Genomic DNA, 72,089 nt, shown 5'->3' with positions numbered 1-72,089 from the left:
CAGAGGTCAGGAAGGACCACCATGAACCAGAGTCTTCTGGATACTACAAAGTCATTACATTCGGAAGCTCACAGCGATTACTGCCTATACGACACTGGCACAAGATCAAACAAGGTGGCAAAACATTTTAGCATTGATTGGCACAGTCTCTTGAGCTCCCACCTCTAGATCAGTAGCTCTTTGCAATTGACAGCTTCTGTGGGGAGAGAATCTATTTCCTCAGGGAACACTGGCACCTCGTCATCTGTCAATGTCCTGCAACCGTGTACACTGAAACAGTGCTAATGAGACTCAGTCTCATCTCTCAGAGAGATGGCGAGTGGTTGCTAAGACTTGATGCTCCACCACATGACCTGGATTTAGTAGCCAGTAGACATTTCAGATGGCTCACAACTCTGTGTAACTCCAACTCTGGGGCACGTGACTCCTCTAGTCTCGCGGGTATCTGTGTTCACCACTCACCTGCACACATCCACTTGCACACACACATATGCATGTAATTTAAAATGATACAAATACATTGTTTTTAAAAATGTGATAAATGTGTTCTGACAAAGTTGGAACAGTTTTCAAATAGTGTTAACAGTTGGAGCAAAGAAAGTTGAAAAGTTGATAGATCCTAGATATGTCTTTTTAGAATTTGTATATTATTTTTATTATTATAAAATATATTCAGTAAGACTATATACTATACAGATTTTCCATATTTTAAATTTTTTTGTAAGGGAATCTTTTCTAATTTAGTACAATGAAATACCAAAGCCTTGTCAATTTAGATGCTTCTTTTATTTATAGAATATTTTTGTTGCTACTATCATTACTATCATTACTATCATAAATATTTATTATTATTTTTTTCCTGGATGGTAAAACTGAAGTTTCCTACATGTAGATATTATCATTAGCATAAAAGTCAAACACAATCCAATGCACATGTAACTAAATTTATATATTAGATAATTTGAAAGAAAGACAAAAGTCAATTGTAAGTAAACTGACAAAGTTTCATCATATATTTTTGTTTTCAGGAAGAACAATAATTCTTTAACTCTATTTTTCAACATAAAGTCTTAAGGTGCTCTTTGGTCAGGCCACTTTCTGGGCAAGTTTAAAGGTTGTTTGATAAAACATTGTGTTACACTGTAACTATAAACTCATGAGGTAACAATTTAACTTCTGGTCTGGTCCCAGGATTAACTTTATGGCAACTGGAGCTTAAAGTCTCAGTGTAACAATTACTCATATTTAACAGATCTTTTCTTTCTCCATCTCTAAACTTCTAGCTATTGTTTGAACTGTCTTTTGGGGGGCTTCTTTTAAATGTCTGTCATCCCTGAAAATGTTCACATTCCTTAATCTGAGGTGTAAATCAGCCACTTTGATAAGGAAATCTGTGTTGAGTTATCTGAAGGATTGCCTCGATGCTTATGTGGTAATGGAACATTTTAGAAAATGTGGCACATTACAAAGTTAAGTGTAAATCTCCCTTGAGAGGTAAAAATAAGAGCATGGCAATATTAAGAATGAAAGGTGTTAAGAAAGCAGATTTGGAAGATTGCATGACTGAAAACCTTGAATCCATTCTGAGGACTTGTTTAGCCGCCTTGCTTTACTAAACCATACATTTCTCCAAGTCTAGGAGGCAGATTTTCTCAAAGGACAGTTTTTGTGACTTAATTGATCCTGGGTAGGGTGCACAGCAGTTTAGGAGCCCAGGGTGTGCTTTGTTTTGGATGAAATTCTAAAGCAGACATTTATGGGGGAACTCTTCCTCTCTGTTCTCAGCTGCTAGGCCAGTTGGTTGCAGCTTGCTGCCAGCCAGTCAAAGGTCAGAGGCTTGCTTACATCACTTTGCTTTGCACAGAGAAAGCTCTGTAACAAAGGGATCAATGCAGCCTTCTCCTTGCCAGGGCCTGCTTAGTGTGAGGTTATTCCCCAAGGAGGTACAGACTGTCTGAAGGCTCATCCTGTCTCCACCCACAGAACAGCACAGTTTCTTACTTGTCACATAATTTCTGATGTTAAGGAAAATGTGATTTGATATTTAGTATTTTCTGAGAAAGTAATTATTAAATCAACCTTAGAAAAATGAGATCAACTTTTTTAATTCAATTGTGTCTTTTTAAGTAATGGATTTAAAAATGCTAGATTAGCTGTTTTAAGGAGTAAAATAATTCTGCCCTATGTTATTAAAATTAGTATGCTAAGCACAAAAATCAATAGTTTTAAGAGATTTTTTTTCAAATCGTATCCATATGTGAATTTAAGAAATGTGTGACTTATTTATACCATAAAGTGGAAATGCCTTTACCCATTACCATTTTTGAAATTATTTCACTTAATTAAATCAGGATTTGTCATTTCTACACAGAGACATTTTGTTTTTAACTTTTCATTGTACATTTTCAATGTGCCTCTACATAAAACACTGGGAACTGAATGATACCTGGATATTTTGTGACAAATCCACACACTCTACCTTATAATTACAACTGAAGCCTTAGTTATCTTCAGCATCTATGAACCTAGTACACACATACCAGAGCTGCAATCATTGTCCACCAATGCCTCACTGCAACTCTGTGTTATCCCCACATGTCCACACTTGCATTGAAAGGTATATGTATACTTAAGAATGATATTCCTAATTGTTATTAGAAAGCTTTTTTCTCTATAAGGCATGAAATTCTTCATGATTCATGCCTACTGAAGCTCTCTATATCTGTGACTCAGTTATCTCTATACCACTTTGCTTTATGAAAACAAAACCCATTGATTGGTTTCCTCCATGAAACACAGACACTCCTGCAACTTGAAGGGCATCATCCAAAGCCTGCCAAGGTTCTCTCTTTTCCTCGTGGGTTCTTCTTGCACCAGCCTAAGCAGTACTTCAAGTATGATTTGTCATATCTTTAGAAAATATCTTCTCTAAAAATACTTTTATGGGGCAAATCCTAGCTCTGAGAATGACAGAGAAGAATAAATAAATAAATAAATAAATAAATAAATAAATAAATAAATCTTCTGTGTCTTTTTAGATGAAAATTATCATGTTATAACTTAACATTGTTTATTTTTAATCTTTAATCTTTTATTACAGTCTAGTTGTTATTCCCTTCCAGGTCTGCCCTCTGATAGTTCCTTGCCCCATTCCTCCTCCACTGCCTCCAAAAGGATGTCCCCACTCCTCTAGCCCACCAACCTCCCCACTCACTGGGGTCTCAAGTCTCTTGAGGGTTAGGTGTATCTTCTTTCTTGGGGAATTCAGGTTATTTGACACTGCTGATCTTCCTATAGTGTCACCCTCTTCAGCTTCTGCTAGGGACAAAAATGGAGAAGAGACTGAGGGAAAGGAGGTTCAGTGACCAGCCCAAATATCGGTCCAGCTCAAGGGGAGGCTACAAAGCCTGACACTATCATTGATAATATGGTGTATGTTTTTCTTTACCATATCTTCAATACCTGAGATTCTTTCTTCCATCTCTCTTTTTTTTAATTGCTTATTTTATTTATTTACATTTCAAATGTTGTCCCCCTTCCAGGTCTCTCTCCCCTCCACAAACTCACTACTCCACCATCCCTCCACTTTGCCTCTAAGAGGGTACTTACCTACCCACCCATCCCTTCCCACCTCACCCCTCTAGCATCCCCCTATGTTGGGGCAATAAGCTTCCACAGAACCAAGGGCCTCTCCTCTCATTGATGCCAGATAGAGTAATCCTCTGCTACATAGGTAGCTGAAGCCATGAACCCATACCTGGGATTTCGGGGGTGGGGGTAGGGGGTTGGTTGATATTGTTGTTCTTCCTTTGGGGTTGCAATTCCCTTCAGCTCCTACAGTCTTTCCCAACTCTTCCATTGAGATCCCTGGCGTCAGTCCAATGGTTGACTGTGAGTAACTGCATCTGTCATAGTCAGATGCTGGCAAAACCTTTCAGAGGACAGCCATACTAGGTTCCTGTCTGCAAGCACTTGCAACATATTCCAGCTGAGCTGAAACAAAGGATGGTTCTGTGGACTTTTCCTATTAAACACAGAACTGAATATTAAACTTTGAGCCTTGATAAAAACCTTTGTCTTGGCTTTGTTCTTTTATCGTATTCCTCTTTTATTTCCAGCCCTCCTTTCAGGTACCAATTTCATCCATGGCCATTGGAGGGCTACAAGTGGTGCCCAAATGAGAGGAATGAAAACGGGGTTGGTGTGGAGTGGGGGGAGCCCACTGAGAAACGCTGTCTTAGGTGGAGCTCTACAGAGAACAGAAAAAAGTTACAGTATCCTGCATGGTAAGCAACATACAGCATTAATGCTAGTGCTAGCCATAAATTTTATCTTTTGAAGACTGCTGTTGCAGGAGGTGCATTAAAAGGGATACTAGCTAAGCTGCAGGAGTGTTGGCCTGACTCTGATTTCACCTAGGGGTGACAGCACAAATGGGACAGGGGAATTCTAAACAGCCATTTGTCCACAGCCTCAAAGAGCTGCTACAGGCAAGAGGAGCAGGGTTTAAAAAAAGAGATGTTAGAAAACTTTTTAGTTCACATAGATTCATGCTGTCCATGGTTTCCAGAAGAAAGAACTTTGGATAAGGAAACCTGGGGGAAAGTTGCAGAAGTACTGAGAACTATGCAGGCAGATTCTATCCCCCTCTTCCTCTGGGCGCTTATAACAGATGCTATTGAAAAAAAAAAAAAAAAGAAAAAAGAAAAAGATAAAGAGACCTTATAAGTGTTAGCAACTGCCCAGGAACAGCTTGAAGAACTTGAGGAAGAACACCTGTCAGACAGGGCTTTCCCAGGAAAAGCTCTCTCAACTCTAAATCAGAGAAGTACAGAGACACTGGTGATGAGCTAGACCCAGAGGAGGAAGCTGATTTAGAAAAAGGGGCTGCCAAATATTATGATGAGGATTGGCCTCCTCACGCACCTTTTTCTCTGCCTATGGCCTTTACTGTAGGAGATGCAGCCCAGATGGACATGCAAGTATATAAATCAGGGTTAGAAATTAAGCTGCAGAAATTGACTGATGAGCTACAGGAACTAAAGAATGTATCAAGTTCAGGAAAGAGCAATGATTCTGAGATATGCCAATTGCAGCTAGAAAGAGCTGTGAATCAGGCTGGCAGGGAATGGCAGGATATATCTGACTGTTAGCTTTCCCTGTAGATGACATAAATGATGAGCAGGGCAATAGAGTCAGACACTATCAGACACTGGAGTTCAAAGTGATAAAAGAATTAAAACCAGCTGTGTTTACACTAGCTTTGTTGGATACTGTGATGGAGACAAATTTAACTCCCCCAAGATTGGGAAACTATATATAAGGTTACTTTGCCAGGAGGAGATTGCTTACTTTGGAGTTCTGAATGTCATGAAGCAAGTAAAAGAACTGCCTTAATGAATGCTCAAGCGGGTAATGCAGATTGGGATATTAACATGCTTCTAGGAGAGGGTCAATATGAAAGCAGTGCAAATCAGATTGGGCTACCTGTAGGAGTGTACTCACAGATTGCAGTGGCTGCCCACTGTGCTTGGAATCAATTACCGACTAAAGGGGTTCTCAGTGGGAAATTTATCTGGTATCGAATAAGCTCCTGATGAATCGTTTCAGGAATTTGTGGATAGCTGGAAGAATTTTTGGAAACCCTCAAGGAGGGGTTCTTTTTGTTACACAATTGGCTTATGAGAATCCCAATGCAGTCTGGCCATACAAAGCAAAGACAGACTTATCTGGATACATTCGTCTCTGTGCAGAAATCGGACCCTCATACAATCAGGGTCTGGCTATGATGCTGCCTTACAAGGGACCACTGTGCAAGCAATGCTTTCATAGAAACGAAGGAATAAATGTTTTAAATGTGGATGTTTGTGCCACTTTAAAAGTGATTGCCCCAGGAACAGAGGCACGAGCATACAATCAGGTTGCGCCCCAGGAGTTTGTCCTCAATGCAGGAGGGGTAATCACTGGGCTAGAGAATATAGATCTAAAACAGATAATCACGGTCGTCCCGTGTCAGGAAACAAGCACAGGGTCCCCAGACATTCACAGCAAGCAGCGTATGAGACTATGAAGCTGCTCCCAGGTCAGGGAAATCCGTTTCTGAACTTATCAGAGCAGCTATCCCGAAAGTTCCCTATACCCTCCCCCTTGCTCCCTTACCCACCCACTCCCACTTCTTGGCCCTGGCATTCCCCTGTACTGAGGCATATAAAGTTTGCAAGACCAAGGGACCTCTCTTCCCAATGATGACCGACTAGGCCATCTTCTGATACATATGCAGCTAGAGACACGAGCTCTGGGGGTACTGGTTAGTTCATATTGTTGTTCCACCTATTGGGTTGCAGACCCCTTCAGCTCCTTGGGTGCTTTCTCTAGCTTCTCCTTTGGGGGCCCCGTGTTCCATCTTATAGATGACTGTGAGCATCCACTTTTGTATTTGCCAGGCACTGGCATAGTCTTATATGAGGCAGCTATACCAGGGTCCCTTCAGCAAAATCTTGCTGGCATATGCAATAGTGTCTGCGTTTGGTGGCTGATTATGGAATGGATCCCCGGGTTGGGTATTGTGTTTCTTGTAAAACACAAGAAAATCAAGAAGAGGGAAGACCAGTGGATGGATACTTCATTTCTCCTTAGAATAGGGAACAAATTACCCATGAAAGGAGTTACAGAGACAAAGTTTGGAGCTAAGAGGAAAGGATGGACCCCAGTTCTACCACCCACATAGTATTGACCCCAGAAATGGAGGTTCAGACACTGCCTACAGGAGTTTTGGGGCCCTTGCCCCCAGGGACCTGGGGATTACTTTTGGGTAGAAGTGGCATTATTATAAAGGGATTACAGATCTATTCAGGTGTTATAGATAATGATTATGAGGGAGAAATTAAAATTATGGCTGATTTACCCCATGGCATTATCACTGTAGCTACCAACAGAAGAATTGCTCAACTTATTGTAGATCCCTTGCATCTGCTACCTTCCAAATGTGCTAAGACTAAGAGAGAACAAACTGGCTTTGGTTCCTTTGATGTGCACTAGGTTCAATCAATTACTAGTAAGAGATCTAACCTTAAATTAAAAATTGAAGGGAAACATTTTGAAGAATTAATAGATACTTGGGCTGATGGAATAATTATTAGAAGACAAGATTGGCCCTCAACTTGGCCTTTATCTGATACTATCAATCACCTTCAAGGGATTGGTTATGCCAATAACCCAAAACAAAGCTCTAAACTTCTAACCTGGAGAGATGAAGAGGGCAATTCAGGACAAATTCAACCCTATATCATGCCACATTTGCCTATTACCCTGTGGGGAAGAGATCTCTTGTCATAGATGGGTCTTATAATGTACAGGCCTAATGAAGTAGTAAACAAATGCTAAGACAAGGATTTTTGCCTGATCAAGAGCTAAGGAAGGAAAGACAACTCATTAAGACATTTGAAAATTCTAAGCCCCACTCTAACACTAGAGGCTTGGAGTATTTTTTGTAATGGCCACTATCTTGCCTGCATCTCATGCTGATAAAATTCAATGGCTTAATAATGTTCCAGTATAGGTTGATCAATGGCCTTTAAAGAAAAATAGAAGTTGCCTCTTCTCTTGTGCAGGAGCAACTAGAGGCAAGGCATATAAGAGAATCTCAGTCGCCATGCTCCAATATTTGTTATCAAGATAAAATCTGGTAAATGGAGGTTGCCACAAGATCTAAGAAGGGTCAATGAAGCCATGGTACCTATTGGAGCATTACAACCTCGGCTTCAATCTCCAGGATCCATTCATAAGGGACATTATAAAATAGTAGTAGATTTGAAAGATTGTTTCTTTACAATTCCTTTGCACACCCAGGATTGTGAAATATTTGCTTTCAGTGTTTCTCCTATTAACTTTAAAGAACCTATGAAAAGATATCAATTGATAGTTCTTCCTCAGGGCTTTTCCAATAGTCCTACCTTAGGTCAAAAGTTTGTGGCACAAGCCATGCAGCCTATACGAGAGCAATAGCCAAAGATATACATCATACATTACACAGATGATGGCTTGTTAGCAGGAAAAAGATCCTCAGGACTTGCTTTTATGTTATAGAGATTTATAACAGGCATTAGCTGATAGAGGACTACAAATTATTCCACAAAAAGTACAAACCCAGGATCCTTATAATTATTTATGCTTTAGAATTGCAGATCAAACTGTTTCTCCCCAGAAGAGAATTATCTGTAGGGACAGTTTAAAAACTTAAAATCATTTTCAAAAACTTTTAGGTGATATCAATTGGCTTCACCCCAATTTAAGCTTACTTAAATTGAACCACTTATTTGATATTCTTAAAGGGAGCATGGATCCTGCCTCCCCTCAATTTTTAACTACTGAAAGACTGCTGACCTTACAACAAGTAGAAAGAGTCATTAACAAAAACCAATTTGTTACTGATATAGAATTTTTTTGCCTTTACATTTGCTGAATTTTATATGACTCATACACCCATAGAATTATTGTGGTAAAAAGCTTCTCTTACATGGATACATTCAAGGATATCTCCTAAATGTAATATCCTGCCATATTATGAGGCAGCAGCCCATATGATTATACTTGGAAAGAAGCAGGCAGTAGTTTATTTTGGCAAAGAACCAGGCATCATTATTCAGCCTTTTAATATAGATCAAAATACTTGGCTCAAGAAGCATAGTATGGATTTGTTGCTTGCTCAAATAGAATAGGTTGATAAAATTTTTAAATGTAAATAAGGTTATATTTATTAATATGACATCTTTACGACCTCTACATAATGCTCTTTCAATTTTTATTGATGGCTCCTCTAAAGGATATCTCATAAATAATCGGCAAGTAGTCATTGAGACTCCTGAGCTCTCAGCTGACAGCACTACTGAATGTTTTTCAGTCTGTAAATGATAATTTTAATCTTTTTACTGATAGTCTATATGTAACTCAGTCTGTTCCTCTATTGGAAACTTGTCTTACACTTCATTTAAATACATCAGCTGGATCTCTGTTTTCACAACTACAAAGCATCATTATTACCTTGTATATTGGTCATATACAAGCTCATTCTGGTCTTCCTGGACCTTTAGATGCAGGCAATGATTGCATTGACAGCTTTAGTAGGAGAAGCCTTAGTTTCAGATCCTGTCACATTGGCTAGACATGATCATAATAAATTTCATCTTTCTAGTCACACCTTAAGACTCTGACATAAGATCACTAAGGAGCAGGCAAAAATGATTGTAAAACAATGCCCTAACTGCCTTACATTATCTCAAGTTCCTTATTTAGGGGTTAATCCATGAGGCCTTATGCCCAATCATATTTAGCAAATGGATCTAACTCATTATACATAATTTTCAAAATTGAAATATATACATGTCTGTATTGATACATGTTCAGGATTCCTTTTTGTATCTCTACATTATGGAGAAGCTTCTAGAAATGTAATTGATCATTGCTTACAATGCTATGGGATTACCTAAAGTCATCAAGACAGATGGTGGGCCAGCTTATACTGGTCACAACTTTACATCATTTTGTAAGGAATTTGGTCCTGAATATAAAACTGAAATTCCTTATAATTCACCCTGAAAAAATGGCTTTTAAAAACAAAAGAGGGGAAGTTATTACCTCCAATATCACCAAAAGCACACCTTGCTTTTGTCTTATTTGTTTAATTTTTTTTCTTTTCAAACTGATGCTGAAGGTCAGTCTGCAGTTGATCACCACTGTCATCCGGTCACTTCCACCTCATATGGTGTGGTTAAGTGGCAAGACCCCCCTAACTAATAGATGGAATGGTCCTGACCCTGTTTTAATATGGGGGTGAAGTTCTTTCTGTGTTTTGTCACAAAAAGAAAATGGAGCACGGTGGTGAACTGAAAGACTGGTTCATCAAGTGGACACAGATCCTGAGCCTTCTAATGATTATGATACCTATGATGAAGACAGCTCAAAATCCCTGTCAGCCAGCTGAGTTAACCTGGAGCGTAGTCTCCACTCTTATTGGAGAGCAAGTGTTTTCTACCAATTCTCAATGTTATCCCCCATATACCTGGTGGCCAGACTTTGTGTTTGATCTTTGCCAATTAGCAGCTAAGTTAAATACCTGGGACATTCCCCCAGACAACTTTAATTTCTAATTATAATCCTGTTGCTTTTAACTTTGGGACCTTGTTTCTTAAAAAGATTGGCTCCCTGCACACAGGATCTCTTTCAACAAGCTCAGCTATTCACCATGGCAGTTATTCATCAGTATAAAGAAATGCATTGAGTGCATACTCATAAGTCCTTTGTTGCTTTGGTCTGAATGGAAAAGAGTGTGCTTTTGAAGGCCGCTGGCCTTAGACAGGCAACCACATTCTTGAGCTCCTATTGACCTAAGCCAGACACATACATCAATGCTATGTTTGTTCTCCTTGATAGGTAAGAAGGAACAATATAGACACTGACCTAAGACAGGCATGGTTGCCTAGCCACTCTTTACCCAAGACTGGATTATGGATTTGTGCCCCCCGCCCCGATCCAGGTCATCTTTAAAAACAAAATTAAAGGGGGAATTGTGCCCTTCCCCCAGCCTTGAGTAGGCTAAATAGACCTTAAGTGTTTGCCACACTTGGACCTTAACAACGCAGGTGGAGACTTCAGCTTGCCACACCTGCAATTTCCTATAAGAGCAAACTGCCTTCCAGCTTGCTTTGCAATATAATCCAGCTGAAACAAAGGATGGGTCTGTGGACTCTCCCTATAAATGCAGTGCTCAATATTAAACTTTGAGCCTTGATCAAAACCTTTGTCTTGGCCTCTTTCTTGTATGGTACCCCATTCCTTTTCCATTTCCATCCCCTTTCAGGTACCCAGCTCATCCATGGCCACTGGATAGCTACAACTATGGATTTCTCTACTGAATCTTCTCATACCTGAGCCTGTTCTCGTTCTCTCTCTCTCTCTCTCTCTCTCTCTCTCTCTCTCTCTCTCTCTCTCTCTCTCTCTCTCTCTCTCTCCTCTGTCTCCCAGGTCCCTCCTTCCCTTTATCTCCCATGATTACTTTGTTCTCCTTTCTATGTAGGATTGAAGCACCCACACTTTGGTCTTTCTTCCTAAACTTCAAATGCTTTGTGGGTTGTATCATGGGTATCCCCAGCTTTTTTTTTTCCTGCTAATATCCACTTATCAGTGAGTACATACCATCCATGTCCTTTTGGGTCTGGGTTACCTCACTCAGGATGATAATTTCTAGTTCCATGAATTTGCCTGGAAATTTCATGAAGCTATCATTTTTAATAGCTGAGAAGTACTCAGTTGTGTAAATGTACCACATTTATTGTATCCATTTTTCCAGTGAGGTACATCTGGGTTATTTATAGCTTCTGGCTATTGGTAATGCTTGCCTCTGTAGCTTGTTTGCATTCCCAAACTTTTTCTTTCCAAATTTCCTTGTTTGAGGTTTCTTCATCAATTCTGCTTCCATCTTCATATATCAAAGAATTTTCTTCATATCCTTGCACTGTTTGTGTTTTTCTGGATTTCTGTAAGGGCTCCTATCATCTTTATACATGCTCTTTTGAGGTCTTTAGAGGCAGAGTGGCTATGCCTATTTTGGAGTATTCATTGCCTACTCTTGTCAGGTTACTGGGCTCCTGGAGGGACATATTGTCCTAGCTGTTATTGATTTAGTTTTTATGTGGAATTATAGGCATCTAGGACTGAGATGATTATAGGTCTGTGTGGTGACCTCTGTTTTTGTCTTTGTTGGGTATGTGTATTGTTCCATGGTTTCTTTTTCCTCTGTGGACTTTAGAAGAGTATGGTGGCTGTGTGCTGCCCTGTAGAAAAATTTCTGTGGACCTGATTCCCTGGTCTGCTTGGCTAGTGTGCTCAAAGTGTATTCATGTTGGTGTTGTAAGCTGGAATAGTGAGATGATTTGTGGAAAGAAAGTTTGGAGGAGAAGACCTTGCAGATCCACAGGCCAGAGAAGGAAAGGATACTGCAGCAAGTTTTTTCCTAAAGAACTGGGAACGAGACAGGGGCATTAGATCAGGCATGGCAGAAGAGGTGTGGATCTGCCATCAGCATACTTGTCCTTCTATCACAAGTGACCCTTGGGTTTACAAGGATCCCTTCTGCGGTTAGAGCTGCCATAAAGCAATAAATCTTGGGAGGGAGATGAGAAGGGGATCACCTGTGAAATCCATAGAAGACGGGAGCAGGCAGGCAGAGAAGACTGACTCGGGTGTTCTGTTGAGCTAGGAATGTGACTGAAGGTCTGGGGGAATCAGGGGTTATATTTATCTTGAACACACACACACATGAGAGAGAGAGAGAGAGAGAGAGAGAGAGAGAGAGAGAGAGAGAGAGAGAGTTAGACAACAAAGAAGGTTAATTTTCTCAATGAATTAAATTCCCATGAATCACCTTTTCAAAGTGTTTTATGATAATATCTGTTTCTTGGTATATTCTCTACAGCAGTAAAAAAAATGGTACATCTTTTAAGGCATGTCTCACCACCATCTGAAAGTTTGCTTAGGGACAGATATAGTTATATCCAACTTAATTTCATCAGGTGAATCACAATCTGGGTATCTCTGTACTAATAGATCTCTAGCAATGGCCTGGGGATGAGGCTACTCTTCTCACAGAATGTTGTATAATTTTGTGGTTCAGAAACATCTCTGTTAATCAAAATATAATAATAGTGATATTTAAAATGCTGGTACCCATACCTTGTTATCAGTAGACTTTATCAGACTTGCAGAGCCCATTGAAGCTGAGTAAATTATACTCAAGTTTTTACATGTGGTGAATATATAAGTTTGCAGATACTATTCTATGAACCCGCTCTCCTTTTTCATATCCACCAAGTCAGATCACTTTCAAATAACTATCCAGGCTAAATAAATCTGGGAGATTTCAGTGGTTAGTGTCATACTTTGTTGAAATACACAGGACAAGATTGACCCTTCATGCCACGATACACAGATATTCTTGTAGTTCTTTTATTCTCACAAAAGGCATAACCTCAAGAGAGCTGACTTTATGAACGTCAATTCTCACTGCTTTTCAACAAAATACAATCATCTTTACCATTTTGCTATTAAACTTACTTGTTTGTATAATTTTCTATAATTGCTTTAAAAGCAATTTAGACCTCACAATTATATACAACAATTTATTTTCTTATGCTCTTCATGAATCAAAAAAAACCAGGCATAGCTTGAGTATATCTTCCACTTAGAGCCTCCCAATGGCAGAATCACACAGTTTTAGTAACGAATTATGCTAAGAAAGTGATTACCCCCAAATTTACCCTGGCATTGGGAAAGGCTTTATGACTTCTTGGCCACCTTTTAAAGGGCTCTCTTGATTAGGTCAGATGCACACAGGAAATGTCACTTTTGATTAACTTACAGACAAGTGATTAGGGGCTTTGATTACAGCTGCAAAAAATCTCTTCACCTTTACCTTAAAATGTAATGCAATCTCTGTCACATTATAGGAAGCTATACAAGTCCCAGCATACTTCTTATGCTGGAGGCTTGGAGGCATCTTAGATTCCTGCCAACTGGTATCAGTAAATGACAGTTTGCTATATTAGCTACTTGTTATTAAATACATGTATATGCAAAATGGCAAGCAGAAGCATGAATGAGGAAATAAATTTTCTCACCACTTACTTTTAGTGCCCATGCCCACGCACTCCCCCTTTTTGGCTCTGGCGTTCCCCTGTACTGGGGCATATAAAGTTTGCATGTCCAATGGGCCTCTCTTTCCAGTGATGGCCGACTAGGCCATCTTTTGATACATATGCAGCTAGAGTCAAGAGCTCCGGGGTACTGGTTAGTTCATAATGTTGTTCCACCTATAGGGTTGCAGATCCCTTTAGCTCCTTGGGTACTTTCTCTAGCTCCTCCATTGGGAGCCCTATGATCCATCCATTAGCTGACTGTGAGCATCCACTTCTGTGTTTGCTAGGCCCCGGCATAGTCTCACAAGAGACAGCTACATCTGGGTCCTTTCAATAAAATCTTGCTAGTGTATGCAATGGTGTCAGCGTTTGGATGCTGATTATGGGGTGGATCCCTGGATATGGCAGTCTCTACATGGTCCATCCTTTCATCTCAGCTCCTAACTTTGTCTCTGTAACTCCTTCCATGGGTGTTTTGTTCCCAAATCTAAGGAGGGGCATAGTGTCCACACTTCAGTCTTCATTCTTCTTGAGTTTCATGTGTTTAGCAAATTATATCTTATATCTTGGGTATCCTAGGTTTGGGGCTAATATCCACTTATCAGTGAGTACATATTGTGTGAGTTTCTTTGTGAATGTGTTACCTCACTCAGGATGATGCCCTCCAGGTCCATCCATTTGGCTAGGAATTACATAAATTCATTCTTTTTAATAGCTGAGTAGTACTCCATTGTGTAGATGTACCACATCTTCTGTATCCATTCCTCTGTTGAGGGGCATCTAGGTTCTTTCCAGCTTCTGGCTATTATAAATAAGGCTGCTATGAACATAGTGGAGCATGTGTCCTTCTTACCAGTTGGGGCATCTTCTGGATATATGCCCAGGAGAGGTATTGCTGGATCCTCCGGTAGTACTATGTCCAATTTTCTGAGGAACCGCCAGACTGATTTCCAGAGTGGTTGTACAAGCCTGCACTCCCACCAACAATGGAGGCATGTTCCTCTTTCTCCACATCCACGCCAGCATCTGCTGTCACCTGAATTTTTGATCTTAGCCATTCTGACTGGTGTGAGGTGGAATCTCAGGGTTGTTTTGATTTGCATTTCCCTGATGATTAAGGATGTTGAACATTTTTTCAGGTGTTTCTCTGCCATTCGGTATTCCTCAGGTGAGAATTCTTTGTTCAGTTCTGAGCCCCATTTTTTAATGGGGTTATTTGATTTTCTGAAGTCCACTTTCTTGAGTTCTTTATATATGTTGGATATTAGTCCCCTATCTGATTTAGGATAGGTAAAGATCCTTTCCCAATCTGTTGGTGGTCTTTTTGTCTTATTGACGGTGTCTTTTGCCTTGCAGAAACTTTGGAGTTTCATTAGGTCCCATTTGTCAATTCTCGATCTTACAGCACAAGCCATTGCTGTTCTGTTCAGGAATTTTTCCCCTGTGCCCATATCTTCAAGGCTTTTCCCCACTTTCTCCTCTATAAGTTTCAGTGTCTCTGGTTTTATGTGAAGTTCCTTGATCCACTTAGATTTGACCTTAGTACAAGGAGATAAGTATGGATCGATTCGCATTCTTCTACATGATAACAACCAGTTGTGCCAGCACCAATTGTTGAAAATGCTGTCTTTCTTCCACTGGATGGTTTTAGCTCCCTTGTCGAAGATCAAGTTACCATAGGTGTGTGGGTTCATTTCTGGGTCTTCAATTCCTGAACAGGCAAGTCAGTGCAGTGAGGCGGAAGGGAGGGGTCCACTGCTTACAGAGCTGCGGAGTAGGCATAGACTCACACTGTTTCCTTCAGGCTGCCATAAGAGGACAGCTTAGCACCCTAAAACTTTCCTGTAATAGTCTTTCCACAAAACATTTCACTTACATTTTCTATTTCTCATATGTACAGCACAAATTTGTGTAATCTTTCCATACAGTAATTTGAAATGATATCCATAGCAATTAAGATTTTACACTAGAAAAATCTATTCCTAGGATCATAAACCTCATGGCCAGCCTGGCTGCTTGCCCTTTCAAGCCTCCAGCCCTCACATCTGGGGACACTTTATTCCACCCACAGGTTCAAGTGCACCTCAGGCTCTGGAACCATTCCAAGAATAAACAAAAGGTAGGAGTCACCTCTTAGTAGCAGGACAGATTTCTCTTTTTCTGATGTGCCCTCGAGTAGAGGTCATGCATGTTCATGGGTTATTTTGTAGAGTAGAGATAGAGTACAATGGCCTGGGAAGATTCATCCCTACTGACCTTGAACTGGAGAAACAGAAATGCCAATGCCCCATTTGTCTTACCAAGAAAGTAAGAGGCTTTCATTGACCTTGCTATAAGCCAGCTCCCACCCCAAAAGTAAACCTATCACACAGGACACCTTATACCTTACTACCACACTCCCAGGGAGCAGACAGACTTATCTGCAATCTGGCCGTGATTGCGCTTCCACATGTTTCTGTATAAATGGCAGAACCTAAGACCATCAGGGAGTAGGATATATGAGCTGAGGTAAATCTGTACTGAGTGTTAGGCTCATTGCCCTAAAATGAGCTTTGTAAGGACATTGGATTTACCTTTGTCCATGTTCATGTTATAAATGAATGCATTAATGAGGCAAGTTGTTCCATTTATGGAAGAGAAATCCTAGAGCCTGATACCAGGGATGAAGACTGATGAGTCTGGTCAGGCTGGAAAGTCAATCAACAAATGCTGGGTGGGAAAAGCCTTAGCATATACGGAATTGTCCCCTCTCCACTCTGTATTTCCTGGGAGAGTCATATGCCCACATGATCCTGTTTTACTTCAGTTACTCGGTTGATTTTGTTTGGTTTCCTGGAGTGTTTAAAGGTACTCATCACTGGTATCAGGTTTGGTTATAAGTGCTCACAGGAAGGGACCTGGCATGGCTGGACTCTGGAGGACCCAGCAAGCAGCGGAAAGAGTCAGAGGCGGAGAGTTACACCCAACCATGCTCAAGAGCAGCTGACCCCTGTTGTTGAATTTGGGAAGGTTGAAAGAAATTGAGAAGGAGGGCAACCCTGTAGGACGATCAATAGTCTCAATTGATCTGGACCACAGAGATCTCTCAAGCACTGGACTACCAAATAGGCAGCATATATCAGCTGATATGAGGCTCCCAACAAATATACAGCAGAGGACTGCCCTATCTGTGTTCATTCAGAGATGATGCACTTAACCCTCAAGAGACTGGAGGCCCCACGGAGTTTAGAGGTCAGGTGGCATGGGGGATGGGAACATCCACATGGAGACAGGGGTGTGGGGAGGAGGTATGGGATGTGGAGCAGTAGAAGGGTGAAAGGGGGGGAATAAAATATGGAGTGTAAATAAATAAATTAATTAATTATAAAAAGAAGCATAAGCCAATTAGGTATTCATATCATAACCTTTATGTATATATTTTCAAGTCCTTAATTATAAAATGAAAAATATTCATATTATCTTCACTGATTTTAATCCACAGCATAATCCTTGTATAGGGTAAGATATAATTACAGAAAAGTACCACTTTTTTATTCTATCACATGGTTATTTGTCTGATATTCTGAAATGTTCTGTTGAACTTGTTTCCCATTTAAGGTTATAACCTGAAACCTTTAGCACACCCTCCAAGTCCCTGCCTGCCAGAGCATGTTTTTCTTATAGGACAACATAGATGAAGTTGAAACATGTCCTGACCACCTGCTTCTACCTTGGCTTCCAGAGATCTAGTAATATGTACCACTCCCAGGATGCCTCCCTCAGGGACTCAAGATTCTGTCAGTAATTATACTCAGTTAATACATTACTAAATTAAGAGCAGAAAGGCAGTGAAGAATCTGTCCTGTCACCCATGGGGCTTCCCAGGAACACTCTGTGTGGGCCATCACTCTGTCTACCCACTTTCTTATTACTAGATCATTTAAGAACACAATAAGTGCTTCCATAATGCAAAACTTGACACTGCTAAATAGCTGAAGGTTCACACTGGGAAACAGCTCAATATAATCTAATCATTTTTGTTAAGCTTCCCCTTGTCTTGTGTTCTAGGCTTTAGGTTTAGTTTGAACTCAGTCTGAACCTATGCCATAAAACTAGATTTTCTTCATAGGCAATTGTCCCCAAACTTCAAAAACTCTATTAGAAATGGAACATTTTACAAATGCACCTATACATACATGCATATGTGACTGAGAAAAGCCACCTCAAGTGATTTTTGGACTCTATTGACTACCTTTTGCTGCAAGGGAGTTTTTAACGTAATGACACTGCTACTGTTGTTGGGATTACACAGGAACTATAAGAAACAATTTTCACCAGAAAAGCAAATTTAAGTTAACTGAAGCGTGATGTTCTGTATGGTGCAATTCTAGACTTTGCTGCCTTATATGGTGATGTTGTTGTTGCTGTTGTTCTTGTTGTAGTTGTTGTTGCTTTGTAGCAAGTGTTCCCCACAGCCAACTTTCCACAGACTTAACTCTGTAAAAGGTGATTCCACAGGTAGGTGGACCACATCTTTCAGGAGTTGAAAGACACTTGACTTTGAAGAAGGAGGAAGTGATTGCAGGAACTCAGCCGTCCTCGAGGAAGGACTGTGGTTACCTGAGATATCTCAGGGGAACTTGAGTAGAATGACCTCTAGTAAGGTTAGCCATGGGAACTGCAGCCAGGCTCTTTGAGGCTAAACTTGTGGTCAGTGGGGAGGCAGACTCTCAGGGAGTTTAGAGACAGAGCAACAGTGGTTAACAGGAGAAAATAATGACATAGGTGATAAGAGACTGAGAAAAACTTATGAACATATTGATTTAAAAAGTTACTGTAATTTGTTTCCCCTACCTATCTGAGGGTAGTCACTAGTATGATGTAATATTCAAAGGTTGATTGATTTAATCTCATGGAGAAACCCAGAGCTGTTTTGAGTTCAGGAATACAGTAACATTGTCAAGCAGTGAAAACTGTTTTGCACAAGTAACCCAAACCTCTGGCTTTTTATAATCTCTCTGTGGCCTCTTCTAAAATGCTTCCTGCGCCTTGTGGGATGGTGGTGATAAGGGTGTTGTGTTTAAACTGAACAATTCTACAGTTATCCCCTCTCTGCACTCTGATTGGTTGTGAGTCTTTGTGTTCACAGTCACCCATTGCAATGGGAAGCTGCTTTCATGAGAAGTGAGTAAAAGTAGTCTATGTGAATAAGAAAGAATATGGGGCAGACAGTTTAGTGCTATGTCCATTTAGCAAAATGACAATAGTAGAATACAATCCACGGTCTATGACATAATGAGCCAGAGATTTTGTTCAGGTTTAGAGTACCTGGCATGAGCCCATCCTTTGGAGCATTTCTTAAATCCTATCTGAAGGCTGTAACTTACCCCTATAGAATCCATATCATTAGTGTGCCAATAGGAACCTTTTGCCAGGCCTGTCACAAGAATCACTAAGGGAAATGATTGACGATGACTTTTCTTTCCCAGAAGCCTCCACAGAGTCTTCTTTCACCATAAAAAGGGGAGCAGGGCAGGAGAGGGTATAGGGGACTGTCAGGATAGCATTTGAAATGTAAATGAAGAAAATATCTAATAAAAATGTATTTTAAAAAACGTAGCCAGCAAGGGAGGAAGCGTTCATGTCCGTACCAGCCTGATCTTCCACACTACTGGGCCAAACTGTGGTATTTTCAGGAATACGTTCTTAATGTCTCTAAGAGCAATGGCAATAGTTTGCATAGTTTTGGGGTTTTCCTGTAACTCTGACCAACAACATTAATGGGAATGTTTCATATTTGGCACTGGTTTTTTGTTTAATAAGTTATCAAAAGGAGTAATTTGGTTGATCATAGTACCCAGGGACCTCGAGGGAGTTTTAATTCCACTGGGTTCATTTAATCTTGACTTGTTACATGGCTGGGCTTCGCTGCACTTGGTTAAGTTTAAATTCATGTTTCTCATTGCCCTGAGGCCAGAAGAGAGTCTATCTATAGCATGTTCTAATAACCCAGAATAATGTTTTAACCGTATGCATGTGGCGCTTCTACTTGAATGTGGAACCCACAATGCTTGCTTCATGATGCATGGGCAAAGGAGGTTACACAACTGTCGGGGCACAAAGGTCCTTGTGCGCACAGGCCACTAGGAAAACCGGGAGCATTATTTACGCAGTGATGTCTCCTCAATGGAGGAAATAAAATATCTAAAGTCCATCCAGAAGCCTGGGAGTGTATTGTTAACAAACTTGTTCCTTTTTTGTTATCTATAGAACCACCACTATCTCCTTTTAACAAATGAGAACAGAAAAATAGGAAAAGAAGGACCGCAATATCATGTTGCAAAATATATAATGCAGACTTTCCTAGTCACCGATTATTATTAAAGCACAGTGTTTTGAGCATGGGGTATAGGAAGGGGAAGGTGAGGCAGAACTACGATATATCCCAGAATCCTTCCCATGTGTGATGCTTTCAAAATACAGAGCTTAGCAAATGAAGGACAGGAAGCCGATTCAAAGCAGAAGGTGAAATTTAAGAATTAAGATAAAATATTTTCAATTAAAAGTTAGCTTAGTCACATTGTGAGTATTTCCAGGTGTTAGAATGGTTTCTGAAAAGACAATGTCTTGATCAGCTTATGCTGGTAACTAGTGCTGATTCTGTTCCACTAACTCTCTTTTTTTTTTTCATCCTCAGAAAACAGTCAAAAAATTAATTTTGTTAACATAATACATACCAACATTTTCTGTATTGGCTCCTGCTGTACTGACGGATTACAGTATCTCTGCAGCCAGTATTTCTATCTCTGAGTTTAACTCCTATGAGGCTAGCAAAGGATGTTGCTACTTGGCAGTCAGCTCCACATAAATTATAAACCTGCATGTCCCATCTTTGTCTCCATATGTGAAATCAACAGAAAAATATGCACATATAATAAGTTCCATTTCACCTCCACACCCTGTAGTATAAATATAGAAGTTGCTATATATAATCTTGTGGAGTATGCATAAAGTAAGTAGAGCAGAATACTACAAACTCAAGGAAAAGGCAAGTCAGACCCAGTAATTCTAGGTGCCTTTGGTGTTAGGACCATAATAGTGAGAGGGACAATTTTATAAACACTCTTTTCCTAAACAATGAACTCTTCAAAGACAAGAAAAGGAATTATGGCTATATTTACCTCTTGCTTGTGATGATATAAAAGTGCATAACATGCATTAATACTGTAAGATAGATATAAATTAATTTCAATTCTAAGTATGAAATTCACAGCGCATACTGTTTATAGCCAAACTATAAAGAATAATTTTTTCAAATGGTTTGGGTTTAAGAGCTCCAATACTAATTTTTAAAATGAGTTGCATTTCTGATTTTGAATTCTAAATTTTGCCACTGTAGTGATAACGTTATTCAGCCAAAAATTTTTGATGAATCAAATTTCATCATTTATTACATTGCAAATAAATTTAGGTGATCGTTTTCTGCACTGTGGCTTTGGAATGTGTTCTCATGTTAACTGGTACCTCTGTGAAGCAGCCTGTTATCGTGTATTCCATTGGATTTCAGAGTTGTTGCCTGGAAGCAAAAGGTAGCAAGTGCTCGAGGATAATCCCCACTCTGTATTCTGAGAGTCTGTGTGAGCAAAGGAGGAAGATGGCTCTTCAGGCCAAAAGCCCAAATAAATCTACAGCAACTTTTGCCTGCAAACCTCAGACATTTATTATGTGATACTATCTTAAATTTTGTTTTACACATCTGTTCCTGGACAATAAAATCTTAAAAGATTAGCTTTTTCAGAAACCGCAGAGTCATTATTTTTAAAATAGTTTGTGTAATAGATCTTTCTCATTCTTCACTGTGATATTAGAAATTAAAAAAAGAAGACCGTGCTATGAAGATGAACTAGAATCTATCTATAGTTTGGTCAAATATTTTATGTGAAGGGAAGAATTCAAGTTTGTCAGAACCAGGATACCACTGAAATGTTGTAAAATTTTTACTGATGAATTTAGAAGCCGTTTTGCACATTCATTTCCTTGGAACACATAAAATCTCACAGGTTTTTACAAATATTCACCATTTTATATATAGTATGCATCATACATACTCATGTATTTGTAGAGCTCTATATCTTTAGGGATAGACATGTATGTATTTTAATTCACATACTTTATATATCTTAATTAAATTTTGGCTGTGGGGAGGACAAGACTGATAATAGTCACCTTTCATTCAGTAGAGAAATTCCCAGGAAAGAGGCTCTATAACTTAAATGCTGTAGTCAATGAGAAGAGTCGTGACTCTGGGAACATATATAAGGGAACTTTGCCCTTATATATGGTTAAAACACCCCTGTGTTATTTTTCATAAACACACAGGCAGGGTCAGTTAGTTTGAGTATCTACAGACACATTACTAGGATGGAGGTATGGATGACTGGGATTTAAGACTATTTGTGTGAAAGATAGGCATTGCCAGCAGAGAATTTGCCTAGCTGACTTCAGACCCAGGGTTCATTCTGTGTTTTGAGAAAGAAACAAGGAAAGAAGAAAGAAGAGCAACAACTGAACAATACTCACAAAAGCTATTTCCCTGGTACCAGCTTCATTTATTCTTCCTTTCTTTATCCCCATCTATCTTCTCCTCATTTCCCTTTCTCTTGCTTTATTCTCTTCTCCCAAACTAGACACATTAATTTTTGAAAGGACACATGGCATCCTTCTCTTTAGAAAAATTCACTTTTTACTCATCAAAAAATGAATCATTAATCCCAGTGAATTCATATCTGTGTATTCAGTATCAATAATGTAAATAGAAAATAAAATAAAATAACCTGGAATCGGTGTTTTGTACATGGATGACTTAGACAGCATCTAAAATCACCAGAGTTATTGAAATACAGACAGGAAAGCAAGACACATTCCCTTGTAGATTCCTTTATTTGCTAGAAACAATCATTTAATAATTACTATTGCAGAACAGAACTAGCAACAACACAATGTGTAGCAATTCTAGAGTCTAATAGTCAAAAAGAAAAAAATTCAATTGGTTACAAATAGTAATGAGACTCCACTTTTTAAGAATTCTCAACCTAATGACCTTAATGTAATATCAAAGCCCTGAAATAATTATAAACTAAATCACTTCTCCATGAAAAAAAACAAATGGTTTCAGTATTGACTGATGGCTATGTTTTAAACAACTAGCTATGTCCTGGCCCATTAGCATGTTTGTATCCCTGGCAATAGAATTATACAACTAAACAAAGGTAAATTTCTGAATTATCTTGTCCTTAGCAGTTAGCAGAAAACACACAAAAGCAATGTTATGTATAATGGAGGTTTGAATATACTTGGCCCTAGGGAGTGGTACTATTAGGACTTGTAGTTTTGTTAGAATAGGTGTGGCCTTGAAATATGTCATTGTGGGAGTGGGCTTTGATATCCTCCAGCTAGCTGCCTGGAAGACAGTCTTCCAGCAGCCTTACATGTAGAACTCTCAGCTACTCCTTGCACCATGCCTGCCTGGATGCTGCCATGCTCCCACCTTGATGACTGAACCTCTGAACCTGTAAGCCGGGCCAGTTAAATATTGTCCCTATAAGAGTTGTCTTGGTCATTGTGTCTTCACAGCAGTAAAACCCTAACTAAGACAAGTAAATAAGTAGCTAAAACAAGATAAATAACAATAACTCAGCATATCAGCTGTTTCTTAAAAACTTGAGCAACCCTTGAGAAGTTCTTTTCTGATTCCCTACTAATCCTATTTTTGTTTTCTAGAACTTGCATAAAGTGTAGAAGACTCTGGGAAATCTTATTCAGGCATAAGGTCATTAATTTTCAGAATTTTTCTATCATCTGTTTGATTTCTCTCTCTTTTTTTCTAACTTGTAAGAACCTTGAGAGCAAGAGTTTTATCTCTGTTTTATATTTTCTAAATTTTTACTTCAATTTTATTTACTTCACAGGTGAGCCACATAAATTATCATCTATGTATGAATGTCTAATCACAAGAATGAATTCTCTTCCTCATTAAGATACTCTTATATAGTAGTCTTGTGGGAAGGCATGGTGATAGTTTCAGGACACTTGGAGTTTTCAAATTTGAGTGGTCACTTTTAATATGATATGTTACATTATGGATATAATTTGTTTTCTGTTTTCTGAGGATTGTAGTATAGGGTAAAAGTTGGAACATGGAAGGATTTTCCTCTTAAGACGTACAGACACGTGTAAAGTGAATTTTTAAAGGTTATTAAATTAATGGCATGAATTATCATTGTAAAGGCTGCTTTCAAATCTGTCAAAGATCCATTGTATTGCTGAGATGTGAACTTAGACTGTGATGGGCACAGAATGTGAGCAGTCAAGCTGATCATATCCTTTGTTGCTGGAATTAAGTCCTTCAAGCAGATGGTGAATAAAATTTATGAAACAGTGATAACTCACATATAAGAAATATTTATTTCTTCATAAAATATGTGAGAGTTTCGGTGTGTTAAATAAAATATATAAAATACAGAATAGCATACCAGATGGTCACCTGCTGTGTGGTACAAATTACAGAGTTTGCAAAGTGAAAAATGTGAATATACTCAAGATGAAGGTCTCTGATTCTAAAAGAGTTTATTGATTTTACTTGGAGACATATAAAGACAATTTTCTTCTCTCAGTATTAATAAGTAAATGGCATAAGAATCTGAAAAATAAAAGACAACATGCCAAGATGCAAAACACTATATTTTCCCGCCTCTGCAGCCACATGCTCCAAGCCACAGGAACTGAAGTTACTTGTTGCTCCATTGAGTGGACTCTTATGATTCCTGTAATGGAAAAACATATTAAATGTGAGAAAACATGATGATCTTCATATTTTATGAGTTATTAAACTTACTTAAGAGATAGTTTCCTTTGTTAAACAATATTTATTTTCATTCATTAAATTCTGAATGTCGTGTGTGTTTGTATGTGTGTGTATGTGTATGCCAGCATGTGTTTGAGAGTGCTTGTGTGTGCACAAGGATGTATGTATGTGTTTGTGTGTGTGTGTGTGTGTGTGTGTGTATGTGTGAATGTATGTGTGAAGATATGTGCACTTGAGTGCAGGTGCCTGTTGAGTTAGGAGAACACTCTCAGATCTCCTGGAACTGGAGTTATAGAAAATTGTGGGTGATCTAACATGCATGGCAGGAGCCGAACTCATGTCTGTGAAAGAACACGCGTGCTCATAACATTTTGGAAAGAAGGAGAAAATTTGGAGGGGACAGCTACAGAGGATAGTCTAATGATCATGACCACCTAGTGCTTACCTACGTTTTCTTCCCTCCCTTTTTTCTTCCCCGTTTCTATTCCATTTTTCATTTGCTCATTCATTTGTTCCTTCCTTCCTCCCTCTCTTCCTTCTTCCCTCCCTCCCTCTCTCCCTTCCTTCTTTCCTCCCTTCCCCTCTTCCTTTTTTCTCTTCCCTCTCTCCCTCCTCTTTCTTTCTTCCTTTCTTCCTTTCTTCCTTCCTTCCTTCCTTCCTTCCTTCCTTCCTTTCTTTCTTCCTTTCTTTCTTTCTTTCATTCTCTCTTCCTTTTCTTCATTTCTTCTTCATTCCTCCTATTTCTCACTTATTCACCTCTACCCCCATCTCTCTTCATTCTCATCGGTACATTTTCTTAATTTAATAAACCTATTCACTCATCCATCTGGCTTCTGGAAATTCAGCAATGGTAAAGCATTTATCCACATGGCTACAGGAGATGCCATGCTCTTTTATGGATAGTACCTTCAGTACTGTATTTGAGGTATTAAGTTTGTAGTCTTCGAATTCTGAAAGCGGCATTATAATCTTATTGGGATAATGAAAAATGGAATAGAAAATACATATATTTTTAAATAGCAACTTAAGAGTCACTAGAATTTTTTTTAAAAATTACAATGTAATTCTAAGAATCTTTTCTAATGTGAAACAAAGAGTTCAGCATAAAATCTGTAACTATGCATTGTTTCTTTTTTTAATGGAGAAAATTAGTAAAAACCTTTTATCCTGACTGTATTTCTTTATAATTTATTAGTCTTCTCTATGACAGCCTTGATGATGATATTTTCAAATGTGTCAAATTCTGCATCCTTGAGACTGCTCTTATATGAGGTGACACTTGAGCTTGCTTGTTGCACCTAACTTGAAGGCACACTTCTGTTCTGATTTTATATTTTTTTATACAAAACTTATTCATACTTATTTTTTAAACTATAAAGAATTCTTGACCTCTTGAAATATGTGTTCCTTGGGTTGATGGTATTGATTATTTTAGGAGAAGCAAAGGAGAACAATGCTTTTGAGTTAGCATCCTACATCAAAGTTAAGCTAAGTCAAATGCCTCTGGGCACTTTCAACCTGAAAGAATTACTGAAGACTTTGATCTCCAACTCGGTTGAACTGTGGATCAAATTGTAACCGTCATCTGTTTTTTTCTAGTCACCAGTTCACTTTCCTTCTCTTCCTTTTCTTTTTTCTTTTTTCCATATTAAATCCTAAGGGATATATATAACCTCTGCTCAATGTTAGTGTCAAGGAATCAGGTAGGTGACATAAGTCGACATTTGACAATCTGTTAAAAACTTTTCTTTGATCATAATGGGGATTATACTACACAGGTATAAGCTTCTCCTCTGTATGCTTTTCTGGCTATAGTCATTTTCCTAGTCGAAATAGGCAATCTGCTTCCTAGTAAAATCCAGAACAAGAAGAAAACGAAAATAAAAAACAAAAGCAAAAGACCACACACATTAAAGCTATAAGCAAATAACATACCTAGATGCTTCCATTCATTATTCATTATATAGTTATCTCATATTAATTTTATGGTTTTATGCTGTGTGTGCTATGCATTTGAAAAAGATAGGTGAGTAAGGCCACAGAATGAATTGTTGGGAGCTAGAACATCTCTTGCGTCACAAAAACCCTAGACTGAATTTGTACCACAAGGAACTTTGTGTCCTGGGGGTAACTGGAGACATTTGTAACATTTAGCTGTCAACAATTCATTGGGTACTGTTTGTTTTCTATTTTATTGTGTCATAAAAGGCATCCTTTATCATGGCAGAGATGAATTTGCCTTTTTCCTTATTATCTACTTGGGGAAGCTGAAATATTGAAAATTTAATTTTCAAAGTGGCTTATCAGATTTCTCTTTGATATATTCCACATCAGCCATCCTTCCCCATCTGGCTGCTGTTGAGAAGAAAATGATCCATGGCAATTTGTTAATCAAAGTAATCTTAAGGAAGATCCTCACCTCTGGTTTTTAGGAAGGTATTTTTTTTTTTTTTTTTTTTTTTTAAGAAAAAGAGAAACTTGGAAGGCTGGCAAATCAAACAGGATAATAACAACCTCTGTTTTTATTAGAATGAAGAAGTCAAATTATATTCTCTGTTTTTTTAAGTTGAACATTTTTTGTTGTTGTTGTTGCTCCCTTGAAAGTTGATTTTATTTTTAACTATTTTATCTTTCATGACTTAATATATAACCCCAAATTTATTTTAATACAATAGAAATCTACTTGAAGAAGAAGTTTAGTTTAATGTATGATGTCAGCAAGTATTTCATATTTTTATGGTAGGCAGAGCAGAACAATTTCAATTAATCCCTTTATTTGTATTTTTAAATTTCTATAAAATGACCATCTGATTCCTAGGTTTTTAAATTGTTTTACAGTAAATTCAGTTATTATGATCCTAACACATATAGTAAGCCACTACTGATGAAGATACAACATAATTTAGATTCAGGACATAGAGATAGCAATATCAAACTAATCAGGAAATGTCTTCCCTGTTCTCTGGATTTCATAGTGCTGAGTAGATCTCTAGTGAATATGGGGTGACTCAACACATTCTGATTGAATTTAAAACCTGCTCCAATAGGGGCTGCTGGGGATTACGTGACCAGCTTTATAACCCTGTTCAGAAGCCATAGGTGAGGACATCATAAGCCTAGGGTAGAGACGGATACTGAAATTTTGCTAAGTTATTATGCTAAGTTATTATGTTAAATTATTTCCTATTTAACAACTTGTTTATATCCATAGACCTGTGCTGTCTTCAACCTTGGTAGGAGGAGCTTTTCTCAGTGGACCATCATCAATGGATAAGTGTATATACTGCAAAGTGCTGAGAATAAGAGAGTGGGTGCTCCCTCTTGGATGCAATGGGGAGACAGAAAGGAGTGAGGAACTGTGGGGGAATGGGAGGGTTTGAAATGGCTGGAATGTAAATAAATAAAATTAGTTTTAAAAGGAGTATGGGTGTTCAATCCTAAATGAAATGTGCACCAAAGCTCAGTGACTATTGTAAAAGAGGAGGAAGAAAGAAATTCAGAGGCGGAGGATTGGGAGGAATGCTGTGAGTGTTGTCCTCTGGATAGACCATGGCTACCATTCTCAGCAGCTTACAGCATCTGTGGTTTCCTACACAAGATCAAGCCATCCAACATTCTGACATAAATGAATGATGCTCCCACCATTTACTGAAGCACTATTGAAAATGGATAGTTTCTGCAGAAAGGAGAATTATCCTTTAGCTGGATGTGACCACTGGTTAGGTTTCCTATGCTCCAGTGGATAGCTCCTCACACATGTTCATATGGGTAGTACTAGTTAGACTTAGAATGCTATGCAAAAATAAAGCAAGAAACAAAAATGTCATGAAGTTAAATGTGGTGTGTTTGGATACAGGGAAAGAGTTGGGAGGAGGACAGGGCAGATATACAATAATTTTAAAGTATATAAATACATGAATTTCTCAAAAATAAAGAAAAATGGAACAACATATGAATATGGGAAAAGGACTTATAGAAAGCAGCAGACAGTTGAGAGTGGAATAAAGGTAAAATGGTGGGAGATAAGGCTAATAAAATGTATTATTTGTGTGTGTGAAATTGATTTTTATGAAAAAATAGCCCTGTTGTGTCTGTACAATGTTGTTTTCTTGGTGTTGTTATCAATTCTTTCCGGCACTTACCATTTTTCTTCTGCTGGGGTTGGGTAACAGGACAAAGCTAGAAGTGGGGGGAGGGAGATTAGAAGAAGATGATCTGTGTAGTTTACAGGGAAAAGGAAATGGGGGGGGCGGGGGCGAGTGTTCTGCTGAAGAACTGGAAATGAAAGTGGAGGGATTGAACCCAGGAGAACAGAGGAAGAAGAGAGAAATTAACATGATTTTTTTAAAGGATACTATTACCTGACCTGTTAGTGTTCATGTAGATCTAATATGATGAAACCCCCAATTGCTCTCAAATAACCCAAATATACTGAATACATTAAACAATGCAATTAAGAGCTTAGTTATCAATTTTATCTCCATCTACTATTGCGGAATGTAATGGGAAATGAAAGGTTAATATTAAATAGGCAAAACACAAATTTCTAATAACATGAGGATTCTTTATGAGGCTTTTCCTGTTACGATTTTTTTTTTTAAGATAACCTTGCTTAGATTGAGTAAGAAGTAGAATCAGGGAGTTTCATGCGGTAGTACAATGAGGTGTGATCCTCAGTCCCGTGATCCAGGAATTCTTTGGTCCTGGTGCGAGCCCTCCTTGACACCCAAGGCACTGTGAAAGTGGGTCAGAGGTACCGCTGGCTTATTATGTGTTTTTGTTTATGCTTTATAAAAACACCACTTACCAATAATTCTTTACAGTGGGATTCAGCATCACTAGCTGTATTCTCCATAGCTTTTACTCACAAATAAAGGTTTAGTGGGGAACATTTTGTTAAAAGCTACAAAGATACCAGCCATGCAAAAATTTTTGCAAGGTTTATGATATAAATGATAAAGTGACCCACATGGCATCTTATTATATTGGACTGTTAGATACTGAGAAAATTCACAGAACTGATTTCAACAGCAGTTTCAGTTATTTTCTTCATAGTAAAGCTTTTTTATGACTCTACAGTGCTTCTAAGATTATAAGAAAATTATGCTTTATTTTACATTACAATGAGTTTTAGGGTCAAACTTGATGATGAAAATCTTATATTTCACAGTCATCAAGTAAAAACAGAATGTGTTTCATCATGTTTTCTAGTAATATTTTATCTGATTAAATAGTTCTAATAAAAATAAAGCCATCACCCTCTGTGAAAATGAGTTTTGGACTTGCATCTTTATTCTCTTTCATGTGGTTTCCTTTAGTACTGAGTGCAAAAATAAGGGAAGTAAAATATATAAACAGTTACTAGTTATTTTATCTTTCCAACAAAATTGTACACTCACAACTTATTATAAACTAACAGAAGATGGTTTACAAAAACTGAAATTTCTGCTTTATTTTTTCTATTCTTTCTCACCATTAAAACATGCATTTTTGACACGTTGACTGAACAGATGTAATGAGAAATATGCTTTTAAGAATACATTCCAGTGTTCCCCATTTATTTTATATTTTTAATCGTACTTATGATGTAAAGTCACTTTTAAATATTTTAGATTAACTAAATGTTTTCAGATCCTTATCATGACATCATATTTTAATGTGACTTAATTTTCAAATAACTTAGAATGTACAAAATGGGTATCACTTATAGACTTACTTCATTTATTTATAAGAATTTTGAAGATAAGCCAAGAATTCTCAAATAAATATTTATTCTTTGCTTCTTTCATTCATCCATTTAAAAAATTCATTCATCAAACCTATATCAAATATTTATTAAATAAACTGTGGCTAAGTTATGTTTCTAAAAGCACCTTGATTAGAACTTGCTCTACGTTTTCTTTAACATTTGTTGTTTCTTTAGTCTATCAGTCTCCAGCATTTGGCTATGTAAACTCTCAAGCCAACTTTTAGAAATGATGAATCATGGACGGAGTTGGGAAGTGACTGTCACTTTCCTATTTAAGGATATGATTTAATTTTTTTTAAAAGCAGCTCCTACTATTTGGGGAACTTTGAAAATTGAGAATAGTTCTAAACCAGTCTTCAAACATTTATTAAGTAATCTCTCGTTTATAGATGTTGTAGTAAATTCTGTAGTTTTGTATCAAGTTTTGTTTATGGATTTGAATGTATGCTAGTAAAGATATCTTAGAATATTGTTCAAAGACTTATTTCTTTATTCACTTATGGTTTGATTTGATTTGCAAAGTAACTTTAACAACTTAGGTTATGCTTGTATTCCCAAAATTCCTTCCCTTGCCATCTGGATGCAGAGCTGAAAGGCATGAATGACTACCTCGAGTTCTGAGGTTTTGTTAGACTCTCTTGTGCATCAGTACAGCCACAGAACATAAATAACACTTCTGTACTAAGACATGGTGTTTATTGTCAGCGTGCTTATGAACTTTACTGTGGTGAAAAGCCCACGAATTCAAGAAATTACTTTTATTTTCACTTACAGGATTTCTGAGGGTCAATGAATGTAAGTCAGCTGTCCTGTCACGTGAGCTGGATGTGGTAAGTCTTAGGAGCTAGTGTGCAGTGTGGAGAGTGAGTCTGAGACACTGAACGGAAGTCAGGGACATCCTTTCACTTCCTTTTGATCCTTTCCTTTGAGCTGCATCCAAGATGAAGCCAGAAATGTTTGAAACGCAGAGAGCGTGACAGGTCAGTGTGTGCTGAATTCGGTGACATGCCAGAATTTCAGCATACTTCCCCATGTGCTTCTTAGGTTGGTTGTTTTTCTCTCTCAGGTATTCACTCTAGAAAGGAAAATCCATTTTCTTAAAGAAGTAGTACAAATTTATCCAATTCTTTGAAAACCCCCCTTAGATTTTACTATTAATCTAAGATCTTCAGGGGTAGTCACTTATTACTATTAATTTTTAACTCACCATAAAGGAAAACAAGCAAGAAAAATTCATTAAACTATCTATGTATAACTATTCCATGACTTAGTATATTATAGAGATTTTTTTGGTAAACAGTTAATAGTATGATTCCTATGATATGTCAAACATTATTATTATTATTATTATTATTATTATTATTATTAATTATTATTACCCACCTCCCCCCTTCTTCTGGATTTACCTCCCCATCTATTCCTAAATACTCCTCTTTTTCTGCTATTGTTTTTACCTCCCTCCATATTCCTATAATGAGCTCCCTCTTTCTTGTCAGATCTGCCAGTACTCCCCAAACATCAAAATACTAAAAAAACCCAAGACATGAGAAGTCTCCTTTTTGCTTCCCCCCCCCCCCCCTTTGGCCAGAGCTGAACAAAAGACTCCTGAAACGTAAAACCTATTGCTGTTCACCTTCGTGAATTTTAAATGTCTATTGTTAAAATACCATCTATTCAGAAGCAGGATCCAGAGAACCCTGTATTGGAATCAATATGAAAGCTTCAGCCCCCAAGAGGTAATCAATGGTCATATATGGCCTTGATGCCTATGAACCACATCAAGAGTAAGCATGGCATAGGAAACCTAAGTGGGCAGTAGTAGTGTGCATACCTTGGTGGTAACCAACAGCTCTCTAAGATGCACACAATGGAAAGGGAACCAGGCTTGGTACTGGAAACCTAGCTAAACACTTAGTGCTAGTGAAGTCATGGATATTAGAGGAGAATCTAAAACCACTAATTTCTCAAACTAGCAATCAATCCTTATAATAATCTATAAACTTTTGTCCTTATACATACAGACAAGTACAATGTTCACCACCCCCAATCAAGGACACTTCTCTTTGCAACAGAGACCAGTATAAAAAATCATAATCAAAATTAAAACATGTAGAGTTAAATCTCTATGAATATCATTATATATACTGAAAAACTTAAATTTAGGAATAGATATATACATATCTATCTGTATTTTTATCTATCACACATAGGCACACAGACAGACAGACATACACAGACACATGTACAGAATAGTAAAACTCAAAAAAAGAGGTCATGGCTTTTAAGGGGAGCAGGGAAGAATATATGCAGGAATTTAGAGGGAAACAAGGGAAATGAGAAATGTAATAAAATCATAATCTCAAAAATAAAAAAGAAAGACACACACACACACACACACACAAAAGAAAGGAAAAGAAAAGAAAGGCAAGATGGTAGGCTAATGAGGAGGAGAGGAAAGCAAGGTACCCAAACCTCAAATTATTATTATTTTTTAATTAATTTCAAATAGGAGTTACATGGGTCCAGATGGTTCAGAGGTTGAGGACACCTACTTGAGTTCTGTTCCAAGTCCTCTTGTCAGGCAGCTGTCCATTACCTGCCACTCCTCATTTATCAATCACCCTATTCTGTGCCTCATGGACACTTACATTCACATGTGTGTACACTCGTTCAAATATACATGTATGCAAGTGCAGTGGTTTGAATAAGTTTGGTGCCCCCCTCCTTTTAGAGACTCATGTACTTGAATGCTTGACCCATAGTGAGTGTCACCATTAGGAGGTATGGCCTTGCTGGAATAGATGTGGCCTTGTGGAGGATGTGCATCACTGTAGGGTGAGTTTGTGATTTCCTATGCTCAAGCTCTGTGGAAGACTGCCTTCTTCTGGATACCTGGGGAAGACAATCTCCTCCTGGATACATTTGGATCAGGATTTAGAACTCTCAGCTCTGCCAGAACCAAGTCTGCCTGCATGTTGCCATGCTATCTATCATGATGACAATGGATTAAACCTCTAAAAATGTAAGCCAGCCTCAGTTATATGCTGTTGTTTATAAGAGTTGCCTTGGTCATGGTGTCTTCTCTTCACAACAACAAAATGATAACTAAGAAAGCAAGTAATTTAGAAAATAAAATAATTTTTTTTAAAAAATATACTTGACTACATATGATTAGTCAGGCCAGCGGGTATTTAAAAGATACTTGTACGATTATTAGGTTACATTGTAAATAGGTGTTTGAAGTGATAAGCACAATCACAATGATCCAAGTTATGGCACCTGATCAAAGCAACTCAAAAATGACAAGGAGAGACGGGCTTAGATCCCTCAGAATTCATAATTTGTTTTATTTTTCAGGAACAGTCTAGAATAATCCTATCTGTCTAATGGGAGACATTTAAATGATCTTTTAACATTATACAATTTGAAAGCTTCTTTGCAATAATGACTGGAGGAAGGCCGGACAAATAGTTATCTCATTCCATGTCTATTAGCCATTAGGTTGTCTTGTTTCTTTGTTCATTTGTCTTTGTGCTTACCTGTTTACTTTCTACGTGTCCTGTTCAGAAAGGTTGGCCTTTTTACTGTAATATGAATTCATTGTCTTTTGTGCCTGTTTTATTTTATTGTTATATTTTTCTATAGTTTTTCACTTTGTAGACTTACCCCTTCTAAGGACTATGGCACAGAAATGAGTGTCATTGACTGAGTACTAATGATGTAACGTTTCCTCTCAGAGGTGTTGTGACTGGGATGTGTTTCTTTCTTCAATGATTAGTGGGCAGGACTCATGGGTCCTTATGTAGTAAGGGTGGGGGACTATAGAACTTTTAAGAGGTAAAACTTAGTAAGATGTTGTTAGAAAGGCTGACACTAGAGTTTGGCCCACATAGTCCTCAGGTATGACCTACATTAATCTCTAGAATATTCTTAGTTCCCCATCTCACCATCTCCCTTGCATATATATGCTCCTGTCTCTGTATGCCACCATTCAAGCTATCTAATGCCATCAACTCTTAGTCTTGGAGTCTTCAAAAATTATGAGATACATGCAATATTTTCTTCATAAAGTCCCTGGCCTTGGGTATTTTGCTGTAAGAGTAGCAAACAGAAACTAAAACCAAAATCTATTTATACAGCCATTCTACCCTGATAGCTTATTTTAATGATGTTTCAGCAAATATATTCATTTATAATCATTCCTTCAAGATATATGTCTTAGTAAAATTCTTTCAAATACATTAGAATACTGCTTCTAAAATACTGATATGCATATGTTAAAATGTACATTCTAACTCAGAGCTGAGATTGTGCAATTCTGACAGGTTTACAGGTGATCTAAGCCCTCCTGAGGTGATGGCCAGAGGTGTTTGCTATCCAGTGGCTGTGTTCCTATGGCACAGTAAAAGCCCAATATAATTAAAGCATTTGTCCTGCAATCTATCAGTTATACTTATAGCAAAGAGTTTATGCACATTCTATCACTAATAGTCATTTTAAATAAGAATAACCAAGGAATCTAAGTCTTGATGGTGGCAACAGATGGCCTAGTCGGCCATCAGTGGAAAGAGAGGCCCATTGGTCTTGCAAACTTTATATGCCTCAATACAGGGGAACACCAGGGCCAAGAAGTGGGAGTGGGTGGGTGGGTGGGGGAAGGGCATGGGGGACTTTTGGGATATCATTGGAAATGTAAATGAAGAAAGTACCTAATTTAAAAAAAGAACTAATATTTTTAATTTAAAAATTTAATAAAAAGATGAAGAGAATGAAAAAATAATGTTGAAATCCATGGCTTTTAGATGTATTTAACAGCAACCCAGTAATTAATGTCATTTCAAAGCAGTCAGAAAAGGACTAGTTTCTTTCCTGCCACTATTTCCAAGAGCCTGAACTGCATTTTCTCATGTTTATATAACCTGCACGTACCCACACATGAGTTACTCAGTCCCAGTGATAGATTCTTTTTTAATACTCTCACTCTTTAGACATTTGGTTAATCAGGAATTATTTCACACAAACTTTGTCCAGACACATTTATATGATTACAAACTCTTAAAGATAAATTGTGTACTCCTAGAATTTATCATTTAATGAAGGATCAACCATTTAGTTGAGTCCACTACTTCCCGTCTAGACAACTACAGCATAATATTGTTTGGATAACTTTGCCGTTTTTCCAAACTCTCCAAAGTGATGCAATTGCATTTTACCTCTATAAACTTTGTCTGCTAAAACTTCTCTCAAATAATTACATATATTCTATAGGGATCGCTTTATTCCCTGGGATGTGCTGCTATCTAACTCAGATGCTTCTTGTTGGTACTGTTTACATCAGAGAAAAGAATAACACTGAAGCTTTGAATCTAAAACTGTAGTAAGTATTCTCTATAATATAAAATACATTCTACTCTTTCATTATATTTATACATTTTTCTAAACTATGATTTTTCAATTTTTTAGGAAAGCAAATCAAGAGTATTGATATACAAATGCAGCTATAACTCATTTAGTTTGTAGCGACCTAAACAGAATACTGCAACCTAAAACCAGGAAGAAACTGGTGACATTAATAAAATCCATGGGTTAAAATCTTGTAGAGAAATTTGCTAGAGTTAGAGAATAAGAGGACATAACGAGATGGAAGTTGGTTATACCCTCATCAAATTACTCCATTCATGACTGTACAAATTAAAAAATTTTTGGAATACTTTCGGTGCTTTATTGTGTTTAGAATCTATTAATACTCTACTATGCTCCTGTGAGAGAGATTTGAAACTTTGCTCTGTTAGTTCCTCCTTAACTATTTGGCAGCAAATGAAATTTGTTTGTGTATGATATGGATTGGATAATAAGCATTGTTTCATAGGGATATTTCATTATAATTTTTTAAATTAGAAAGATTACTTAATATTAAAATTGCTATTTGTATACCAATTCTGTCTCAAGTTTACACTATGAAAGAATATCAAAGAAAAAATATGTATCTAATAAAATGCTATATGAAGTATTGATCACTCTAACATAATGTTCCTCTTGAGAAAGGAATATATATCCGCATTTTAGCATTTCAGCAGGACTGACAATGAAATGGCACACACTGAATGAACTTTTAACAGTTTTTGAAAGTAATACTTCTATGAGCTCTGTCCCTAAAGTTTGAGTCTGTAATGGTTGTTATGTTAACTTTCAGGTGGTATTTATCATGTTATCTATGGAATTCTAATTATGTCTTAAAGAGGAAACTACTTCAATGGGTTCATGCATAGCATTATCACTTTGTGTTACAAGAATTGGTCTTTACATAATTTTTGCTTCATTTTTTCAATTAAAAGCAAACATTTTCTAATAATTAAACTAATTTTAAATCCAAATATAATAAAAAAGTATATAATTTCAATTTCTAAAACATTTTTGTGTTTACAATTAAATGTGAAAAAACTGGATATCTACATGTATACCTTTAATTGAAAAGCTTGACATTTTAGAACATAGAAAAGATTTTAAATTTATATACTTAGATTTCTTTTTTCTTTCTTTCTTTCTTTCAGGGAGAACTTAGCGGGATTTGACCAAGAAGACTTTTATGAGATGTGCAGCAAATCCCCACTGTGACAGGCGGCTTTGTTATGAATATCTTCTTTATAAACAGTCCTGGAAATGCCTGGGTCACTTCTCCTTCCACAGTAGGTCACACAGCATGGTAATTCACTTTATGTTGCCTTCCCTTTTGGAGTTAAAATTCCATGTAAAGAAGAAAGTAGATCCTATGACATCTGTACTCTTAAAACTGATCTGTGTGCACTGGGGTTTTGTTTTGTTATTTATTTATTTATTTTTGGTTTTTTTAGCTTGTTTTGTTTGCAAGAGGAGTATGTATTCTGCAGGACTGTGACTGTAGCTATTCTGAATTTGGGTGGAGAGAAGCATGTTCCAATATGCCATTCTTTCAGCAAACTTTTTTATAACCAAAATTAAATAACTATGTACAAATTACAGAAGCTGACAGAAAAGTCTCTTACATGTAGAAATATGGTTAAGAGTAGACACAGCAAAGGATAATAGGTGTGTATGATGAGTGCTTACAGCAGCTGGCCTGCCCTAGGCCGCCCAATACTCTTCCAGATTCCCCCATCACACCCTTCACTCCACCACCTACCCTGTGCTTATGTTAAGACTCCCACTTTGCAACAAACTTATCAGACAGGGCTTTTACACAGGTTGGGGAGAGCTTGGATCACAGACAAAAGAAAGAGGGCAAGGGGGGGTCTTTTGTGTTCAAGTTGGACAGATTGCTAATATGCTTAGGACAAAAGGAAATACATGATTGTAGCTTGTAGAAAAAAAAAAAAAAAAAAACCAAAACAACAAAACATAAAAACAAAACCCAATCCATGCTAAAGTGGTTAGGGACAGGCAAGATGATCTTGGTAACTTCCAGTGGCCAGCCCCATGCAGCACTCTTGACCTGTTTCCCATGGTTAGCTGCTGCCAGGCTGTTCATACTTCTAAAGCCATCCACCACCTGTGGCTAGCCTACAGTGAGCTGACTGCCACTCGCACTTCACCTTTACCTCTTAAAATAATAACACAAAAGACTTGTAATATGCCAGCCAAATTTATTAGGGGAAATCTACAACCACAAAATGCCCACGCAAACAATACAAAACTCAACACATATAAATACAACCTGGACACTTAGATCAGGAAAATGAATCTACATTATTCTATTTCCCATTTATGAAATCCCCAGAGCCAGTTATTTATGGCCCTTATGTCTCCTGGTCCAGCACCATCTTCCTCTTCCTCCATCTTTTGTCCTCCATTCCCTCTCTCTTATCCATCTCACTTCCCCTCTCTAAAAATTTCAGCTCTGCCTTTCCTTCCCCTGCCAATAAGAGCCACTAGCCTTATCTGACCAATTAAGATCTCACCTGACTGTACCTGTGTTTAGGGACTCTTGAGGGAGCAGAACACACAAACAGCAATCCACAACATCCCCCACCCCTTTTGTCCAATTAAAAAGCTCTGAACAAGGAACTAGCAGTGGTAACATCAGAGCCCTGCATATATGCCTGGCAGCCTAGGACAATGAGTATGTGCAGGTCAGGCACTGTACCTAGACATCTCCAGAGATTTCTCTACTCAACTGGACTTGATCCTGTCCATCTAATGCAGCACATGCACTGAAAGGACAAAAGCCAACTGCAGGAGGTGTGGGGATGCCTCACAGGTTAGAGCATCTGCTGCTCTCTAGAAGACCCACATGGTGCCTAACAATCATCTCCAGGAATGGTTGTGGTTCCTTCTTCTGTCCTCTGAGGGAAATGTCTCTCGGGAGGAGCCACATACAGTATTACATTCATAGGAAAAACACCCATTCACATAAATGTTAAACATAAGTCTAATCAGCAACAGCAAAAACACAGCAAGCTTATGGTCAAGGACAACAGCATCTATCAAAAGCTATTTCCCAGTAGGACTTGGAAGGTCATTATATCTGCTGGGTGGTTATCATTGATGCTGTATTGCAAGTAAAACTGAGGCATATGGCTCTGCCTTCCTGATTTATTTTATATTCCTTTCTGAGTGTTTTTATATCCTCAGGAGCTCTAGAACAATGATTGTATATTACTCCGTATCTGGTCCACAGGATCATGAATGAATATGTGTTACAGAGTGCTATATGTTAGGAGTAAGAGAATTCATGACACCATGGATGCAGTATGGCAGTGATTACATCATCAAGTGTGTGTCCATGGGGTAAGTAAATTATCCACACAAAAAAGATCATCACCTTGTATACCCTTAGGTGGCTATGACTTTACTATGTAGCTCTGGCTGTCTAGAACTTACAAAGATCCATCCCTGAATGTGAGTTCTAGGTTTACAGCAGGGGATAGAACACTTGAATAAGGAAGATGGTCTCAAGAGTCACTACTTGCAAATTAATTTTTCTGCATAAGAAATAGAATTTTTAAAAAATAGGTTTTGAAAGTTCAATTAATATAGAGATAAAGGCAAAAACAAACAATGAAATACAAGAACAAGAACATATAACTTCTAAATAACTTAGCAACAATTGAAAGAACAAAAAACAAAACTTCAACCAAAACTCTAACAGAAAATTATTGTTCAGCAGCTTTTTTCTGCACTTTTAGCAGCACAGCCTTACAGCCTGCTGCTCCTCTTGGACATTTGGTAGCAGGGCAGCCGCCTCAGTTCTCTGCCAAGAGGCGCTGTCTAAAGAGAAAAGGGAACAACGCCCTGAATCAGCCATGGCTTCCTCAGTAGGGCCTATTCCCACTCAGGACATGTGCTATAAGAAGATTCATCTGAGGAAGATTCATCAGAGGAAGATTGTGGGTGCTGGAGATGGTGCTCAGCAGGGGCCTCCTAGCGTGGCAACTCATTCTGTAGGATGCTCTCTTCTTCAGCTGTGGCCAATCCCAGCTCTCTTGCAGCTTCTGAGACCTGGGAGAGGAAGGCAGTTACTAAGACACAGGAAAGGTGGGGAAAGTCATGGTAGCTGTCAGGCTGCTGCCTCCTAATACCTCAACTTTACTTGACAGTCAACATTAATATTTTAACTGAAATTATTGGTGTTAAATCTGCAGATAGGCAACGTATTCAAAAACAGTCACAAAACATGGTCTGAAAAAGATCAAGTCAGGCTTCTATCAACTCCAATCAAGAACATGGCAAAGGAAGAGACCTCAGTGGATTACAAGAAGAAAGGAGAAGGGCACAGGACACCCAGATCAATGATAATGAGAAGCACTCATTTGACATTTGTACTTGGCTCTAATCCCTCCAAGGTGCAGACACATGGGATGTCATATGACCTCTGCCTGTCTCCTGTCTAAGGGCCCAGAACTCACTCAAACCTCCACATAGCATTCTACCTATCTTGAAGACATGCAAGAATGTAACATGTTATTCACCTGTCACCCTGAGTGGACTGCAGACTAAAGCAGAGTTGAAAGTACACTTGCCAGTGGTAACAGTATCTCAAAAGAGGCTAATTCAGTGTCTCACAAGAGGCTAACTTCCCAGAATACTCATGTGAAGACAGAGCGATGAACAGCTACATTCCATTAGGAGGGTGGCTGCTTGGGAGTATGGACTAGAAAATTGGTGGAGGAAAGCAAAGATAGATCTAATGTGACAATGGTATCAGATAGTAATAGCCTGACTGAATTGTTTGTCCCTACCTGATATTCTTGAGTCTCCAGGTTGCTGGTCTTCCCCTGTTCGTCTTTACCACTCAGGTTCAATTCCACCAAACTTTGATGAATGGTGGCCCAATCAGCCTGTACTTCCTTGCTCTCCGGCTGCAATATCACCAACTTCTCTTTATAAGATTCTTGTCCATCAGTATCTGGCTGTGCAGGTTACTGGAAACACACTCTGCATAGTAAGATCCTGCAGCCTCCTCCTCCCATTTCTACTTACAGGTCCCATTTACCTGACCAGTACCCTGGTTCCCATGAAGACCTAATACAATCCACCTCAATACATCCATGACAGCTGTACAAACAGCAACCAGCCATTTCAGGGAAGAAGAAATTTTGGCTGCAGTCCAAACACCAAAAAGGGTTCATGTTTCTCCAAAAGAAAGAGGGATCTCCATCTACCCATGACAGCCCATGCATTGGGGCAACACCAATTAGTAGGGTGTAAGTACAATCAGGGTAGGTCCCTAGAACCAAAGGGAGGGCACTCTTTCCTTGTGTTACAGCTCACTCAGCTCTGTAAAACCCTGCCTGAGCCCCAGAGGACCAGGACAGCATAATAACCTTCTCATGATCTGAATTACTTTCCTATCTATTGGCTCCTGAGGATACCTGGAGAACACTGGCAGTGGTAACTGTCTCTTAGAGACCTAGGAAAACTGAGTCCAAAAGATCCAAGGTACACTGATGGCTCAAAAGCAAAAAGGATAGAACCAGACCTGCAGAATCTCCAGACCAGAAACAAAGGAAGGTAAAGATGTGAATACTATCAATAACAAGTGACCACACTGTATTGTTTTAAACATTAATTGAAAATTGAGCATAACTGAGGAGTTGGATACCAGCACTGTGACATGGCCTTTTTGTGCCTAGACATGGCTCAAAGGGAAAGTGGGAGGAGAACTTGAGTTCCTCTGCATGGATAGAGTCGGGTGAAATCAGCACTGACCAGTCTAAGCAACACTGCTGAGGCCCCTATTTCAAGTAAAAAACAAATTCTCTGTCCTCCTTCCAAAGAGCTCCTATTGAGGCCATGGACCTTGTATAAACATGGCAACATCTCTCTGGCAAGGCTTGCCCCCTTACCATATCTGTAGCAAGTTTGTCACAAGGCAGCAGTCTATTTCATTCTGCTGCTGTAATATGCTTTCCAGTTGTGATAGTTTGTATACTCTTGCACCAGGGAGTGGCAACATTTGGAGGTATGGCCTTGTTGGAATAGGTGTGACCTGGTTGGAACAGGTGTGACCTGGTTGGAGTAGGTATGTCACTGTGGGTGTGGGCTTAAACTCTCACCCTAGGTGCCTGGAAGTCAGTCTTCCACTAGTATCCTTTGGATAAAAATATAGAACTCTCAGCTCTGCCTGTGCCATATCTGTCTGGATGCTGCCATGCTTGATGATAATGAACTGAACCTCTGAAGCTGTAAGCCAGCCCCAATGAAATATTGTTTTTACACAATGGAGTACTACTCAGCTATTAAAAAGAATGAATTTATGAAATTCCTAGGCAAATGGTTGGACCTGGAGGGCATCATCCTGAGTGAGGGAACTCAATCACAAAAGAACTCAAATGATATGTACTCACTGTTAAGTGGATATTAGCCCAGAAACTTAGAATACCCAAGATACAAGATACAATTTGCAAAACACATGAAACTCAAGAAGAACGAAGACCAAAGTGTGGACACTTTGACACTTCTTAGAATTGGGAACAAAACACCCATGGAAGGAGTTACAGAGACAAAGTTTGGAGTTGAGAGGAAAGGATGGACCATCTAGAGACTGCCATACCCGGGGATCCATCCCATAATCAGCCTCCAAACGTTGACACCATTGCATACACTAGCAAAATTTTGCTGAAAGGACCAAGATATAGCTGTCTCTTGTGAGGCTATGCCGGGGCCTAGCAAACACAGAAGTGGATGCTCAGAGTCAGCTACTGGATGGATCACAGGTCCCCCAATGGAGGAGCTAGAGAAAGTACCCAAGGAGCTAGAGGGGTCTTCAATCCTATAGGTCAAACGACAATATGAACTAACCAGTACCCCCCCAGAGCTCATGTCTCTAGCTGCATATGTATCAGAAAATGGTCTTGTTGGCCATTAAAAGTAAGAGAGGCCCATTGGTCTTGCAAACTTTATATGCCTCAGTACAGGGGAATGCCAGGCCCAAGAAGTGGTAGTGGGTTGGTAGGGGAGTTGGGGGGGGGGTATGGAGGACTTTTAGGATAGCATTAGAAATGTCAATAAAGAAAATACCTAATAAAAAGAAAAAAAGAAACTATTTCCCAGCAAGACATGGGAGGTCATTATATCATTGATGCTGTATTGCAAGTAAAACTGAGGCATATGGCTCTGGCCTTCCTGATTTATTTTATATTCTTTTCTGAGTGTTTTTATATCCTCAGCAGCTCTAGAACAATGATTGTATATTACTCAGAACCTGGTCCACAGGATCATGAATGAATATGTGTTACAGAGTACTATATGTTAGAAGTAAGAGAATTCATGACACCATGGATGCAGTATGGCAGTGATTACATCATCAAGTGTGTGTCCATGGGGTAAGTGACATTATCCACACATAAAAGATCTTCTTGTATACCCCTAGGTGGCTATGACTTTACTATATAGCCCTGGCTGCCTAGAACTTACAAAGATCCGTCTCTGGATATGATTTCTAGATCTACAGCAGGGGATAGAACACCTGAATAAGGAAGATGGTCTCAAGAGTCACTACTTACAAATCAATTTTTATGCATAAGAAATAGAATTTTTAAAAATAGGTTTTAAAAGTTTAATTAATATAGAGATAAAGGCAAAAACAATCAATGAAATATAAGAACAAGAACATATAACTTCTAAATAACATAGCAACAACTCAAAAAAAAAAATCAAAACTTCAACCAAAACTCTAAAGGAAAATTATTGTTCAGCTGCTTTCTCTTTCTGTACTTTTAGCAGCACAGACCTACAGCCTGCTGCTCCTCTTGGACACTTGATAGCAGTGCAGCCAGCTCAGTTCTTTGCCAAGAGGCGTTGTCTGAAGAGAAAAGGGAACAACACCCTGAATCAGCCATGGCTTCCTAGTTAGGGCCTATTCCCACTCAGGATAAGTGATATAAGAAGATTCATCTGAGAAAGATTGTGGGTGCTGGAGATGGTGCTCAGCAGGGGACTCCTGGGGTGGCAACTCCTCAGCAGGGCCCTCCTGGGGTGGCAACTGCTCAGCAGGGGCCTCCTGGGGTGGCAACTCCTCAGCAGGGGCCTCCTGGGGTGACAACTCCTCAGCAGGGGCCTCCTGGGGTGGCAACTCATCCTGCAGGATGCTGTCTTCTTGATCTGTGGCCAATCCCAGTTCTCTTGCAGTTTCTGAGACCTGGAAGAGGAAGGCAGTTACTAAGACACAGGAATGGTAGGGAAAGTCATGGTAGCTGTCAGGCTGCTGCCTCCCACTACCTCAACTTAACTTGACAGTCAACATTAATATTTTAACTGAAATTATTGGTGTTAAATCTGCAGACAGGCAACATATTAAAAAACAGTCACAAAACATGGTCTGAAAAAGATCAACTCAGGCTTCTATCAGCTCCAACAAAGAAAGAGACATCAATGGATTACAAGAAAGGAGAAGGGCACAGGACACCCAGGTCAATGATAATGAGAAGCACTCATTTGACATTTGTACTTGGCTCTAATCCCTCCAAGGTGTATGCACCTGGGATGTCATATGACCTCTGCCTGTCTCCTGTCTAAGGACCCAGATCTCACTCAAACCTCTGCATAGCATTCCACCTATCATGAGGACATGCAAGAATGTGACATGTTATTCATCTGTCACCCTTAGTTGCCTGCAGATTAAAGCAGAGTTGAAAGGTACAATTGCCAGTGGTAACAGTGGCTCAAAAGAGGCTAATTCAGTTTCTCACAAGAGGCTAATTTCCCAGAAGGCTTGTGTGAAGACAGAGCAATGAACAGCTACATTCCATGAGGAGGGTGGCTGCTTGGGAGTGTAGATTAGAAAGTATGAAGCAAAGATAGATCTAATGTGCCAATGGTATCAGACAGTTATAGCCTGACCAAATTATTTGTCCCTACCTGATGTTCCTGAGTGTCAAGGATGCTGTTGTTCTCCTGTTCGTCTTTACCACTCAGGTTCACGTCCAAATGCTGTTGAATGCTGGCCCATTCAGCCTGTACTTCCTTGCTCTCCTGCTGCAATGTCATCAACTTCTTCTTTATAAGATTGTTTTCCATTAGGGCCCGGCTGTGCAGGTTACTGTAAGGACACTCTGCATGGTAAGATCCTGCTGCCTCCTCCTCCCATTTCTACTTACAGGTCCCATTAACCTGACCTGTACCCTGGTTCCCATGAAGACCTATACAATCCACCTCAATACATCCATGGCAGCTGTACAAACAGCAACCAGCCATTTCAGGGAAGAAGAAATTTTGGCTGCAGTCCAAACACCAAAAAGGGTCCATGTTTCTTCAAAAGAAAGACGGATCTCCATCTACCCATGACAGCCCATGCACTGTGGCAATACCAATTGGTAGGCTGCAAATGCAATCAGGGTAGTCAGTAGAACCAAAGGGAGGGCACTCTGTCCTTGTGTTACATCTCACTCAGCTCTGTAAAACCCTGCCTGAGCCCCAGAGGACCAGGACAGCATAATAACCTTCTCATGATCTGAATTACTTTCTTATCTATTGGCTCCTGAGGATGCCTGGAGAACACTGGCAGTGGTAACAGTCTCTTAGAGACCTAGGAAAACTGAGTCCAAAAGATCCAAGGCAAACTGATGGCTCAAAAGCAGAAAGGATAGAACCAGACCTGCAGGCTCTCCAGACCAGAAACAAAGGAAGGTAGAAATGGCCACTTCACAAGTGTTGGCCTCCCTGACAAGAACTTACCTATAGAAATTTATCTCCTTCTTGAGCTCCTCATTTTCCTCTCGGGCCTCCATGGTTGCCATCTCTAAGTCGTGTTGCAATGTCATGAGCTCCTTCTGCTTTAACTTCAGTTCTTCATAACTTTGATTTAGCCTGTGTTAGGGCCCGGCCCCAGGAAGACAGAACTCCATGAACTTAGGCTTTTAGGAACACATGAACTCAGGTTGAGTCCTGGACTACTGCAGCCATGGAAACCACACTCTGCATTCTAAATGCTGGGATTTTCTTAACCTTGGGAAACTGGCTATCCTGGCCCCAGAACGTCAGAAGCTAGGCATTCAGGTGGAGGATGCCCTGGCTCCCTGTGTTACTCAGTAGGGCTGAAGGACAGACTAACCAGTTATGTTCTCAGGAGCCTGGGCTACAGGTCATTGCCCACCAGACACCTGTGATGTTAATTCTCCTGTTTTCATAAAAGGGACTCTAAATCCTGGATACCTAATACTTTAGAGACAGATATTACACATGATTTGGGAGATGAGGCCAGACATCACCACGGATTTATAATCTGCCCAAGGGATACAAATATATGAACAGTTGTGACCACATAGTCAAAGTGCAATGCTATTTAAAGTGGGGACTACCAGACCTCAGGACCCACATCACCTGGAAACTGTTAGGCAGGTAAATCCTCAGGCAAAAACACCTACACCTAGATTCCAAATGGTGGAGAGAAATAAAAACATACAAAACATATTCACAGATCTGGACATGTGCATGCACACAGGCTCATAGACTTAGACCTATACACAAGATGGAGAAACAAAGAGTGAGAGAATGAGAGAGAGAGATGGAGACAAAGAGAACACAATGTGAGAAGAAATGTATGCAACATTACTGCCTCAGAATATAAGGCACACAAAGAGGAACAGGCATGAACTTCAGTCATTCTAATCAAGTGCTGAGAAGAACCATGTGGGACCAGGGCCCTCTAGATGCTACCTGGAGGTTCCAGCACTCAGTCACCTGCCAGACAAGTAAAAACAGAACTACAAACTCCCATCACCTAGAAACCTCCTGTCAAAGGCTTTCCAAATGAACCCTAGGAATTTATCACTGCCTCTATCCCTGAGTTTTTCACTCAGACTCCAAGTTCCTCTTTTCAAGTGGAGGGACCAGAAGAGTCTATTTCCCATCACACTCCTGACAAAGCTTCAGGCCTTGCCTCTCCTTTAAAAAGTGATTAGGGGCATGAAATGGGGCCCAGGTATGTTCTCATGGTATAGCTTCCCACAACCCACCCCTTTAAAAGCATAAGATAAGGGAGTCATTGCAGACTCCAGATTGACACTGCAGGTATTCGAGCAACGTATACCTCGTGATCTTGGATCCCAAGGTCAAGTTCAGGTAATCTCTCAGCCCATTTTTCTCTTGGCTAATGAGCTGGATCTCTTCCATCAGCTCCTCCTCTTCCTTCTCAAACTGATTGCTTGTGACAGGTACAGGGGATGATGTCTGTCTGTGAGCCACTGTAGGTAGATGAATACAAGAATATTTGATGTGAAAATGCAAAGAGTTTAGACTGTCTACAGAGAAGGAATACATGCCTTTAACCTAATGACACCACCAAGAGATTGGTCCCAGTATGAGATTTCTTCTCAGTGGATCTCAGTTCTACCATCACTCTAGAGAGATTAGGTGATACAAGTAGCCAGATGTTTCCCCAGTCTTCCTAAACATGCTTATGAGGACCAGAGAGATATCTTCTCAAGGGTACAACTTGGCTTCAGAGCACTGAGCCCTGTGGTTTCACAAGTCAGATGATAAATTCATTATTCAAAAGTATTTGAGATTTTGGAGATGCTCAGATATCCTATGTGTTACTCTAAGCCAAGGAATTGGCTTAAAAAGTCATGCAGGGGGAGAACATAGTCAACACAATGATCAATTCCCCCCACCCCCAAACACCAAACACCCCAGAAGTAGAAATAGAATCCCCCTCTGTCTGGGTGTGTCAACTGATAGTTGTTTGATTACAGTATAGAAATGCCTGCCAGCCACAATTGGTGATAAAAAAACTTAATGTAGGAACTGTCTCAAACAGGAGGTCTGAGTAGTTCTGAGAACATGAGGTCATGGTCTGGAGCACCATTCTCCCCCTGGCACTAATGTCAGATGACTACAGGAGCTAAAAGAAGCCATGGACTGAAGTGCAGGATTTCCCTCCCCAAAACTGGCATAACTTATACCTGTTGTCACTCCTGATAGGTCTAATTCTGTCCCAAAGTAACATCCACAATACCCAGTGGAAGTCAAGACTTGAAGTTCATAGCATAACAGCTTTGACCTTGCCAACGCCTGCCTTAGGGAATGGAAAAGTACTGTTCTGAAATCCTTGATGTTCAAGAATTGTGATAACCATGGAAATGTTTTCGCTACCCAGAGTCTCCAGTTCCACATTACAGGAAAGGCCAGCTCAGGCCACCCCTACCAGGAAGCTCAACATCCACTTCCCAGGACTTACTCCACATTCGCCAAGTCCACCTCCTTCGTCCTTCATTCCTCTCACATGGAAGGCCAGCATCCATGCTCCCCTCTCTTGTCTCTCTCCCATCCACATTGGCTCTCTGAAAAAGTCTCCTGAGTCGGACACACATGGTCATCTCTGAAATGGCCAGATACCAACTGGGAAATCTCAGTGAGCTTGTTGTCACTACAAACTTGTGACATCACAGAAGTTGCTAAGAACTCTCTCTCCAGGAGGCAAGAAGGGACTGCTGATGTCATGGAATACATAGAGCCTTTGGGTCACTGCTAATGTTCTCCCTGTACTGACAGGAAGCTGAGCTGCCCTTTTCTAGGGCATAGCCATTGAGCACATCCTCCTTCCAAAGCCAGGGTTTTTCTAGGCTTGATTGGCAACACCTAAGTAATTCCTATGTATCTAACTCAGTTTTTCCTTTCCAAACCCCTCTCAGAAATATCTCATCCTATCTTAAATTTTCCTCAATCAGCAATATGAACCATTAAACAACTACTGAGAAGTCATACCAGTACGAATATACAGCCAAAATCTACTCCTGTCTCATCATGTACAGGTGCATGAAATCTCATCCAGGCTGAGCTTGCAGGGCCAGTTGCAATGTGGGTGTGTGTTAGGGGCCACACTCATGAAGCCTTGTGCTTAGCATTTAAATTTGCCCCAAGATCCCTTAGGAGGGAGACATGCAGTCATCATGCTTCTGACAACAGTCTAGAGATCTGTTGGCAGAGGAAACTGAAATATTGGAGCCACCAATGAGTGGCCCTCAGGTTGTGTGTGGGGCGGTGGGGGGGGGGGAGGCTTTCCTCACTGCACCAAACTCACCCAGCAGTATTGCTTACAGCCCTCTCTGAGAAATACCATGAGATTCTGTATGAAGTAAATAATATATTCAACAGAGGTGCAGATGTGCAGACAGAAGATATAGGGAAATACAATAGACATAGGTTAGTTTACAGAGCAAGGGCCTAGCATCTTGTATTTGGGTTCATGATTGGCCCCACAAACCACACAAAAAACAATCTCAGTCAAATATGAACCATTCGTTAAATGCAGACCCCAAGTTGATTGATCAGAACCATAGCTCAGGTTTTGGGGGTTGAGCCATAGCCCCCAAAATCTATCTTTGTTAACGTATAAAGACAAAAACCCAAAAAGCAAAAACAAAAAACAAAACAAACAAACAAAAAACAAAAAACAAAAAGAAATGAAAAAAAATACAATCAGTTCATTTAAAGTTAGGGAAATATTCAGTGGTCAGTTCTGATCAGGCCATTTTAGATATAAAAATGCATATTGACTTAATTTGAGGGGTCCCACGGAATGTTTTATGAACCATTGTAAGATTAACAAATCTCATACAGAACATAACAGGTTGTGGACACCATGACTTTGCTCTGAGTCAAGTTATTTTTCTGTGTTGATGGTTGGCTGTCATATGACAGCAACAATCTGAAATATGGGGCAGACATAGAACACAATGGCTATTGTTAAACTGGGCAGTACATGCCTCAGCATTAGATTATCCAGGTCTCTCATAATGACTAGTTCTGTCTTCACAGTATTTGGAGGTCCCACTTGTAAGCCCAAATATTGGAAAGTGCAAGCAAAATTGTCGGAGCTCAAGGTTATCCTGGCCCACATGGGGTATTTGAGACCCTGTTTCAGAAACCAACACTAAAACACAGGCTACATCCAAGGCCTCACTTCCCAAGTCTTGTCTATTATAAAGAACTTACCATTCTCTCCCTTCCAGTCTTTCTTCTGGGAAGATGGAGAAGTGAAAATGTTCTTTCCATTCTAAGGACCATGTTCTCTTTTTTCCCTAAGCCCACATTAAGAACAAATAAAAGTGAGTATCATCATCTGAACAACTGAGTAATATCCACCTCTGCTAGTGTGATACTGTGCCGATGATAATCTTAGCTTCCTTTAGTGTTGCTGCCCCAGTAGGAAGTATCAAGTGCTGAAGCTAGAGCTCAGAGAACCTTTCAAGGGGCTAGACAGAAGCCATCAGAGACTCTACACTTCCTTGTCCTGAGATGAAATCCAGGAACACAATGTGAACTTGGTGGCCAATTAACCATACATCAACTTCTACCTCCACCTTTCTGCGTTCAGTACAGGAAAGTGTTTATGCACCTCCATGTCAGATTTATCTTGATATATGTCCCAGGGTGCAGACTTTTTAGAGAGTTGGGTATAGTCAAGAACTTGGTACCCTCAGTAAGATGTGAAGACTATCAATAAGAAGTGACCACACTGTATTTGTTTAAACAATATTTGAAAATTGAGCATAACTGAGGAGTTAGACACCAGCACTGTATCATGGCCTTTTTGTGCCTAGACATGGCTCAAAGGGAAGGTGGGAGGTGACCTTGGGTTCCTCTGAACAGATAGAGTGGGGTGAAATGAGCACTGATCAGTCTGAGCAACACTGCTGAGGCCCCTTATTTCAAGTAAAAAACACATTCTCTGTCCTCCTTCCAAAGAGCTCCTGTTGAGACCATGGACCTTGTATAAATATGGTAATATCTCTCTGGTAAGACTTACCCCCTTACCATATCTATACAGCTAGAGGCACGAGCTCTGGGAGTACTGGTTAGTTCACATTGTTCTTCCACCTATAAGGTTGCAGACCCCTTCAGCTCTTGGGTACTTTCTCTAGCTCCTCCATTTGGGGCCCTTTGTTCCATCCAATAGATGACTGTGAGCATCCACTTCTGTATTTGCCAGGTACTGGCATAACCTCACACAAGTCAGCTGTATCAGGGTCCTTTCAGTGAAATCTTGCTGGCATGTGCAATAGTGTCTAGGTTTGGTGGCTGATTATGGGATGAATCCCTGAGTGGGGCAGTCTTTGGATGGTCCATCCTTTGGTCTTAGCTCCAAACTTTGTCTCTGTAACTCCTTCCATAAGTATTTTGTTCCCTATTCTAAAGAGGAATGAAGTATCCACACGTTGGTCGTCCTTCTCCTTGACTTTCTTGTGTTTGGCAAATTGTATCTTGGGTATTCTAAGTTTCTGGGCTAATATCCACTTATCAGTGAGTACATATCAAGTGACTTCTTTTTGTGATTGAGTTACCTCACTCAGGATGACATTTCCCAGATACATCCATTTGCCCAAGAATTTCATAAATTCATTGTTTTTAATAGCTGAGTAATAATCCATTGTGTAAATGTACCACATTTTCTATATCCATTCCTCTGTTGAGGGACATCTGGGTTCTTTCCAACTTCTGGCTATTATAAGTAAGGCTGCTATGAACATAGTGGAGCCTGAGTCCTTATTACCAGTCGGAACATCTTCTGGGTATATGCCCAGGAGAAATATTGCTGGATCTGCCAGTAGTACTATGTCCAGTTTTCTGAGGAAATGACAGACTGATTTACAGAGTGGTTGTACCAGCTAGCAATCCCACCAGCAATGGAGGAGTGTTTCTCTTTCTCCACATCCTTGCTTCACCTGAATTTTTGTTCTTAGCCATTCTGACTGGTGTGAGGTGGAATCTCAGGGTTGTTTTGATTTGCATTTCCCTGATGATTAAGGATGTTGAACAATTTTTCATGTTCTTCTCAGCCATTTGGTATTCCTCAGTTGAGAATTCTTTGTTTAGCTCTGTACCCCATTTTTTAATGGGGTTAGTTGAATTTCTGGAGTCCAATTTCTTAAGCTATTTGTATATATTGGATATTAGTCCCATATCAGATTTAGGATTGGTAAAAATCTTTTCCCAATCTGTTGGTGGCCTTTTTATCTTATTGACAGTGTCTTTTGCCTTACCGAACCTTGCAATTTTACGAGGTCCCATTTGCCAATTCTTGATCTTACAGCACAAGCCATTGCTGTTCTAGTCAGGAAATTTTCCCCTGTGCCCATATCTTCTAGGCTTTTCCCCACTTTCTCCTCTGTAAATTTCAGTGTCTCTGGTTTTATGTGGAGTTCTTTGATCCTCTTAGACTTGAGCTTTGTACAAGGAGATAAGAATGGATCAATTTGCATTCTTCTACATGATAACTGCCAGTTGAGCCAGCACCATTTGTTGAAAGTGCTGTCTTTTTTCCACTGGATGGTTTTAGCTCTCTTGTCAAAGATCAAGTGACCATAGGTGTGTAGGTTCATTTCTGGGTCTTCAATTCTATTCCATTGATCTACCTGTCTGTTGCTGTACCAATACCATGCAGTTTTTATCACAATTGCTCTGTATTACAGCTTGAGTTCAGGCATGGTGATTCCCTCAGAGGTTCTTTTATTGTTGGGAATAGTGTTTGCTATTCTAGGTTTTTGTTTTTCCAGATGAATTTGCAAATTGTGCTTTCTAACTCAGTCAAGAATTGAGTGGGAATTTTGATGGGGGTTGCATTGAATCTGTAGATTGCTTTTGGCAAGATAGCCAATTTTGCTATATTAATCCTGCCAATCTATGAGCATGTGAGATCTTTCTATTTTCTGAGATCTTCTTCAATTTCTTTCTTCAGGGACTTGAAGTTCTTGTCATACTTTCACTTCCTTAGTTAGAATCACACCAAGGTATTTTATATAATTTGTGACCATTGTGAAGGGTGTTGTTCACCTAATTTCTTTCTCAGCCCATCTATCCTTTGTGTGGAGAAAGAACATTGATTTGTTTGAGTTAATTTTATATCCAGCTACTGCACTGAAGCTGTTTATCATGTTTAGGAGTTCCCTGGTGGAATTTTTAGGGTCACTTATATATATACTATACTATCATCTGCAAATAGTGATATTTTGACTTCTCCCTTTCCAAATTGTATCCCTTAAATCTCCTTTTGTTGTCGAATTGCTTATGCTAGGACTTCAAGTACTATATTGAATAGGTAGGGAGAAAGTGGGCAGCCTTGTCTAGTCCCTGATTTTATTGGGATTGCTTCTAGCTTCTCTCCATTTAGTTTGATGTTTGCTAATGGTTTGCTGTAGATTGCTTTTATTATGTTTTGGTAAGGGCCTTGAATTTCTAATCTTTCCAAGTCTTTTACCATGAAGGGGTGTTAGATTATGTCAAATGCTTTCTCAGCATCTAATGTGATGATCATGTGGTTTTTGTCTTTGAGTTTGTTTATATAGTGGATTACTTTGATGGATTTCCATATATTAAACCATCCCTGCATCCCTGGGATGAAGCCTACTGGGTGATGAGGGATGATCATTTTGATGTGTTCTTGGATTTGGTTTGCAAGTGTTTTTGCATTGATATTCATAAGGAATATTGGTCTGAAGTTATGTTTCTTTGTTGGATATTTGTGTGGTTTAGCTATCAGAGTAATTGTGGCTTCATAGAATGAATTGGGTAAAGAACCTTCTGTTTCTATTTTGTGGAATAGTTTGAGGAGAGTTGGAATTAGGTCTTCTTTGAAGTTCTGATAGAACTCCACACTAAACCCATCTGGTCCTGGGCTCTTTTTGGTTGGGAGACTATTAATGACTGCTTCTATTTCTTTAGGGGAAATGGGACTGTTTAGATCATTAATCTGATCCTGATTTAACTTTGGTACCTGGTATCTGTCTAGGATTTTTTTTTTTTAGTATAGCCTTTTGTAGTAGGAACTGATGGTGTTTTGGATTTCTTCAGGATCTGTTGTTATGTCTCCCTTTTCATTTCTGATTTTGTTAATTAGGATGCTGCCCTGTGCCCTCTAGTGAGTCTGGCTAAGGGTTTATCTATCTTGTTTATTTTCTCAAAGAACCAGCTCCTTGTTTGGTTGATTCTATGACTAGTTCTTTTTGTTTCTACTTGGTGGATTTCAGCCCTGAGTTTGATTATTTTCTGCTGTCCACTCCTCTTGGGTGAATTTGCTTCCTTGAGTTCTAGAGCTTCTAGTTGTGCTGTCAGGCTGCTAATATATGCTCTCTCTAGTTTCTTTTTGGAGGGACTAGAGGCTTTCAGTTTTCTTCTTAGGAATGCCTACATTGTGTACCATAAGTTTGGGTATGTTGTGGCTTCTTTTTCATTAAACTCTAAAAAGTCTTTAATTTCTTTCTTTATTTCATCCTTGGTCAAGATACCATTGAGTAGAATATTGTTCAGTTTCCTCATGAATCTTGGCTTTCTATTATTTATGCTGTTATAGAAGATCAGCTTTAGTCCGTGGTGATCTGAAATAATGCATTGGAAAATTTCAATATTTTTGTAGCTGTTGATGCTTGTTTTCTGACCAATTATATGGTCAGTTTTGCAGGAGGTACCATGAAGTGCTGACAAGAAGGTATATCCTTTTGTTTTAGGATAAAAATGTTCTGTAGATATCAATTAAATCCATTTGTTTCAAAACTTCTGTTAGTGTCTATGTGTCTCTGTTTAGATTCTGTTTCCAGGATCTGTCCATTGATGAGAGTGGGGTGTTCAAGTCTCCCACTATTGTTGTGTGAAGTGCAATGTGTGCTTTAAGCTTTACTAGAGTTTCTTTAATGAATGTGGCTGCCCTTGCATTTGGGGCATAGATATTCAGAATTGAGAGTTCATCTTGGAAGATTTTACCTTTGATGAGTATGAAGTACCCCTCCTTGTGTTTTTTGATAACTTTGGGTTGGAAGTTGATATTATTCGATATTCGAATGGCTACTCCTGCTTGTTTCTTTGGACCGTTTGCTTGGAAAATTGTTTTCCAGCCTTTTACTCTGAGGTTGTTTCTTTCTTTTTTTCTGGGGTGGGTTTCCTGTAAGCAGCAAAATGTTGGGTCCTGTTAATGTAGCCAGTCTGTTAGTCTATGTCTTGGTATTGGGTAATTGAATCCATTGATATTAAGAGATAGTAAGGAAAAGTAATTGTTGCTTCCTGTTATTTTTGTTGTTAGAGTTGGGATTCTGTTCTTGTGGCTGTCTTCTTTTAGGTTTGTTGAAGGATTACTTTCTTGCTTTTTCTAGGGCATGGTTTCTGTCCTTTTATTGCTGTTTTCCCATTATTATCCTTTGAAGGGCTGGATTAGTGGAAAGACAATGTGTGGATTTGGTTTTGTCATGGAATACTTTGGTTTCTCCCTCTATTGTAATTGAGAGTTTTGCTGGGTATAGTAGCCTGGGCTGGCATTTGTGTTCTCTTAGTGTCTGTATAACATCTGTCCAGGATCTTCTGGCTTTCATAGTCTCTGGTTAGAAATCTGGAGTAATTCTAATAGGCCTGCCTTTATATATTACTTGACCTTTTCCCCTTACTGCTTTTAATATTCTGTCTTGACTTAATGCATTTGTTGTTCTGATTATTATGTGTTGGGAGAAATTTCTTTTCTGGTCCAGTCTATTTGGAGTTCTGTAGGCTTTTTGTATGTTCATGTGCATCTCTTTCTTTAGGTATGTGAAGTTTTCTTCTATAATTTTGTTGAAGATATTTGCTGGCCTGGAACTCACTCAACAGGCTGGCTCGAACTCAGAAATTCACCTGCCTCTGCCTCCCAAGTGCTGGGATTAAAGGCATGAGCCACCATGCCTGGATATATTTAGATTTCTATGAGACAATTTCAAACATTGGCAATTTCACCAACTAGAGATTTCAAATAAACAACTTGATCTCTTTCAAAGTTGTATTAATATTTTTACTTACTAAAATTGTGTAATTTGCCGGGCGGTGGTGGCACACGCCTTTAATCCCAGCACTTGGGAGGCAGAGGCAGGTGGATCTCTGAGTTCGAGGCCAGCCTGGTTTACAAAGTGAGTTCCAGGACAGCCAAGACTATACAGAGAAACCCTGTTTCAAAAAAAAAAAAAAAAAAAACCAAAAAAAAAAAAAAAAAGAAATTATGTTAAAACATGCTCCACTATGTTCATAGCAGCCTTATTTATAATAGCCAGAAGCTGGAAAGAACCTAGATGCCCCTCAACAGAGGAATGGATACAGAAAATGTGGTACATCTACACAATGGAGTACTACTCAGCTATTAAAAAGAATGAATTTATGAAGTTCCTAGCCAAATGGATGGACCTGGAGGGCATCATCCTGAGTGAGGTAACACATTCACAAAGAAACTCACACAATATGTATTCACTGATAAGTGGATATTAGCCCCAAACCTAGGATACCCAAGATATAAGATATAATTTGTTAAACACATGAAACTCAAGAAGAATGAAGACTGAAGTGTGGACACTATGCCCCTCCTTAGATTTGGGAACAAAACACCCATGGAAGGAGTTACAGAGCCAAAGTTTGGAGCTGAGATGAAAGGATGGACCATGTAGAGACTGCCATATCCAGGGATCCACCCCATAATCAGCATCCAAACGCTGACACCATTGCATACACTAGCAAGATTTTATTGAAAGGACCCAGATGTAGCTGTCTCTTGTGAGACTATGCCGGGGCCTAGCAAACACAGAAGTGGATGCTCACAGTCAGCTAATGGATGGATCATAGGGCTCCCAATGGAGGAGCTAGAGAAAGTAGCCAAGGAGCTAAAGGGATCTGCAACCCTATAGGTGGAACAACATTATGAACTAACCAGTACCCCGGAGCTCTTGACTCTAGCTGCATATATATCAAAAGATGGCCTAGTCGGCCATCACTGGAAAGAGAGGCCCATTGGACTTGCAAACTTTATATGCCCCAGTACAGGGGAACACCAGGGCCAAAAAGGGGGAGTGGGTGGGCAGGGGAGTGGGGGTGGGTGGATATGGGGGACTTTTGGTATAGCATTGGAAATGTAAATGTGTTAAATACCTAAAAAAAAAAAAATTAAAAAAAATAAAATTGTGTAATTTAATATATGTTGTTTATTTCCATTAGACAAGGTTATTAAAACATACTCAATGTTCAAAATGACCTAAGATCTCAATAAAAATTAAAAATAAAGATCCTAGAGATTAAAAGCTTCTAGAATGAATGAGTTATCAGGACTATTATTACATTTTTCAAAATACAAAGCAAGGGTAGGTGATAAGGATAAATAATTTGTAAGCTAATTTTTATTTATCTTAATACCTATGAACCAATTACATGTATCTACCAATCCCTCTCATCCTTCCCTTTGGAAGGAGGACACACTAGAATTGTCTCAGACTTTTAATATGTAGCTTGAGAAACTTGTAATATTGTAATGTTTTTGAAAATAGGCACATATACACAAATAACAGAATATTTCATTTTAAATAACATATTATTGATATGGATAAATTTTGATTTTGTATATTGAATTCTGAAGCATATTTGAATTCATACTAGTACCTTTAAACAATACATATTTTACACTGGAAAAAATGCTTACAAATGTGTTACTGTGAGTTGAGAAAGAGGATTTTATATGGTGTAAATAATATTACAGCTAGTACTTTAGAAATCTAAATGTTGATATTATTTCCCCAGATGAAATAATGAAATGAAAACCATACCCAAGCTCTGTGAATACATGGGCTGAGGCCAGAGCATTTCTCAGTATATCTAATGCTAAGCCTGGAAGCTTCTAGCCTCCAACCTAATCTTCTGCAAGCCTGGACTTTGAAGACATCAGCTTCCTAACCATCCTAGGTTAGCCATCTGCTAACCTGGGCCTAGAAAGTTTTGACCTCTGAAACTTACTGCTGAATAAGCTCACTTTTTCTAGCTCTTTCTGAACTATGACTGGCTGCTTCAACTCAGCAGTTCTGGCTCAAACTCAGCAAGCTGACTGATTCAAATTGGCTTCTTTCAGCTTCTGACTGAATTGGTCCGCTTGGAAAGACTGCCTGTTAACTCCATGAAGTAAACTGCTCTGAACTCATCTGCTCTGCTCATAACTGAACTGAGCATAACTGTGCTAAACTGAACTACACCAAACTGAACTGCTCTGAATTGAACTTAGCACAACAGAGCTGAATTGAAATGAACTCTCTTCCTCACTGATCTTTAAGTAGCCTTTCTTCCCTGCTCTCCTTAGAGTTGTGCATATCCTATCTCTGACCCATTCTATCAAGTCTTGCTCAGATTAGTTACTTTGTCTGCATCTTAACTAGACTTCATTTTCTGGGATTTAAGGTGTGTACTAAAGGAATGGCTATATTCCATCAGAGTAGTTAAAGGTGTGTATGCCAATCAGAGTAATTAATTAATTGTGTGTATCTCCATTCCAGCCAGAAATGTAATGCCTTGGCAGAGCAGCCATGCTGCTGCAATAAAACTCCTCTACATACTTAATCCAGTGAAGCTTCACATCCATCTCATATGACACATAACTGTATCTTATGAACAATTTTATAATTTTATTCTGAATTCTATGAAGTTGCCATTATTGTCAACTTTATGTTACTGATGGGCAAACTAAGAAATAGACAAGGTACATGATTTAAAGAACTTGAAAGGAACCAAGAGGTAGCCAATAATTCACAAAATTCTGAGAAGCCAAATATAATCTGTGAAATAATTTGCATTTGAAGTCTAAATCATAGAATACTAAAATAGGTAAAAAGCCAATCACACACACACACACACACACACACACACACACACACACACACACACACACAAATATAGCCCCATCTCTTCTTACAATTAATAGAAGAAGGAATGAGCTCCAGAAAAATGAGGGGGAATGGAAAGGGGGAAAAAGTAGAGATTATATTAACATTCCAGTCACTAATAAAAGTATTTCCATGTGGAAAGAAACTTTTCTTACAGGAAAGATATGTTTCAATTAATTTCTATTTTTTATTAGGTATTTATTTCATTTATATTTCCAATGCTGTCCCAAAAGTCCCCCACATGCTCCCTCACCCACTCCCCCACCCACCCACTCCCAGTTTTTGGCCCTGGCATTCCCCTGTACTGAGACATATAAAGTTTGCACGACCAATGGGCCTTTCTTTCCACTGATGGCCGATTAGGTGACTAGGCTATCTTCTGATTCATATGCAGCTAGAGACATGAGCTCCGGGGGGTACTGGTTAGTTCATATTGTTGTTCTACCTATAGGATTGCAGATCCCGTTAGCTCCTTGGGTACTTTCTCTAGCTCCTCCATTGGGGGCTCTCTGATCCATCCAATAGCTGACTGTGAGCATCCACTTCTGTGTTGGCTAGGCCCTGGCGTAATCTCACAAGAGACAACTATATCTGGGTCCTTTCGTCAAAATCTTGCTAATGTATGCAATGGTGTCAGTGTTTGGAAGCTGATTATGGGATTAATTTCTATTTTTTAACTTATGAGTAGGTATCTGAGCTAGTGCACATGAGTTGAGGTGCCTTTGTAAGCATATACATACTCATAAGGCACCTGCACAGAATCACCTTTCCCTTGGAGTTAAGTTAAAAGTGACTGTGATATCCCATACATAGATCCTGGGAAATGAACTTGTAATGACAGGAAAAACAGTAAGGACTCTGAATTGCTGAGTCAGTAATCTCTATAGTTCTGTGAGATGCAAGTGTTGAATTAAGCTAGCTACTTAGGTTTTGGTACAAGCCTGTAATCAAAGCACTAGGAAAGTTGAGGTACAATTGTGTTTGATGCAAGCTTGAACTTCCTAGTGAATTCAAAGTCAACCTGAACTACATAGTAAGACCTAGTTTCAAGAATATAAGAATTAGAAATATAACCCTATGGTAGAGTGCAACCTAGCAAATGAATGTTAAAATTGGTGTTCTTGATTTCTTCTATGAAGTTTGACTGACGTCTGCTTCTTCCAGGCAGTTGGACGTCACTGGCACTCCTCTTTGCAGATGCTTAGACAAATAGATATCTGATAATAACTCTTAGCAGTCTTTACTCTTTATATCTTTTGGGGGAGGGAATAGTCTAGTAGTCTGGTCAGTTTTATGGACTTTTTCAAAACTATTTTGCATTGTTGACTTCCTATATTAATGAGCTTCTCTACAGATTTCATGCACCTTGAAACATCATATTATTCCATCTTCCTATAAACCTCCTGTCTTAAGAAGTGTGGTGGGGGATAGGGATGAAGACCTTACAAGTACTCAGAAGGTAAAGTCAGATGGACCTGAGTTACCTCTGAGATTGAGGTTATCCCTGCCTACAGAGAAAGTTCTAGGACAGCCAAGGCTATGCAAGAAATACTCACTCGAAAGAACAACAAAAATAGCAACAGCAGTAGCAGCAGCAGCAGCAGCAGCAGCAGCAGCAGCAGCAACAGCAACAGCAACAACAACAACAACAATAACAACAACAACAACAACAACAACAGGAACAACAGGAACAATAAGAGCAAGTTTCCCTTCAAGATGAAAAGTTCTGGGTTTTCATTTGGTTTTTTTTGTTTGTTTATTTTTCTTCATAGAAATAGCTATGTACTACCATCACCAACACACACACACACACACACACACACACACACACACACACACATTGTGCAAAGGACCATAGAAATTATTTCAGTGCATGCTATAGAATTCTGTGACTTAAAATTTTCATTTCTTTGGAAGAAAATAATATTGAAATTCTTCTGCAATTATCTGTAACCTTTTCTCCTTTTATCTCATATAAAAGAGAAAAATGTTAGAGGATATTAAAATTTTTATTAATTTTGTGGGAATTTCAAACAATGTATTTTTATTATATTCATGCCATCTCCTCCTGTTAACTTGTCAGAGACATAACCCAAACTCCTACCTCTAATTTCAAGTTCCCTTTTTATGTACTTAATAATGTATTGACTCTAATATATACTGTCCACATACTTTGCTATGTGGGGAAATCCAGTGAAATGTGATTCACCTACTTGGTCACACCCTTAAAGAAAACTTAACTCTCCCATAGAAGCTAAAACTCTCCATAGCTCCAAGTTAGGGGTCAATGTTTAAGAACCACTTCCCCATCATGCTATAATGTTTAATGGCATGATCTTATGTAGGTCTTGTGCTGGTGACCTCAGCTCCTATAAGCTAATGAGTGGAGCAGTCACACATTATGTCATTAATATTTTTATAAGTAATCAAAAGAAAACGAGTATTGTTCACTACAATATATGTAGGACCTACTGCATTGGGACTTTATTAGAGTGCAGGGGTATTAGGCTGAACAAATCGGAATGTACAATTTAGGAGCAGAGTGCAGGACAATGGATGCAGGGGAAAGTCAGTAGATTAAGAATAGAGGTCAGTGGATGCAGAATAGAGTTCAATGGACCCAGAGTCGACAGTAGTGGGTGCAGAATGGAAATCATTGCTTACATAATGCAACACGATGAATGATGAGTAGACATCAGTAGAAGCAGAGTAGAGATCAGTTGATACAGAATGGAATCCAGTGGATGAAGAGTGCATACCAGTGGATGCAGAGTGGAGGTCAGAGGATACAGGGTGGAAGCCAGTAGATGAAGATTGGAGGCCAGTGAATGCAGAGTAGAAACCAGTGGATACAGACGTAAATTCAGTGGATGGAAAGTGGACATCAGTGGAGGCAGACTGGAGGTCAGTGGGTACAAACTTAAGGGCAATAACAGGGACTGGGGTAAGTTTTGGGTAAAAGAGTGTAACAGAAATTTGAAGATAGGCCAGAGTAATCAGACACCTCTGGAGGATGGTAGGTGGGAGCTACCCAGTTATGTATCCAGGATGATCAGATACTGAGGTTGGTTGGTTCATAGTAAGGTGACAAAAGTGTCTAGATTTTACCACTTAACCTACAAATGATTATAGTAGGTTTAGGAACCTGAGTAAAGCTTGGTCATAAAAGGAATTCTTGTCACACCCCTCATCATAAAATGTGGTATTCATGTTTTTTCCATGAATCATTAAAGCTTTTCTTCCTTCCCAGCCAGATAGCTTTGCCTAAGCTTGTTTCATAGATAGCTTCTGGAGCCAGTGTGTAAATACTATAAAGCTTCAAACTGTATATGTGTGTGTATTTAGAGTACACTAATACAACCTCCATTTCACAATGTTTCTACATTTTAGGAAGAGTGTCTCATGGCTTCCTGTTCTAACCCAAAGAAAAATACAGTAAAAACAATTTGATGAATGTGAGGGGAAAGATTTAAATGAAAAACAGCCTGTGATGTTTACTGAGAGACCAAAGCAGCAGATGCATCTCCTGCCTCACTCTACAAAAGAGGCAAATCCACAGCAGCTACTGACCTTGCACATGAAGAAACAGCAAGGCCTGGTTTGGTTTAGCATACAGAGCATGGATCTTGATCCTTCTCCGGGGCTTCATTTGATTCACATTATGCGAGTTTGAAACATAAAGATTTACCTTGTGTGGATACCTACGTGACTAGATCAACCAATAGCCCAGAAGACTTGAGCTATTGGTATTACTTAGTATGGTTTTGCAAAATTTCTCTGATAGCACCTGGGAATACTGGAAGTGGTGATGTCAATGGCTCTACAATGCTGCTTCCTCACTGTATTCAAAGTTAAACTGAGCCATGTCAGGACTCAGTAGCACCTGTAACTGGGATGGAGTTACTCTTCTTTTCTGGGTTGGATAAGTTACCAAGGAGAGATCATTCATTTGTTCTTATATGTAAGAAAATGAGACTTGGGAATATAAAAATCTGTATATGTGTTCCTCAGGGAAAAAACTCTACATCTTAACCCCATGTAAAAACAGAATGTAGAAATTTCTATGGAGTATGAATTTCTTATTGCTTTATATTTTTAAAATATGTGTACATTTTTAAAAGGTTAATGTCAGTTGGGTTATCATGTAGTAAGAAAAAAAAAGTTTAGTTTTAAAAACTGTAATTACACCATCTTTGAAGTTAACAATGCGAATAGCTAAAAACTGCTATATAAGAAATGCTAAAAAGAGAAATACTTCTGCTTTGGAAGACTTTAACTGGTTTATTGATTTAAAAAAAATATTCTGTATATACTGATTAGGATCAGAAAGTAAAGCTCAAATGGCATTTTCTCACACGATGAATTTACCTGTTTAGAAAAAAAACAGTCTATGCTAGTTACACTGAAATTAAGTTTACAGTTGGGAGGAGGGGCATTTGAGTATTACATGTTATAAGAAAAAAAATGGTTAGATAAATATATAAAGTCCAATATTTTTATGACTGCATTACACAACATCTCTTACACACTTAGTCTGTAGTGGAAAGCTCTAGTTAATTAAAAGCCAACAGTGATCAAATGAAGTCGAAAAGAGTCCTATCCTAATACACCACATAAAATTGTATAGAAATCAAAATGGCAAATAGATGTATACTTTTCTATTTAAAAAACTTAGTTTTTAAAATGTCCATTCTACTTTAGGTGTGTAAAATTAGTGAAGCAGGAGCCTGCAACTGTTGACTTCGCTTATTATTCTGGAGCTCTCCCAGTAGCTCTTAGTGTGAGTAATCAAAGTGTAACTCCTTGAGAATCATGCCCACGTCACAGAGAGCCTTAGCCAATGTTTGTGAAGCATGGTATCTGTAGAGGCACCGCGTTCTATTAGTTGGAAATACTAACTTTAGAATATTAAAAAGAAAAGTTTCTGACATGAATGGCTATATTTTTAAATCTCACTATATTTTTAAATCTCTAGTTCACATGTGTGAATTAGATGAGTGGGTATTATTTCCATCCATATTATGCTATATATTTATAACAGACCTGATTTTTTGTGTATTAAGAAAGCTATTTTATACAGTAATAACATTTATAGTTATATTTTCAATAATCATATCACTGACAATTGTGTATTATAGATAACTCTCCATTTTTCTTGAGGTTGCGCTTCTCTTTTAATTATTTATTTTTTTTATACTCCATATTTTATTATCTCCCACCATCCACCCTCCCACTGTTCCAGATCCCATACTTCCTCCCCAACCCCCATCTCCACATGGATGATCCCACCCCACTCCCCACCTGACCTCTAAACTCCGTGGGGCATCCAGTCTCTTGAGGGTTAGGTGCATCATCTCTGAATGAACACAAACCCAGAAGTTCTCCACTGTATGTTTGTTGGGGGCCTTGTATCTGTGGGGAGCGGGTGTGGCGGCAGTCCTAAAGGCGCCAGGGACTGCAGCTAAGTCATATGACTTTCACCTGACTTCCTCATATAAGACACAAACATCTTGAGTGCTGCGCAGGTGTACCAGGATACAGGTGAATCCATTTTGATGGAGATATGCCCCTGCTGCCCTGATTAGCTGAAGCTGCGTGCCTGGTGAGGCGGCGTGGCCTGCTGTGCGTGGATGGGAACTGAGAGTATAAAAGAGTGAGAGGCCCAGGGTTCGGGGGAGATATAAAAACAAGGGAGATATAAAAACAAGGGAGATATAAAAACAAGGGAGATATAAAAACAAGGGAGATATAAAAACAAGGGGGAGATATAAAAACAAGGGCGCGATATATAAACAGGGGAGATATAAAAACAAGGGAGATATAAACAGGGGAGATATAAACAGGGGAGATATAAACAAGGGAGATATATGGAGAAAGAAGAAACAGGACTGAATAAATGTGTGCAGAAGGATCCTGTAGCAGCGTCGTTCTTCCTGGCCTGTTGAGCGCGCGCAACAGTTGGTGCTGAAACCCGGGAAAAGAAACATCTTCAGGCATGAGTGAAGACCCCCTGCTACAGGGAGGATTCAGAACTGCATAACGGGGAAGAAGGGGTTAATAAAGGTTCCCGTAAAACAGACTGTTGAGAAGGATCCGGCGTGGATTCAGAACTCTTCAGCTGGGGAACGGTACTGATGAAGAGAAAGAAGAAAGATGAGGACTGAGTAAACTGCTGTTAGAAGGACTGGTGGTCGCATCGTTCTTGCTGGTCGAGAGCAGGCGTGACAATTGGTGGCCCGTACGGGGAACAGACTCCCCCACCGAGTTCAGAACTTTCAGCAGTCAGTGGTTGCCGGCAGGGTAAGTTCATGGTGAGTGAAACTTGCGACCCCAGGAGTTTGGGAAGGACCTCGGATAAAATAGAGGCGAGCATAAAGTTGCCAGGAAGCAGGCACAAGGTAACGAAAGGTTCCCGGCTTTGGGACAAGTTAAGGAACTATGATAACCTCAGTGTAGTGATCAATAGATCCTCGCTGTGTAGTTATGCTTTTTTCTCCCATTGACCCTTTGTGGGTAGGTCTGATAGTTTTGGTCTTGTTTGTTCTGATATATGGACTCTGTTACTGTTTGTGTGTAGAGGCAGTCAAGACAGGTCAGAAAATCCTTACAGAGCAACAAGAAAGTATGTCGGAAGAGGAGAAGGGCTTAAAAAGAAAAAAGAAAAAGAAAGGAGACACAGTGTTATCAGGTGGACAGAAAGGACAAAATATAAGAGCAGAGGCGGAAGAGGAAGGCGAATTAGCTTCTGCGCCTCCTCCCTATGCCTCCTCAGCAGCCACCTATAGGCGGACCTTCTGTCCGGAGATTTGGCGTATTGACTCCCCAGATGGTCACACAGGTGATTGAGGTTATGGTCTCATCACCACGAGGTATTGTATCCATCCTCCCTGGGGATCAAGTAGATCAGGTGTTGACATGGGCGAGAGGGTCTGTTTGTGTGTTTCCACAGGACCAGACAGAACCTCTTTGGGTGCCGGAGAGATTGGTGAGACGCTACAAGAATGAGGCTCCTGATCCAGTTGCCCCTGTGGATGTGGTGGATGATCCCACAAGCACAAAGGATGGAGCCGAGATGAGAGATCCTTTCGGTATTCCAGAAGCCGATACCAGCTCGACATGACGTTCAAATTTTTCCATGCTTTTTGATCCCTGAATTTCCCTTAAAGAGATAGCCCCTCTGGCTATCTATCCCTTGCTTCAGGGAAGATGAGCGGGGATGAGAGCCCTGGGATGTATGCTTGTTATAGTGCGTGTGCGTTGTGTGTTTGGCACATGTGTTAGGTGCAGCGTGTGCAGGCCCATACTTTCGCCATGGTAGCGTAGGCTTTTGCTGCAGTGGAGGCGGGGCAATCTCCTCAGATTCGGTTTGCCACTCTAAAAGAAATTATGCTGCGTTATGCCGTGGGGTGCGAGGCTAAGCACTGCACAGAGGATAGCTTGCTGTTGGCATCCTGTGGAAGGCACGTCTGATTGCATGAAGGTTCAGTGTCCTAGTTCCCTTCCCCCAGGAAAAACGACACGGGAGCTGGCCAAGACCTCTCTGGGTGATGAGCCTAAGGGATGGTTTTGTGTAGGGCCCCTATGCTTGCACACTGGGGATCAGACCTCTACCTTCACCCATGAGGCTTGCTTGCAGCAATTAAGATCTGGCCATAAGTTAATTAACATCCTGGCCTTTTGATGCACCTGCCACAAGCAAAACACAATCTCCCCAGGAGTGGCTTGGCATGATTGAGAGGTAGTCAGTGATAAGACTCCCTGGGCATGTCACCAACCTAAGACAGGGATCAAACCAATGCTGTTTGTCACCCAAGGACGGGTAAGGGGCATGGCTGCGAGGGGCTATCTACAGACATTCTCTCTGCCAAAAAAGAAAAAAGGGGGAATTGTGGGGAGCGGGTGTGGCGGCAGTCCTAAAGGCGCCAGGGACTGCAGCTAAGTCATATGACTTTCACCTGACTTCCTCATATAAGACACAAACATCTTGAGTGCTGCGCAGGTGTACCAGGATACAGGTGAATCCATTTTGATGGAGATATGCCCCTGCTGCCCTGATTAGCTGAAGCTGCGTGCCTGGTGAGGCGGCGTGGCCTGCTGTGCGTGGATGGGAACTGAGAGTATAAAAGAGTGAGAGGCCCAGGGTTCGGGGGAGATATAAAAACAAGGGAGATATAAAAACAAGGGAGATATAAAAACAAGGGAGATATAAAAACAAGGGAGATATAAAAACAAGGGGGAGATATAAAAACAAGGGCGCGATATATAAACAGGGGAGATATAAAAACAAGGGAGATATAAACAGGGGAGATATAAACAGGGGAGATATAAACAAGGGAGATATATGGAGAAAGAAGAAACAGGACTGAATAAATGTGTGCAGAAGGATCCTGTAGCAGCGTCGTTCTTCCTGGCCTGTTGAGCGCGCGCAGCAAGTATCAGCTGGTGTATGCTGCCTGGTTGGTGGTCCAATGTCTGAGAGATCTCTGGGGTCCAGATTAATTGAGACTGCTGGTCCTCCTATGGGATTCCCCTTCTCCTCAGCGACTTTTAGCCTTTCCCTAATTAAACAACAGGAGTCAGCTGCTTCTGTACATTGGTTAGTTGCAAATATCTGCATCTGACTCTTTCAGCTGCTTGTTGGGCCTTCCTCAGTGTGGGCATGTTAAGTTCCTTTTTGTGAGCACCCATAGCCTCAGTAATAGTATCAGACCTTGTGACCTTTCCTTGAGCTGGATCCCACTTTAGGCCTTTTGCTGGACCTTCTTTTCCTCAGGCTCCTCTCCATTTCCATCCCTGTAATTCTTTCAGAAAAGAACAATTGTGGATCAGAGTTTTGACTGTGGGATGGCCCCCCTCCCTCATTTGATGCCCTGTCTTCCTGGTGGAGGTGAGCTCTATAAGTTAAGTTGCCTCTCCCTATTGTTGGGCATTTTATGTAAGGTCCCTCCCTTTGAGTCCTGAGAGTCTCTCACCTCCCAGGTATATTCTGGAGGGACACCAGAGGTTGCCTGTTTCCATTCTTTCTGCTGGCCCTCAGGCTTCAGTCCTTTTCCCTCACCCAATACCAGATCAGGCTCTGCTCTCCCCACCCCACCCCCACACTCCCTGTCCACTTTCCCTCCCAGATCCCTTCCTCCCTCCCTACTTGTGATTGCATTCTTCTCCCTCCCAAGTGGGACTGAGGCAATTCAGCTTGTTCATCTTTTTGAGTTCTGTGGACTTATCTTAGGTATTCTGTACTTTTTTTTTTTGGCTAATATCAATCATTTATTAGTGAGTACATAGTATGAATGTCCTTTAGGGCCTGAGTTACCTCACTCAGGATGATATTTTCTAGTACCATCCATTTGCCTGCAAATCACAGGATGTCCTCATTCTTAATATCTGAGTGGTATTCAATTGTGTAAATGTACCACATATTCTGTATCCATTCTTCAATCATAGGACATCTGGGTTGTTTCCAGCTTCTGGCTATCACAAAAAGGCTGCTATGAACATCATGGAACATGTGCCCCTGTGTCATGGTGGGGTATTTTTTGGGTATATGCCCAAGAGCAGTATACCTGGGTCTTCAGGTAGATTATTTCCAATTTTCTGAGGAACCTCCAGATAAATTTCCAGAGTGGTTATACCAGTTTACAATCCCATCAGCAATGGAAGAGTGGTCCTCTTTCTCCACATCCTTTCCAACATGTGTTGTCATCTGAGGTTTTGATCTTAACCATTCTGATTGGTGTCAGGTGGAATTTCTATGATCACTGTACTGGCTAGTTTTGTGTCAACTTGACAAAGCTGGAGTTATCACAGAGAAAGGAGCTTCAATTGAGGAAATGCCTCCATGAGGTCCAACTGTAAGGCATTTTCTCAATTAGTGATCAAGGGGGAAAGGCCCCTTGTAGGTGGGGCCATCTCTGGGCTGGTAGTCTTGGGTTCTATAAGAGAGCAGGCTGAGCAAGCCAGAGGAAGGAAGGCCAGAACATTCCTCCATGGCCTCTGCATCAGCTTCTGCTTCCTGACCTGTTTGAGTTCCAGTCTTGACTTCCTTTGGTCATGAACAGCAGTATGGAAGTGTAAGCCGAATAAATCCTTTCCTCCCCAATTTACTTCTTGGTCAGATGTTTGTGTAGGAATAGAAACCCTGACTAAGATAAATTGGTACCAGCATAGTGGGATATTCCTGTGACAACCTGACTATGTTTTGGGGAGGACTATGGAAGGACTTTGGAACTTTGGGCTTGAAGATCCATTTGTTTTTAAGAGCTCTGTCAGATGTTGTGTAGGAGCTTGGAAGATAATGTTTAGAACAGTGCAGAAGATGGAGGTCTGGCTTGTGAAATTTCAGAGGGAAAATTAAAGACTCTTTTCAGGGCCATTGCTATTTTGATTGGGAAGATTCTGTGGTTCTGGTTAGCTGGGGCTGAATAATCAGCTGTGATTAACAAGATACCAGAACTACTAAAGTGAAACTTTTGCATTACTGAGACTATTGATGCTGGTTAGCTGGAGCTAAGAAATTAGCTGTGATTAAGAAGAGACCAGCATCGTTGAGGTGATATCTTCTGAGAAGTGTTTTCTGAAAGCACAAAGAGGTTTTGTTCCAGAGATAGCCAAGGTTGTACTCCTGCTGCAGGAGGACTTGGTAATGTGTAATGGTCACCAGGTGGTACTGGTTTTGAAGGTATGAAGGGGTCATGCAGAGCAGCTGAGGCTCAGCACTGTGAGAGGCCATGGAAGGCCATTGGTGAAGGTGCAGCCTCAGTTGCAATTGATGGCCCAGGACTGAAGGGGTCATGCATTGTTTTGGAGATGTCAGGACCATGAATGACCACGAAGAACAGCAGCAACAGTGGAGTACAGGCATCTGGAGCCTAGAGAAAATGCTGTATGCTACAATGGACAGGGCTGGAGAAGTGACCCAAGCCCTTGGAAGAGCCCAGAAGATTGTGAGTTGGATCCCAGACATTGGACAGTTGTTTAATTTTTGCTTTTGATTGTGACTGTGCCCTGGTATTTTTCCCTCTTGAAGTAAGAAAGTATTTTAGTGGAGCCCACAGCTAAGAAACTTTGAATTTTAAAAGACTTCTAATTTTAAAAGAGATGGTTATTTTAAAGAGATTGAAATTTTAAGAATATGTAAAGACTGTGGGACATTTAAAGTTATTTAGATCTTGGGGATGAATAAGAATGTAAGGGTTGAGGCTTACTAATGATGTATTTGTGTGTCAAGTTGACAAGGGGTCAATTGTACTGTCTAGTTTTGTGTCAACTTGACACAGCAGCTGAAGTTATCACAGAGAAAGGAACTTCAGTTGAGGAAATGCCTCCATGAGATCCAACTGTAAGGTATTTTCTCAATTAGTGATCAAGGGGGAAAGGCCCCTTGTGGGTGGGACCATCTCTGGGCTAGTAATCTTGATTCTATAAGAGAACAGGCTGAGCAAGCCAGGGGAAGCAAGCCAGTAAGGAACATCCCTCCATGCATGGCCTCTGCATCAGCTCCTGCTTCCTGACCTGCTTGAGTTCCAGTCCTGACTTCCTTGGTGATGAACAGCACTATGGAAGTGTAAGCTGAATAAACCCTTTCCTCCCCAATTTGCTTCTTGGTCATGATGTTTGTGTAGGAATAGAAACCCTGACTAAGACAATCACTAAGGACACTGAACATTTCTTTAGTTGCTTCTCAGCCATTAAGGATTCCTCAGTTGTGAAATTGTGGTTTAGCTCTATACACCATTTTTTTTTTTTTTTTTTTTGGGATTGGGTTGTTTGGGTTCTTTGGTGATTAGCTTCTTGAGTTCTTTATATATTTTGGAGAGTAGCCCTCTATTGAATGTGAGGTTAGTGAAGATTTTTTTCCCCAATCAGTAGATTGCTGATTTGTCTTCTTAACTATGTTCTTTGCCTAAAAAGAAGCTTTCCAGTTTCTTTAGGTCCCACTTATCAATTCTTGATCTTAGAGCCTGAGCCATTAAAGTTCTGTTTAGGAAATTTCCCACTGTGCCAATGAATTCAAGGCTCTTTCCTACTTTTTCTTCTATTACATTCAATGTATCTGTATCTGGTGTTAAGTTGAGGTAGTGATCCACTTGAACTTGAGCTTTGTGCAAGGTGACAAATAAGGGTTTATTTTATTGTCATTTTTCTACATAGAGTTAGAACAGCACTATTTATTGAAGATGCTTTCTTTTTTCCATTGTATATTTTTGGCTTCTTTTTCAAAGACCAAGTGTCAGTAAGTGTGTGGTTTTATTTCTGGATCTTCAATTCTATTCAATTGATCAATGTGTCTGCCTTTGTACCAATACTATGCAGTTTTGTATCATTATTGCTTTGTAGTATAGCTTAAGGTCGGGGATGGTGACACTCCAAGAAGTAATTTATTAAGAATTGTCTAGCTACATATGTATCAGAAGATGGCCTAGTCGGCCATCACTGGAAAGAGAGGCCCATCGGACACACAAACTTTATATGCCCCAGTACAGGGGAACGCCAGGGCCAAAAAATGAGAATGGTTGGGTAGGGAAGTGGGGGGGGGGGTAATGGGGGACTTTTGGGATAGCATTGGAAATGTCATTGAGGAAAATACGTAATAAAAAAAAAAAAAAAAAAGGAATTGTTTTCTCTATCCTGGGTTTTTTGCTTTTCCAGATACATTTGAGAAATTCTTTTTGCATGTCTTTGAAGAATTTTGTTGTGATTTTGATGGGAATTATGTTAAAACTGTAGATTCCCTTTAGTAGGATGGCCATTTTTACTATGTTAATTCTCCAAATCAATGAGCATGGGAGATCTCTGCATTTTCTGAAATCTTTTTCAAATTCTTTCTTGAGTGACTTGCAGTTATTGTTACACAGATCTTTCACTTGTTTGGTTATAGTTACCCAAAGATATTTTATATTATTTGTGGCTCTTGTGAAGGGAGTTGAAACTTCACTTAATGAGAAATAATTTTATGTCTATTTGTAACAATAAAGCCAAAATAAATTGGGCATGAACAAAAGAAGTTATGTATTGTAAATGAATGTACATCTACTTTGCAGTTCTAAAGAAAAAAGGCAAAATTAAGTAGAGGTTCATTATCCTTATTAATATGAAGAATGAATTGACTATAATATAATTATCTTTTAGAAAATTTTATATGCTATTGACTGCATGAAAAATAGTGTCAATTTTGACCACAGATTTTCCAGTTTTACTTTTGAAAATATCTGTATAAAGTGCTTTCAACTATTTAAGTATGAAAATATATTTTATCAACAGAAGAGTGCTTGGGAGAGAATGGTAAGTTCTTTATAATAGACTAGAATTGGTAGGTGAGGCCTTGGATGTAGAATGTGTTTCAGTGTTGTTTTCTGAAGCCGGGTCTCATGTCCCCATGTTGTCCTCTACCTGGCTTGCCAGGTTAAACTTGAGCTCAGATAATCCTGCTTCCACTTTCCAATAGCTAGGCTTACAAGTGGGGCCTCCAAGGACTGTGACAACAACACTAGTCACTGAGAGAGACCTGAGTTTTCTAATATTAAGGCATGAAACAACAATATAACTATAATCACTTTGTTCCATGTTTGTCAACTATTTCATATTGTTGCTGTAATATGCCTGGCAATCTTTGACACAGAAAAATAACTTGATTCACAGCAAGGTAGATTATGGTGATCACATCCTGTTATATTCTCTATGATATTTGTATTCCA

General features: G+C 39.5%; 1 protein-coding gene across 1 annotated transcript; it reads right to left on the bottom strand.

Annotated features, from left to right (window-relative positions):
* Window positions 1–43,289: 43,289 nt before the first annotated feature.
* Speer4f2 (spermatogenesis associated glutamate (E)-rich protein 4f2) lies at window positions 43,290–48,096 on the bottom strand. The gene is made up of 5 exons (NM_001374718.1): window positions 47,934–48,096; window positions 46,785–46,938; window positions 45,431–45,562; window positions 44,615–44,795; window positions 43,290–43,895 (listed from the first exon to the last, which is right to left on the bottom strand). The coding sequence occupies exons 1-5, from the start codon at window positions 48,070–48,072 to the stop codon at window positions 43,614–43,616; spliced, it is 888 nt and encodes a 295-aa protein (NP_001361647.1). The 5' UTR covers window positions 48,073–48,096; the 3' UTR covers window positions 43,290–43,613.
* Window positions 48,097–72,089: the final 23,993 nt, after the last annotated feature.

This window comes from Mus musculus, chromosome 5, assembly GCF_000001635.26.
Source record: "Mus musculus strain C57BL/6J chromosome 5, GRCm38.p6 C57BL/6J".
In the NCBI taxonomy this organism is placed as follows: Eukaryota; Metazoa; Chordata; class Mammalia; order Rodentia; family Muridae; genus Mus; species Mus musculus.
This window is presented reverse-complemented; position numbering and strand designations above follow the sequence as displayed.

What these genes read in the sequence shown, in the direction of transcription:
- Speer4f2 (NM_001374718.1), bottom strand. Translation starts at nt 48,072, where the DNA reads ATGACCATGTGTGTCCGACTCAGGAGACTTTTTCAGAGAGCCAATGTG. An exon ending in TTGGGATCCAAGATCACGAG is followed by an intron (nt 45,563 to 46,784) that starts GTATACGTTGCT and finishes GCCCTAACACAG; the next exon opens with GCTAAATCAAAGTTATGAAG. An exon ending in TTGACACTCAGGAACATCAG is followed by an intron (nt 43,896 to 44,614) that starts GTAGGGACAAAT and finishes TTCCTCTTCCAG; the next exon opens with GTCTCAGAAACTGCAAGAGA.